The 72,089-nt window shown below is 33.7% G+C and overlaps 2 protein-coding genes, 1 long non-coding RNA gene and 1 pseudogene across 3 annotated transcripts; 3 read left to right on the plus strand and 1 right to left on the minus strand.

The window, feature by feature from the left end:
• Positions 1–811: 811 nt before the first annotated feature.
• On the plus strand, positions 812–20,961 carry LOC120215070. The gene is made up of 4 exons (XR_005524917.1): positions 812–822; positions 17,637–17,650; positions 19,709–19,711; positions 20,841–20,961. It is a non-coding gene; the product is annotated as an uncharacterized LOC120215070 (long non-coding RNA).
• A 3,640-nt stretch (positions 20,962–24,601) lies between these two features.
• On the plus strand, positions 24,602–26,283 carry LOC120215158. The gene is made up of 7 exons (XM_039212904.1): positions 24,602–24,640; positions 24,680–24,786; positions 24,887–24,972; positions 25,059–25,128; positions 25,219–25,256; positions 25,943–26,088; positions 26,230–26,283. The coding sequence occupies exons 2-7, from the start codon at positions 24,740–24,742 to the stop codon at positions 26,281–26,283; spliced, it is 441 nt and encodes a 146-aa protein (XP_039068835.1). The 5' UTR covers positions 24,602–24,640; positions 24,680–24,739.
• Positions 26,284–35,910: 9,627 nt separating this feature from the next.
• LOC120215081 (extensin-like) lies at positions 35,911–36,391 on the plus strand. The gene has a single exon (XM_039212860.1). The coding sequence runs from the start codon at positions 35,945–35,947 to the stop codon at positions 36,380–36,382; it is 438 nt and encodes a 145-aa protein (XP_039068791.1). The 5' UTR covers positions 35,911–35,944; the 3' UTR covers positions 36,383–36,391.
• An 854-nt stretch (positions 36,392–37,245) lies between these two features.
• LOC120215159 lies at positions 37,246–62,071 on the minus strand (annotated as a pseudogene).
• Positions 62,072–72,089: the final 10,018 nt, after the last annotated feature.

Consider the following 72,089-nt stretch of genomic DNA (forward strand, 5'->3'; position numbering starts at 1 on the left):
AAACAAATTGATAAATGAGTTTGACCGTGAACAAAAACGAATCGAACACATTTATTAATTGAACATAAAAAATTTGTTTAAATTTATTTATTTAACTTAATAAACAAACATAATTGAAAGTTATGTAAACAATTTATGAATAATTCATCGAACATCCTATTCATTTAAACCCCTAATCAATACGAACAAATTCCGATAAGCTAACTTCAAATATCAAAGAGAAAACTTCTTTTGGGTCCTAAGCTTTTTTTAATCCACCCATAGGCTACAATATTAAAGGCCCAGACCAAGCCCACTTCATGAACTTGGAAATGGTTAACATCAGCCATGCAAGGCGTAATTTCCTGGAACTGTATTCTAAATGCACGTTTTATAGCATTCCTAAAATTATAAGTCCATTTTTATCATAAAAAGAGACAAAATTCAGCAGACTTTGTTTGATCTTCAAAACAAAACTTAGATAGTACCAACAATTGATGCATCAAAATCATTTAGGAATACGATATTTTAACATACAAATAACACAAACAGGAACAAACTGTTTCCAAAACGGCTGCTATTGCGGTGTTCAACTATGACTTCCCCTTGAAAATTAACCTAAGAGTGAATGGAAATACTTATAGCATATTAATAATTCCATGTTTGAAAATCAACTCTATTTTATTCTTTTATAATTGTTCCTTAGTCTAAACCAACGGCATTTAAACCCGACAGCTGTTCTTTTAGTTTCGTTATATATAATCTTTGTTGCACTCGTTGTTTCAACAGCACAAGCAACTCGAAGGGGGAGTAAGATATGCGGTGTTCACAGGAATGTTTCGAGTACTGCTCGAGGCTCGTCGTCTTCGTCTTGCTTCTGTTAGCGTTGAGAGCTTCCGTCGGAGGATGCATCCGGCCGATAAATGAAGGAAGTACGAGTTTAGGACATTTGTACAGTGCTCAACTTCCTCGAGGACCTGTGCCTCCTTCAGGGCCTTCTCCGTGCCACGAAAAGCTTGGTCCTTATGATCAGAAACAGTTCTCTTATCCCCATGGTTTTATCTTGTGTCCTTGAATTGATCACACAATCTTTTATTTTTCCTTTCATTTTCCTCGAATTAATCACTTTTCAGAAGTGAGTTTTTTTGGAACAAGATCTTATTATTTATTTGGTTAAACTATGTATTTAGTTATTTAATTATTATTTTAATTTTATTTTGATCACCTAACTATTTTTTTAAATCATAAATAATATTATGTTTTATTTTCATTTTAGTCACCTATCGTTAAAGAGTAAACATAACTATTGACATGACATTTTTCACTACCCTAATGCCTAATGCTATTGCCTACTGACTATATTATTGATATAACAAATGTATCATTGAGTACTTCTCTTTTTTTCATCATTGGTGTATGGTGGAGTTCAAGAGCAAAGTTAGAAGTTGTTTTTAAAAATGTAATTTAAATTATAACTTTTTAATAAAAATTTTACATAATTTTATGATGTATTGTTATACAAAATTTGGATCAAATCCAGGATACTATCAACTGATATAAGAAGATACTCTGATTCTAGTTAAAATGTTATAGTAATCAATATTTGAGTAAACTTTGCATCCTATACAAGCTTCCATAAGATGCATCTAAAATATAAATAGAAGTCCCAAGCAGATAATTACAACATTTACTCATCCCTGGCAACAAATGAAAAGAGCTGGTTCTGTGATCAAGCTCATATCATATGCAAGCTCAATTCCAGCACGCATAAATCCGAAAGCACTCGAAAACTGATATGATCGCCAACTTCTAGTTCATCACCCTTAAAATTCCAGCTAATCACCCAGTATAAGCTGTTGGATTCTGGAATTCCCATGAAATGTTTAGAATATGTCCACTTTGTACCTTTGGTCTGGTTCACAACTTCAAGGCATGGTAAAAATTCAGATGTTTTGTCATTGTTGGCAGAAAGAACGATGATCGAATTCAGCAAGTAGCTAGTCTTTCGACTCGAGTTCGGGAATGGGGTCATGGATATTGAGACCTCAGCCTTGCCAGAATGATGGCCAAAGTAACGGCCGTAGTGGTCGAATGGCATAGGGGGAAATGCTGTAATTATGCCACAATCATACAGTACCTGCAGCATTGAATTATAGAATAAACTATCAAGAAATATAGTATATGACTCTTTTTTTAAAAGCTTAGCAATTGAAAAGGAAACCCGTGGGGAAGTGATCACAGTTGATTCTTCTAAATAATTGCAGACTTGCACTTTAACGTTTTCAATGTAGTCCAAACCGAGTAAATCCTTTGTTAAGTCCATCTTGCTGTTTCTTGTGGCGCACTCATCTCCTGAAAGATGTAATAATAGTGTGTTGTTTATGAAAGGAAAATCATCTGATATACAGATTATATAAACTTTAGTTTACACAAGTTCGTCTATTTTAATGTCATAGGTGTATACCTGGAATTACGTTTGTAAAGTCATGTTGATATGTAAGTTTTTCTCCTGATTCATAGGTAACACCGAGTTTTCTTATGCCGAGATGAATAGACGCCACCGTGCAACTCATAAGATCACCACCTTCTAACTGGAAATTCCTTGTTGGCCATGCATTAACCACAACATTGTGTTGCCATTACTCTTAGGAACTCCAATGAAACTTGAGCGGTAATTCCATGTGATCTTTTGGTCTCATTAGAAATGCACACACTCGGTAGAAGGTCCAATGGTTGACTGATGACGGAGAAGACGATGCATAAGCTGAACCACTGAATCTTTGTTTTGGATTAGATGGCGTTGGTAAAGAAAAGGGGATTTTCTGCTCATCAATGCTATGCTTAAATCCAACAGGAACTTCACTTCCTATAACAAATGTGCTAGTTATACCGCATTCCTGCAACACCTGGACAACAAAAATTGTTACATAATTATGAATGTATTGATTAAGTAATCGACTAATAGTAGAATATTATACCTGTGGGGTGACAAGCCTCATTCTATCGATCACAAAATTATAAAGTTGCACTCGGTTGTTGTTGATGGAATCCACGCTGAATAGCCTAGTGATCTCTTCTGCTTCAAAGTTTTCAATCGGTTCTATCTTGAACATCTCTTGAACCTCAGTCAATTTCTCACATCCAAAAATCCCACATTGTTTGGAAGGAAAAAAGAAGGATGGAATAATTGACAGATTAAAGGGAGATACTGTCATGAAAGCCTCTTTAGAATTCGAAAAGATTGGAAGCTTTGGAATCACTTGGAGATCAGTGCAACAGTTCAATATAAGTTCATCGAGTTTCGTAAGGTGTTTTATGCTCTCAGGCAGACAATGAAATGAGTTTCTACTTAGACTCAAATACTTCAAGGAAGCTAAGTTACAGAGATCATTAGGCATGGCGTCATCAGATAATCTGCAACTTTCCAGACTCAACTTTACCTAAGAGCACGGTAAAGATGCCCAAGAGAAACCCAGTTCTTTGCTTCTTTTCAACAAGAGATAAGGCAACCAAAATCTTGTTTGATATATATAAGTTTCATCTAAGCTAAGAACCTTCAATGATTTCATATCATGCAACTCAGTAGGAACATTATCAAGCGTTGAACCAGATAAAATGAGCTCTTCAAGTGATATTAATGAACCAATTGTCCTTGGAAGTTTCCTTAGACTTTTGCAATCTTTAAGGGTCAAGAAAGTAGGCATCTTTAGCTCACCAATGGATTGATCAACTTCCACCAATTTTATGCAATCTTTGAGCTTCAACTTCTCAAGACTAGGGAGTCCTGACAAGTTTGGGGTTCTGAGAAGACTGTGAATGACTGAGATTAAGGATCTTTAAATTTGGGACAAACTGCAGCAAAAAAGGGAAAAACACACACTTCTTTTAGAACTATATTATTGTTCCACACACCCAAAAAAGGGAAATTACCAAGTATCGTACCTCTTTATCCTTCCAAACTTGTTTAAGATTATTGTAGCGCATGTCGAGAACAACCAATCTTCTGATATCGAAATCTGCAGGAAAAAATTGCATAGGAAATCCATGCCAATGCAAGCATATTAATCTTTTGGGGAAGTCTTTGAAATCTCCTTTGAGTTTTACATTATCCAGTTGAAGTAGCTTCAGTCTTTGTATCTTCACAAAGGCTTGAGTTTTCATATCAACATCATTCGACAAGAGAATTTGATCTCCGGAACGCTTTGGGAAATGCAGAGTTGTAGTTTCAGTCTTTCTAGACTTATTTTCTAGCAATCCTTGTAGGTCCAGGGCAAGGCACTTGATTGTTTTTGAACCCTGCATCAAAAATATACTTAGTTCAATAAAATTCAGAAACAAAAACACCAGCAGAGTAAAATGAAGTTTCTTACAGTCTTTTCTCTTATTACATTGAACGCGTCCTTATGCCACAACCTGCTTCGTTCTCCGATATCAGTCGATTCTTGAAGAATAATTTCCGTCCCATGTCTCTGATCATTTGATGCATCATAAGCTGGTTTTTTTCATTAATTGTTAGCAGAGACCAGGCTATTATATTCTCGATCCAGATCATTGTATAGAAATTGTTAGGTATGGCTCATAAATATACCGGTAAAGAGAAAGTCTTATAGTGGAGGTTATGATTATGTGGGTTGGGGGTGCGGGATGCAGCCCGCTGTACGGTACAAGGTTATTTTTGTAAATACATACCAGGGTTTATTTATTATAAAAGAAGATGTAATATAAACCTATGAGACATTGAATTAAATAAAAATTCTAACACCGCCTAGGGCACCGAGGACGTAAGCACATTATTGAACCTCGTTAAAATTCTTGTGTTCTTTTTATTTTCTCTACCCGATTTTTTCAACAATTGGTATAAGATGTCAGTAGACAAATTCGAAGTTGCGAAATTCGATGGTGAGAGTAACTTCGGATTATAGCAAACAAGGGTGAGGATCTGTTGGCGCAGCAAGGGATCCTGAAGGCTTTGCGACCTACAAAGCCGATGTCAGCGAGCGGCAGGAACCATACGATTATGTTTGGCAGACGAGGTCATGTATCACGTCATTCATCTGTCATCTCCAGATGAAATTTGGAAGAAGTTGGAAAGTCAATTTATGTACAAATCCTTAACGACTAAACTGTATCTAAAGCAGCGGCTGTATGGGCTGAGGATGCAAGATGATCATGATTTGGCGTAACACGTGAATGTCTTCAATCAAATCGTTTATGATTTGGCTCAGCTTGATGTGAAAATTGAGGATGAAGACAAAAGCGATGATTCTGTTGTGTCGTTGCCTCCCTCTAACGAACACATGGTGACTACTCTTACATATGGGAAAGAGACTATCAAAGTTGAGGAGATTACTGCAGCCTTGTTGGCTCACAACCAGTGGAAGCAGAATGCAGTGGAAAGCTCTCAAGCTGATAGCTTATATGCAAGGGTAATCGAGACTGTGGACGGAAGCCAGAGAAGGCAGGGTATGGGAAACAAAATTTCATATCCAAATCTAAGGAGAAGAAGATAATTCACTGTTACAAGTGCAAGGAGGCGGGACATATGAAGCGAGACTTTCCAAAGTTGAAAAAGCAGACCGATGAGAAGTGTGATGACTCATCCAAGTCTGTGAATGTGGTCGAGGATGACAATTCTGATTGCAGTGAGGGTGATATGCTCTCTATTTCAACGACTCAATTGACAGATGCTTGGATTCTTGATTCTAGATGTTCTTAACACATCACGCCAAATAGGGAATGGTTTTCGACATACAGGTCCCTTAATTCTGGTTCTATTTATTTGGGCGATGATCAATGTTGTAATATTGTTGGTATTGGCGATGTCAGAATTCAGATTTATGATGGTTCTGTTCGAATGTTGTGTGATGTTCAACATATCCCAGATTTGAAGAAGAATTTGATTTCTTTGAGCACTTTGCACAAGAATGATTTTATCCCTAAGGCTGATGAGGATAGGGAAACCATTCGGATTGTTAAAGGAGCTTTGACTGTGATGAAAGGAAAGATGACTGCAGGGAATATTTATAGATTGTTAGGGAGTACCGTTGTAGGTAGAGTTCATTCTATTGAGTCATGTGATGATACTACCAAACTGTGGCATATGCGTCTTGCTCATCTTAGTGAACGTTGTAAGCTCAATTTTTGCAAGTATTGTGTTCTTGGTAAACAAACTAAAGTTCGTTTCAAGACTGGGAAGTACACAACTGAAGGGATTCTTGATTATGTGCATTCTAATGTATGGGGCCTTCCACGACATCGTCTTTGGGTGGATCTAGGTATTATGTTACTTTTATTGATGATTTTCAAGGAAAGTTTGGGTGTATTTTTTGAAACAGAAGTCTGACGTTTTTGAGAAGTTCAAGTTGTGAAAAACTGAGGTAGAAAACCAAACAGGATGAAAAATCAAGTGTTTGCGGTCTGACAATGGTACGGAGTACGCAGATTCACAGTTTCTAAACTTCTGTAAGGAGCATGGGATTAAGAGGCATTTTACAGTGTGCAAGACACCACAACAGAATGGTGTTGCAGAACGGATGAACATGTCGTTGAATGAAAGAGCATATGTTTATGGTTGAATGCGGGGCTTCCCAAACACTTCTGGGATGAGGCTGTTAACATGGCGTGTTATCTTATCAATAGATCGCCAAGGGAATCATTGCCTGGAAAGTTGCAGAAGAGGTATGGACTAGTCATGATGTTACTTTTGATCACTTACGGATTTTTGGTTGTCCTGCTTATGTGCATGTACCTGCTGATGAGAGATCCAAACTTGATACAAAATCGAAGGAGTGCATTTTTCTGGGTTAAGAGAAATGTGTCAAAGGATTCAAGTTCTGGGATCTATTTGAGAAGAAAATTGTTATCATTAGAGATGTTGTTTTTGATGAACAACTCGTGTTGCAGCAGAAGAAAGACACGACAATGGTGGATTTCGAGCAGTTTCCAGTTGAGAAAACAGAAACATTTCAACCGACTCCTGGTGGTTCCACTACGGTTGATTTGCAGGATTATTGTCTCACCAGAGACAGGGTGAGAGGGACGAATATAAAGCCTCCGAACATAATGGGTTTTGAAGACTTTGTCTCTTTTGCACTTACTGTTAGCAGTGATGATCCAGTTACTTTTCATGATGTTGTTACTAGTCAAGAAAACGACAAGTGGATGGCTGCCATAGTTGAGGAGATGAAGTTTTGAATCACAATCGCACATGGGAGTTAGTTCACCTTCCTGAGGGTAAGAAGCCTATTGGTTGCAAATGACTGTATAAGAAGAAACCAGTAGTAACATAAAAAGAGAGGGAGAAGTTCAAGGCTCATTTGGTAGTAAAGGGTTTTTTACAGAAGAAATGAGTTGATTATGATGAACATTTTTCTTCTCTAGTCAGTCACACTTCAATCTGAGCAGTACTTTCATTGGTGGCTAGTTGGGATTTGCATTTAGAGCATATGGATGTGAAAGCTGCTTTTTTGCATGGTGATTTAGAGGAGCAGATCTACATGAAGTAGCCTAAAGGTTTCACTCAACCTGAAAATGAGCATTTAGTTTGCAGATTGAAGAAATCTTTGTACGAGTTGAAACAGTCTCCGAGACAATGGTATAAACTGTTTTACTCCTATATGATCAAGATTGGCTACAAGCGAAGTGAGTATGATTGTTGTGTTATGTTAAGAGCCTTGATGATGGCTCTTTATTTTTCTGTTACTGTATGTTGATGATATGTTAATTGATGCGAAGAACATGGATGATGTTATCGGTTTGAAAACATTATTAACTCAAGAATTTGATATGAAATATTTAGGTGCTGCAAAGAAAATTCTTGGAATAGAAATTTGCAGGGACATAAACTCAAGGAAACTTTGGCTATCTCAACGGGGTTATGTTGAGAAAATACTAGAAAGGTTTGCGATGAGCAGCACAAAACCAGTGAGCACTCTATTGGAGAATCACTTTAAGCTTTCATCAGAACAGTACCCTAAGACAGATAAGGAAACTGAAGATATGACAAAGGTTCCATATTCTAATGTTGTTGGCTGCTTGATGTATGCAATGGTATGTACCCGTCCTGATTTAGCTCATGCTGTTAGTCAAGTTTGTAAGTACATGTCTAAACCTGGTAAGTAACATTGGGAAGCAGTCAAGTGGATCTTTAGGTACTTAAAGGGTACCGTGGGACATGGAATTATTTTTGGTAGTCAGCGGGATAATCCTTTGGTTGTAAGATATGTGGATTCAGACTATGCGGGTGACTTGGATAATAGAAGATCTACGATAGGGTATGTCTTTACTCTTGGTGGAGGGCCTATTTGTTGGAAGTATACTATTCAATATGTTGTGGCATTATCTACAACTGAAGCTGAATACATGGTAACGGCTGAATATGAAAAGAAGCTTTATGGCTTACTGGTTTAGTGAAGGAGTTGGGTGTTCAGCAAGGTGGAGTTCAATTGCTTTGTGATAATCAAAGTACTACTCACTTGGCTAAGAATAAGGTATATCGTGCTAGAACTAAGCATATTGATGTAAGGCTTCACAAGATCAGAGAGTTGGTTGCATCTGGAGAGATTTTATTTCAGAAGGTACATATTGATGATAATGTCGCTGATATGTTCACCAAGCCAGATACAACAGACAAGTTCATGCATTGTTTGAACTTGTTGAATGTTTCAAGTTGTTAAAGAAGTAAGATAACCCAACCCACATTGAATGTTTCCTAAGGGGTAGGATATTCGCCAAGGTGGAGATTTGTTAGGTATGGCTCATAAATATACCAGTAAAGAGAAAGTCTCGTAGTGGGGGTTATGATTATGTGGGTTGGGGGTACAGCCCCCGCGGTACAGTACAAGGTTATTTTTGTAAATATATACCAGGGTTTATTTATTATAAAAGGAGATGTAACTTAAACCTATGAGACATTGAATTGAATAAAAATTCTAGTAGTGCCTAAGGCACCGAGGACGTAAGCACATTGCTGAACCTCGTTAAAATTCTTGTGTTCTTTCTATTTTCTTTACCCGATTTTTTCAACAGAAATCACAACCATCAAGGATTATAGTTGTGTAATCTCTATCATTCCCAATGAATAAACAAACAATGTCAAGGAGTAAATTCTTATCATGTTCATCTTCCAAAGAATCATAGTTTATTCTCATAATCTTATGAACTTTTCTATTAGGAATTGTTTCTAGTTTCTCCAATGCACTTCTCCACACACTGGTACTTTTGCTGGAAAGAGAAGAACCCAAGACTTGAAGAACTAATGGAAGCCTCCTTGCATACTCCATGAAACGTTCAGGCATAGAGTTGCAACCAAAGGAACACCAATGGAAAAGTTGAAGTGATTCACTGAAATTTAGTTCTTTTACTTCAAACAGCCTGCTTGATGCTTCCAAACCAAACATTTCACTGATAAAATGTGCATTTAGTAAACACTGGTGCCTGCTGGTTACGATGATTTTACTTCCAGGATGAAAACGAATATGGGTTCCTAATAATTTTCTCATATTCTCCAAATCTTCGACATCATCAAGAACAAGAATAACTCTTCTGCAACATACAACTTCCTTGATCCTGTTAATCCCATTATCTGTGTATATTTGTGTGCTTTGCCTTTAAGGACATTTGAAATGAGTTGTCTTTGCAAACGAACTAAGCCATTGCGCTCTCGGCTTGTTTCTCTAACATTAGCAAGAAGAGTGTAACCTTCAAACATGTGGATGTTTTGATTGTAAACAACTTTGGCAATGGTTGTCTTCCCAATGCCTCCAATTCCACATATTGTTGCAATGCCAACTTTGTTTTGTCCATCTTCTTTCAACCACCAATTAATACATGTGAAAAGAGAATCTATCTCAATTAAATAAAGAGGGACATACAAAGCAGTGGGATGAAGTTTATTTTGAACTTGATTAACAATATCTTGGATGAATTGTGATTCATGCATGTCGGATGTAAAAGAAAGTTATATAATTCGGAGATCGAAAATGATTATGATGAAGATTATAAAACGAAAATGGAGAGAAAAATTAAAAAAAAAAACCGGCTTCACATGTGGATTCTTTCTAACCTTGCTTGGTATCAGGGATGAATCTAGAGAGGGGCGGGTAGAGACAAGTCCCTTAAGCATTTTAAATTTTTATATAAATTAGATATTTTTTTGTATTTTCGGTTGAAAATCTGTTTTCACCCCCTTAAAATTTTATAAGTTCATACCCCTTTAAAATTTTATAAATTCATTCCTCTAACATAAAATTATACGTTCGTCTCTGCTTGATATTATAACCATGTATGATTTTAAGGTTGAGCAATTAGATGTGGAAATAACAATGTCATTTTTGTTAAAGGATCAAATGTTTCATGAAAGGATGAAACTAGTTAATGCTTAGTATTATTTATGTGCTACATTATTTATTTTGATGACATTGTTGTAAGCAAAGTTAACACTCGTGACAATCCTCTAGATATGATGAACAAGTCACTTCCTATAACTAAATTTGAGTAATACTTAAACTTTATCGGTGTTCACTATTAAATAATTATCCGTTTAAGGGTTATCATTGAAAAGTAGAGAACTTATTCATTGAAGATTCATGTTAAGATAAATATTATCAGTTGTCTGATTTGAACTTTGATCCGAGTTGAAGAGTTCATGATGCAACTTATTTGATAAATAAATAAATAAATAAAGAAAAAATATTATGATTTATGGTGGTGAAAGACCGAGGGCTCAGGCCGTAGCCCACCACATATCCTCATTCATTAACACTAATATGCTCCACTCATTCATTAACAATTTGATTGAACGAATCAAGTAATTTTGGTGGTAAAGAATTGATGTTATGTTTGAGGTTTCGATTCGAATACTATGAATGTCAGAGGTATAAACATTCAATGTCAATGATTGAGAGTTATTTTGAATTTATATTACCTTGTACTTACCCTAGATTAATAAAAAATAGTTTGATTGGTTAAATAATATTTTTTATTTTAAAGAATTAAATTATAAAATAATTATATTAGTATTTACTAATAACCGTTTGCTCAAATTTATTAATAATAAATTATACTTGTTTTTCATTATTAATCAGGTATTCTCTTGTTAATAAATTTCGTTTCAATTGCATAAACCAATTGTTGAAACTATGATCTAAATTTAAATTTCATAAGTTGGATTACCCTTTCATTATAATTTAATTATAAGTTTAAAGGTTGATTTATTTTATAAAGTATACTTTTTATTGAGTTGTATTTAAATTATTTTTTGAAACGTTTTATTCCTAAACTTTCAAAGTTACTTTTATTGTCTCATATTTTAATACCGTTTAAAAAAATATTAATCAAAGTGCGTCATTTTAACTGTTAAACTTAATGTAATTTACCTATTTCATTAAAATAAGTTTATCAAAATTACTATGTAACATGTTTTGATTGGCCAAATTATTTTAATGATGTAAAAAGTTGAGACAATAAAAGTAATTTATAATAGTTTAAAAAGAAAACGTCCCAAAAAAGAATTTAAGAGACAAGTCAATGAATAAGTATATTTTGAAGGACAAATATGCCTTTAAACCTTAATAGTTATGGTGATTATAAGACATTATATGTTCAGAACTTTCTTAATCAATTGACAATGCACAGACACTCTGCGAAAGCAACTGCTCGAATCCAAATCTCTTGGGAGAATAATTTTTTTTATTACTGAGATCACTTAATGAGTTCTTTATACCTTAATTATATAATAACTAAACAATGACTTTAAGGCAGTAGATGTATAAACATCAAATAGTATTTAAAAGTTCTCTAATTTCAGTTTCTTATTGTTGCCTTAGAGGTTTTGGTAAAATCAGTGTAATGCAAGCAAATATAAATGTATAAATATTTTGGTTTTTTAAAAATGATAATATTTCTTTAAAAGAGATAAGAAGAAAAGAAACATTATCATTTTTTAAAAACTAAAATATTTATACATTTATATTTGCATGCATTACACTGATTTTACCAAAACCTCTAAGGCAACAATAAAGATGGGAGTGTAGATGATGACGTTACACACCGTATAAAGGCGAGATGGCTAAAGTGGAGGGCTGCTACTGGAGTTTTGTGTGACAAGAAGGTGCCTCTAAAACTTAAGGAAAAATTTTATATAATGGCAATAAGACCAGCGTTGATGTATGGATCAGAATGTTGGACAATCAAGAAGGATCACGTAAGGAGGATGGAGGCCGCAGAAATGAGAATGCTTCGTTGGATATGTGGTAAGACTCTATGGGACATGATACCAAACTTTGCAATTAGAATGTCCTTGGGGGTGGTGTCTGTATCTAAAATATTGAGAGAGGGAAGACTATGGTGGTTTGGGCATGTCCTTAGGCGACAACCGTCAGATGCGGTCAGGAGGGTAGAGTCGATTACAGTCGAAGGTTCCAGAAGGAGAGGACAACCAAGGAGGAAGTGGGTAGACTGCTTGAGATCCGATTTGAAGGATTTAGCACTTACCGAGGACATGACCTCTGACAGGAAAGTATGGAGACTTAAGACCAGGGTAGCCGAGCAGTGTGGGTCACAACCATGGGGTATAGCATCTCTGTCTTCTTTTTAATGCCTCTGTAGTAATTTCCATGACTTCTATTTCTATACGTTTCTGTCATTGGAATCTATGAAGGCTAAAAACTAGAGTAGCAGAGTAGTGTTGCCTTAGTTTAGGTGGTAACCCATTTGACTTTATTCCTTCTAGTAGCTTGCTATCGTTGACTACTGTGTATTCCTTCCCTTCATGTTTCCTCATTTTAAATTTAGCCGGGACTTACATTTCTGTTTATATGCAGAGATTATTACACAAAGATTACTTCTCATTACAGACGTGCATATGAAGACTGTTCAACTATGTATTTATTTATACATGCATTGTATTTTATCTTTATCTTATCTTATTATCTTTATCTTTATTTTTAATTTCCTTGATTGTCGGAGGTTTCCACGGAAACTGCTCTCAACCTGGCGTTAGGGGCAGCTAGTACACTACCTCCCCTTACCCCATTACATATGTGAATAGGGTTTTGTTGTTGTTGTTGTTGTTGATAATGTTTCTTTATTAAATTGGTTGAAACGTGTTTCTAATTACACTCGACCGTCGTTAACGCCAAAGACTTTAAATTGGACCTTAAGTTTGAATAAATAAGACTAAAATAACAAAAGGTGGTTGAAACACATTTTCTAATCGCACTAATAACAGAAGGATGCACAAACCAAGTGGCTTTTGTGGTAAAAGAATTGTTGTTATTCTTTGAGGATCCGGTTCGAGCACCATAGATAACTGGGGTGTGAGCGTTCAATGTCAAGAGGTTGACAAATACTATTTTGTATTTACCTCAGATTAATAGAAAAAAAGATAAATTCATTAAATGACCTTAGTTGATTTAAGAGAGAATTATTTGAACATTCTTCTCCTCCTTCCATTATTCAGATATGAACTCTGACTTGAACTCGAATATAATTTTTTTTAACAAAACCTTTTTCTTAAAAAATTATTCCAAATCAAATCAATTATGACATTTAATAAAAAATATTTACCTTTTTTTAAAATTACTACCCTTATGTAATAGCAAAATGAATAAAAATTTAAAGGGGTGATCTTTTTGAAGTGTAGATGAATTAATTTGCTCATTTTTTCAATAAAGAGTCAAAAATGAAACCTGAAATATAATACAAGGACTGCTATAATACTTTTGCAGAAAACTTATATTACAAAATTGAAGTGAAAATTATAGAATAACAACATATATTGAAAATAAATGCCACCAAGCTTGAAATTGAAGTTAGAGTGGATAGTATAATAGCTAGATTGGTTTAATTTTCAAAGTTTAACAATTTTGCTTTTAGCAAAATGAAAAATAGTTTAGTTAGCTTTTTCAAGTAAATTTGAATGCATACTGTCATGAACACTATTGAAAGTTAATTGCATCACATGCCTTCAAAGTATAATCTTTATTTTAAGGTGGTCTCTAAACTTTTAAATATTTTAATTTCATCCCTAAACTATGACTATTATTCTACATTAGTCCTCAAACTTTTGAACATTTCATTGCATCCCAAACCATGACCTTCATTCTATATTAGTCCCCAAACTTTTTGAACATTCCAATTTCATCCCAAACCATACGTATACACTAATTACATCCATTGTTAATAAAATCGTTAGGGCAAGTTATATTATTATATATTTGAGAAAAAAACAAAATTTAGGTTAGATTATGATTGAAACTAATTAAATATTTGGATGAATTTGGAGATGAAATTGGAATATTTAAAAGTTTGGGGACCAATTTAAAAAGAGACTCATAGTTTAGGGATGGAATTAGAATGATCAAAAGTTTAAGGACTAATTAACAGCAAATTATTAAAACTTTTAAAGAATATTTAAGATTTGAATCATGACGTTATAAATGAAATAAATTAAATTAAGAAGATAATCCTCGTGATGAGTCTCTAATGTTCCATCCAGATTAGTCGACTTGTAATGAATAATGAGGAGTGAAAAATAAGATTGTAAAAACTAAAAAGAAAATAACACACAAAACTTGCCTGAAATAAATTAATTTATTCTATTTATAAGTTTAATTATTTGATTAAAAATTCATTTTACAATAAATTTTATTCAATACAAATTCATACTTCCAATCACACACTTTCAATTATATCAAAAATCACAATCAAAATAATACATTATATTTGTAAAACAAGCTTAATAACTTAACTCAAACTAATAAATAAAAGTCTTAATGTACCATTTGCCCCCTAACATTTACCTGTTTTACCAACTTGGTATTTGATTTTTCCCCCAATAATGTCCCTAAAGTATACAAACGTTATCCATTTAAACCAACTACATAAATTTAAACTAAATAAAAATAAATACAAAAAATACAGTAGAATAAATTTAAACTATAACTTTAATTTAAAGCCTCAAAATTCCTTGTGATTAACCAAACAGCTTATCAACTAACTAGGAAGCTTTCAATCAAATGGAATAGTTATATATCCCGTTAAAAGCTAAAAAGAAATATATAGGATTAGGCAAGTACGAAATTAGGTTCCTAGAAAATAAGGATGTGACAAATGTACTCTATTTTTTTTTGAAAACAATTACTTTTTTGACGTAATATATAAATAAGTGTTCATACTATTCGTTAAAAAATAGATGTCTAACGTTTCTAACGTTACACTTTTAAGTGTATAGACCGTTAACACCGTTAAATTCGATCATTAAGTGATACGTGTCAAACATATAAAATTTCAAAAAAATTTAAATTTTTATAAGTCTAATATGTTTCACTTAACAATCGAATTTAACAGCAGACACTTAAAAATGTAACGTCAGAAATTTTAAGCATATATTTTTAACGAAAAATCTTTATCCATCTAAAATTAACTTTAGGTATAATTTGAATATCTACTTTTGTATTAAGCTTAGTTTTTTTTTAATCAAATGTACTATTTCTTCTGGAAAACTAGGGTTGGGCAAGTACGAATATAGGGTAAGCCGGTTTTCTTGTTGGGTTGCATTAATGGCATCACAAATTAGGTTATTATAATTATAAATTTTTAATATATGGATATATTTATATATTAAATTTTAAATTTATATATTTTTATATCATATTTAGAGATAAACTTAGGTATAATAGGATACATTATTATTTTTTAAAATTTTAAATTTTTATATAATTTAAATAATTTTTATATTTTTACTAATAATTTAATTTTACACCTTTTGAAATTCACGTAATTATAAAATTAATTAGAGTATGTTGAGTTAATCGATCGATGGAATCGGCAAGAGGGGGTGAATTGACAATTAAAATTTTGGTGGAAGCTTTTGCAGAAAATTGAAAGAAATTGCACAGCGATTTAAAATGGTTCAACTTTCTCAACTAAAGTCTACGTCCACTACCTTAGGTATCCACACTAAGGATTTTCCAACAAATTCACTAATTTGTTCTTTCTTTTGAGGCCAAAGAGATAACCTTACAACTCCCTCAAGAATATACCCCAATTCTTGAGAACACTCTTTCTCAAAGAGAAGATTACAAATTTGCAAACTTACAAGGAAATCCTCACAAGGTAGATTGTTTGCACAATTCTAAAACAAAGAAAAGAACACTAAAAAATGAATACAATTGAGTACAAGTAGTGTTCTTGAAAGCAAAATGAATATTGAATGAAAAATAGGCTTGAAATGCTCAAACTTGAGGTTTGATGCATTCTCTTTGATTATCTCTTGATTCTAGTTGCTTGTTGTTTCTTGTTTTTTTATCAATGGCTTCTAAGCTTGTTTAAATACACCATCAAATGATTCTGAACGTTGGGGATGATTAGTGGAGTCAATAGAGCCGTTTTAGTGTGAAATCAATTAATAAAACAGCTTGGAGCGTGGGGGGAATCGGTACCCCCTCAAGGGGAATCGGTTCCCTAAGTGTAAAATTCAAATATTTCGACCGTTAAACAGGGGGAATCGGTATCCCCTTGGGGGGAATCGGTTCCCTCTGAGCATTCTGTTTTTCTCAGAGCCAAACCATTTAGGGGGGAATCGGTACCCCCTTGTGGGGGGAATCTGAGCAGTCTGAAATTTTTGGCTTTGAAATGGTTTGAAATATTTTGTAAAATTGTTTTGAAATTATTTAAGATTAAAACTTAATTTTACATTTGAGTAAGGATTAAAATGACATTTGAAAGATTTGAAGTAATATTTTGATATTCAAATAATTATATCGAATATACTTAGAAAATCTTTTGGAAAATCTTAAAATTCATTTAACTTAATTTGTTATATCGAAATATCAAAATGTTTTCAACAATCCCCCCCTTTTTGATATAACAAAACATTTTAGTAATTTTAAGATTTTGAAATCAAGTTTTGAAATTACTTTAGGAGATGATATTTGAAGAGAATTCCGATTAAAACGTTGTTTTTGATGAAGTATGGAGATAGGGTGAGAGTAGAGAGGAAAAACGGCTAAGAGAGAAAAAGAGAGGGTTTGAGCAAATAGGGGTTCCGCCAGTGTTAAAAACAAAACCTCCAGGGGTATCGATTCCCCTACAGGGGGAATCGGTTCCCCTACAGGGAGGAATCGATTCCCCTTCAAAGGGGGAATCGATTCCCCTTCAAGGGGAATCGGTTCCCCTACAGGGAGGAATCGATTCCCCTACAGGGAGGAATCGATTCCCCTTCAAAGGGGGAATCGATTCCCCTTCAAGGTATTTTTCTAAAACTTCTATTTCATCAATTTTTGAATATAGAACTAGTTTTAATTAGTTCTAGGTTGGACTTTAGATCGGGCATTGATTGTTTAGTGATTAGAAACTAGATTCTACAACCAATTTTATCAAAAACAAAAGAATTTTTGAAAATTTTTGAAATTAAAAAAAAATTGTATTTTGATTTAATTATGTTGTTATTATGAAAATTGTGTATATTGATTTTCAATCCCTTATTTTCAATAGTTTTCAAAAACTTTGCTCATTATATTTGGTTTAGAGAACCTTGAAATATTGAGGACTTAATTGAGTTTTAGGATTGATTATATTGCATACACGTGTTCTTAAAATTGCATGTTATTTCTTCCATTCCGATTACCTTAAATCATGTCTCATAAACGTTATAGACCTTCCTCTAGTCGTTCTAGCCAACCTCCAAACTCACCTCCAAATCCTCCACCTATCCAACAAATTCCTAATCCTAATCTCGATGATCCAAACATGACCATTCGCAATTCTTGCTTCAATGAACCCGGTCGTAGACAAAATCTCTACTTTAGGTTTTGTCAATACTTTGAGTCCTACAAAATCCGGGAAGAACGAATCCCATCTCTTCAAGCCATGTTAGACATCAATTTTCGACATCTTCCTACTTTTCAAGAGTGGAAATTTGATAAACTCTTCGAGGTTGAACCAATAGTCTACCATCAACTCGTTCGTATCTTCTACTCTAATGTTGTTTGCATTCAAAACCGAGATAAAACCTTAACCATAGGAATCCGATCCTATCTTCTAGGACGATTCCTTCATCTTGACTCGGAATACATAGCCAAAGCATTAGGATTAGATAATAACGGGTTAGACAATGAAAAACTAACGGTAGGATCTCAGTATAAATGAAGGGATAGTGCAAGTGTTTTAGATCTTCACGACCGTTTTCTTCACCTTATGATCTCTTGGTGGTTTTGACCATCCGGAGGTCGTTACTCTACTCTTCGAGCCTTAGATTTATTTTGGCTACATTGTGTCCAAAATAATCTCAAAATCAACCTTCCACAGATTATCTTTTTTGAACTTGTCGAAACCGTAAATCTTGTTCCCAATAAAAAATTATGTTCTTCTTTAGTTTATGGTTGTATTCTTAGTAATCTGTTTAACTTTAGTACTTTGAAATAAAACATGGAGTTTATTGTTTCAACATTTTGAGTGACTTTGGATTGCTTTTAATTTTTGGATGTTTGAATTTGGTTGATGTTTTATGGATGTTTGAACTTATATTTCTATATATTTGGTTTGGTTAAATTTTATTCATTATTGCATCATTTACATCATATTAGATATATGACCAATTTTGCCATATCACATTGTTTATGAATATTGATTATGAAACTAATGGCTAAAGTTTCTCTTGATTGTGATCTTAACAACTTAAGCTATATTTAAAATCTTTTAAAAGTATTTTTGATTTAACAAAAAGAGGGAGAAATGTTAAAGTGTTTTAAAGGGGAGAAGTGTTAGAGTAAGGGGGAGTAATTTCAAAACTTGATTTCAAAATCTTAAAATTACTAAAATGTTTTGTTATATCAAAAAGGGGGAGATTGTTGAAAACATTTTGATATTTCGATATAACAAATTAAGTTAAATGTATTTTAAGATTTTCTAAGTATATTCGATATAATTGTTCGAATATCAAAATATTACTCCAAATCTTTCAAATGTCATTTTTAATCCTTACTCAAGTGTAAAATTAAGTTTTAATTTTAAAATAATTTCAAAACAATTTTACAAAATATTTGAACCATTTCAAAGCCAAAAATTCTAGATTGCTCAAAGGGAACTGATTCTCCCCTGAATGGTTTGACTTCGAGAAAAATAGAATGCTCGGAGGGAACCGATTACCCCATGTTTAACGGTTGAAATATTTGAATTTTACACTTAGGGAACCGATTCCCCATGAGGGGGTACCGATTCCCCCCACGCTCCAAGTTGTTTTATTAATTGATTTCACACTAAAACGGCTCTATTGACTCCACTAATCATCCCCAACGTTCAGAATCATTGAAGGTGTATTTAAACAAGCTTAGAAGCCATTGATCAAAACAAGAAACAACAAGCAACTAGATTCAAGAGAGAATCAAAGAGAATGCATCAAACCTCAAGTTTGAGCATTTCAAGCCTATTTTTCATTCAATATTCATTTTACTTTCAAGAACACTACTTGTACTCAATTGTATTCATTTTTTAGTGTTCTTTTCTTTGTTCTAGAATTGTGCAAACAATCTACCTTGTGAGGATTTCCTTTTAAGTTTGCAAATTTATAATATTCTCTTTGGGAAAGAGTGTTCTCAAGAATTGGGGTATATTCTTGAGGGAGTTGTAAGGTTATCTCTTTGGCCTCAAAAGAAAGAACAAATTAGTGAATTTATTGGAAAATCCTTAGTGTGGATAGCTAAAATAGTGGATGTAGACTTTGGTTGAGAAAGTCGAACCACTCTAAATCGTTGTGCAATTTCTTTTAATTTTCTGCAAAAGCTTCCACCAAAATTTTAATTGTCAATTCATCCCCTCTTAGCCGATTCCATCGATCGATTAACTCAACAGAGTAGAAGGTTTCAAGTCGCCACATGCAACCATAAACTTAAGTAAAGGTATTATTAGTTGCTTAAAATTATGAATCGACTCAATAATTTAGTTGGAATATTCTCTTAATAATTTCAATATCTGATCAATAAAATTTGCCTTAGTTAATAAAGAAAATGCTATTTTCTTTCGAGGTTCAGGGTTTAAGCAATTGTATTTATAGGATGTGCTTTATTAATGACTAAAAATTTATGAATATATACTACTTTTAATCATCTCGTGCTATTTAAAAAACACAAGGGGGGTTGAAATGTGTGATCAACGTTGGTCATCAAAAATCCAGGTGGCCTGGAAATGGATTTGTTGAATGGCTTTGACCGGAAATGAAGCTAAATTTGCAGATAGCTAGAAAATAGTTAAGGATAGATGAGAATGAGAGAATAATCACACAAGCTCAGCTAACCTCTTCACTTTGGTTCTTAGTCACCATTCTTTTCCATCTACCGAACCAGATTAAGGCAATCAACCCCTTTGCTGCTCTTTTCTTAAATTCATGGGGGCCGGGTGGTAGGTTTGTGAAATAGAAAAAATGCACATGCACCTGCGAGTCAAAGCCATAGCTCCTCACTTGCCAAACTTACTATATCAAGGACATGACTCACACACTTTTATAACGGTTCAATTCCACTTTCATTTTCTTTATCATCTATAAATTAGCTTCGCTCATACACATCTTTTGCATACCATAAGGGATTTCAAAGTGCTTGATCCCATCCCAGTTTCGATTATTTCCGTTTGTTCCAGCAGAACAACAGGTGAGTGGTTTTCCATGCTATGCTTGTCAAATGAGCAGCCCTTTTCCTGGTTTGCCTTTATCTCGTTGTCTGTTCGACCTTGAATCCTTAATTACATGATTCTAGTTCAAGTTCGAATCGGAGTCGATCAAACGGTTCACGTAATGATACATAGTATCTTTTCAGTTATCTCGCATCTCATGAGTAGCTATCAACTTGAGAGCTAGCAAAGCAAAGCAAACATTTATACAAGAAATTGTAGTAATATGTAAAGTTTAAGGTCGAACTGATAGCGAAACTGAGGTTTAGAGGAGAAAGGCTATTGATTTGATAAGGCTTTGCATGGAATCCATCACCTCAATATTGTTTAAAACGAAGAGAAAATGGCAGCAAAGAAGTTGGCATCAACTTTTTTTTTTTAATAATTCCTGAATATCTTCAATCAGACGCCATACAGCAACTTGCAGGTGCATACTCCATATCCCCAGCCTGGTTTGAAATCTCTCTCTTTCTACTAAAAGAAATATTTTCTAAGTATTTGTACTAATATTAATATAAACAACGTAGCAGCCAGCATTTCGGAACTCCCTCAGCTGAGAACTTTATCCCCATTTAGTATATTTAGGGCTTCAATAAGCCTCTAATTTTTATACTTTTATATTTACGAAGTCCTTGAAGAGAGAACAAGATCCAAATTATTACTAGGTTTAATTTAAAAATAAATATTTAAAGTATATCATATTTTTCTCTAAATATTTAAATACTTTTTACTAAATAAATATTTAAATTATATCACTTTTATCTAGGTAGTTAAAGTATATTTTGATTGAAATAAATACAGAAAATATGCTATTTTTTCTAAGTACCTGAAATATATTATACTTTTATTCTAAGTACCTTAAATATTTTTTTAATTAGTATCGTGTGTCAACTTTTAAGAATCGATATAAAAAAATAGTATATTTTAAATATTATTCTGACCAAAAAATATTTTAAGTACTTAAATAAAAAATAATATAATTTAAGTATATATTTTAACTAAAAATGTTTTAATATCTAAAAAAATAGATTATAAGTTTTTAAACAATTTCAATTTAGGGCGATGGAAAAAGAGAATATTTGCTCCTAATGAATATTGAAACTACAATTTAAAAAGGAAGATGTGGTGTCAACTAAAAACTTTTAATAATTTACTTTATAAATCGTTGACAAAATATGATAATTTTAAATATTTAATTTGAGCAACAACATATATTCTGAATGTGTAGATAAAAAAAGATATGAAGCTGTTTTTAGTTGGCACCTCAAAATGGTTTCTAGACAATGGGAGAATATTTGCTCCAGCTCAAACACGCCACCCCCATCAATTTCCTCCTTCCCAATATGCGTATCATTTAATGCTTTGTCCTCCGCGTGCCTCATTCTCGCCTCTGTTAATTCCAACTGCTGGTTCCGGTCAACTTCTGAGGCTGTTTCCGATAAGCTTTCACTTTGTGACCGCTCCTGCTCCCTCCTTTCTTCGTTGCGTATCGAGATTCGGCTTGAGTTTCCCAAAAAACCCACTTCCACCACTCTGGTATTATAGGATATGCTTCCAACTTCTAACTCCACCGTTTCATCTATTCTCCTTGCATTGTTTGAATAATATATTAGTCTTCCTATCTTCATTGTTGCTCAGGGTTTGATCTTTCAGTTATGATGTTCTGGCTGTTGTTGCCATTCTTGATGCAAGGGTTTTGACAGTTATTGTTGGTGAATGATTTGAATAAAAAAAATTGTGTTAATTATAATGTTGTAAGATTTGATCCTTTGCTTCTCTTTGGATATGAATTTGTTGTTTTCAGTATACTTTGGTAACATTTGTTGCTTCTCGTGTTACTGTTGGAAGCTGGTGATGATTTAGCTTTAAGTTGGTTGTTGAATGTTGGACACTATTGCTATCAAATTGATTTGCTCATGCTAGTTTTGGATTTCTTCTCATCGCTTGTTTCCTTCTTCCACAAGGTATACCAAAAGTCTAATGGTTAACAATTAAGTTACCATGGAAAAACAATCTTTGAGGAGCGTTTAAGAGTTTAATGTCATTGTTCTTCATTAAGAATGTATCTTCTTACTTAAAAATTACTTGAGATTACGTTGAAAATTTGTAGCTTAATTATAGTGGCAGAGTCACATGTTGTTGAGAGTGGGCATTTGTCTACTCTAATATCATAATTTTCTTCGATTAATTACTTATTTTACTGATATTGTTTACCTTGAAAATTTATTTGTGTTCATTCATTTAAAATTTTGTATTGTTAATATATATGTGCACACCTTGAAAACATATTTTTGAATATGTCACTACGTAATTATTTTATTTTTAAAAAAATAATAAAGAAATAAAGTGAAAATAAAAAAAGAAAATTATATGAATGACTGAAGAAGAAGAAGAAAAGAAAAAAATCTGAAGAAAACTTCTTTCGTGTACACTACTAAAGTAGCATATGTACATAGCAAAATTATTTTCATGTCGACAAATGTCCAAGGAAACAAAAATACAGAGATGAAAATTATTAGTTAATTAACAATCAATACATATTTCTAACATGATATTTTTTTTATATATGTTTAATTATTTACATATCACATGTCACATTATCAAAATAATTACGTCACATGTTTTATATCATCAAAACGATGATTTGATATGTATCACTAAAATTATCACGTTACTTACAAGAATTAATGATATGACATGTTTCATGTCATCAAAGTGATGGCGTGACATGTTTCATGTCACAGAAGTGATAGTGTGACATGTTTTATATCACCCAAAGTAATGACATAACATATGATATATCATGTGACATGTGTAAAATCATCAATTAAACATATGTTAAAATGTCATGTTAGTAATATGCATGGACAATTAGTCAACAAATGTTTCTATTCAATAAAGATTAATTTGATCAAAAATTAAAATTTCAAAAATTAAAATACCTTAAAAAGGAGAACATAGATTAAAGTGACTATTTATATATATCGAGATAATTTTATTATTATTATTAATTTTTTAGTATATTTAGTAATAAATTTACTTTATATTAAACTTTGATATATAATTCCTATAATTTAATTTGACATGATATATTTAGTAGTTTTAGTTTTATAATGACATTGGTCTAAACAGTTATTGCATTTTTTTTTGAAAAGGAACAGTTATTACAGTTAAAATAATGATGTAATTTTTATCACCATTATTTAATCATATAATTAACATCATATAACAATTTAATTAATTATTTTTTCTTAAATATTAATACTTAAATTTATAAAATTCATTATATGGTTTCTCTCTAACCTTGAAGGATCTACAAATCTTTTATTTTTATTGATATAGAATCTTTGGATAAATTTAAGTCATAAATTAATTTGATATCAATTTAATTAATTATAAAATATTATTATTTATTAATGATGATTAGTATTATTATAAATTTGTTTATGAATATTCCTTATATTTTATTAATTTTTAAATAAGATACTTAAAATTAATAGGTGAAAATTAAATTCAAGACTAATATGTTTATATATAAATTTCTCACTACTCAATCTATAAATTATTACAATTTATTAAAATACTCTTTTATAAATATTTATTTTGACACAATTTGTTTGAAAGATAAAAATGAGATATTTAAATAATAATAATTCAAATTTCAGACCCTACATTCAATTTAATCCAATTATCAGTTAAAAAATCCAGAATAGTAATAACTTCCCACTTGTCTTCATTACAAGTGTTGCTTAAAACTGTCACGTCACGAATGGAGAAAAGCAAGCTTTGGGATGTAGCTATTGAGAAATATCTGCAATCTTGAAAACAAAATATCTTCAAGACGCATGCATATCCACAGGATTCCCACATGAAACAACTCACTTATTCCCGATCTTTATATATTGCTCGCCTCTTCCTTCTCAATCGAACCATGCTCCGGCTTCGACACCATTAGTACAACAATCACAAGCTTCTGGGGTTTCCGGTTTTCAGCAGTCATTCTCAAATATTTGATCCTTGTTTTTATTTGGGTCGGCGATGAAGGAGGCTGAACGTGGTTTACCATCGTACTATAATATTATGGGAGTCAAGGTCGATGCTTCTATTCAAGATATCAAGCGTGCATATCGAAAGCTTGCAATGGTAAGCTCTCCATTCCTCTGCTTTGAACGGCTAAAGATGCGTTTTGTTTTTGGTTCTTTGGGGACTTGCGTTTTGTTTGATTTATGAATATGGGAATCAGGAATGGCATCCGGATAAGTGGACGAGAACACCTTCTATTGAGTGAAGCAAAGCATAAATTCCAGCAGATTCAAGAAGCTTATTCTGGTACGTATGTTGTCTTGTCCGAGTTTAATGAATATGTTTGCCTTGTCGGTTTGTTTTAATTCCTGTTGTTTGTTGTGTTTGTGTAGTTTATCAGACCAGAGGAAGAGAACTCTGTACGAAGCTGGATTATATGATCCCGATGATGAAGACGATGAGGTGGGTATTTATTCTTGTTTGAATCAAACCCGTTTACCCTTTCAATAATTTTTCCAACAAAATTGAATGAAACGTTTATATCGTGTGCAGGGCTTGTGATGCAGGGGATCTGAGACAGATGATGCTGAGCTGTCAGATTGCACGTTGATGGCGCTGAGATACCATGAGTTGGCAGATCAACGCAAAGGCGGGAATTGATTGTGACATGTTCCTCATTGGGGTCGTTTTGAGTATGTTTCAGTCTTTTGGTCATAATTTGGCTACAGGTATCAGAATCGCGCATAAGATTCCAATCCGGAAAGTTCTTTTCGACGCGTACGCTCTCCACATTGAGCTACGCTCCATGTGGCTTTTTTTTCAACCTCAAATTCTGTCGTTTTCCCCTCCGAATCATTAGATTTAGTTATTTTTTACTATTTATGGTAATATTTCGATTGTTAATTAGGAAGTCAATTTAAATCCGATTTAGGCCGGATTTTTGGGAGATTGCTTATTTTATTTCGAATTTTAATTTAGAGTGATTTTCAGGATTTTGTTATTTTTGGCAAAATTCGAATAAAGACGATTTTTTTGCTATAACAGTCCGGCTTGTGGACTGCTTTTGCACAGTTTTTGATTTTATAATATTTATTAAACCCTAGAGACTTTTTTCTCTGGTTTTTGGGTGAATTTTCTCTTGTGAATCGTCTGTCGGAGCTAGCCTACAGGATAATCTCTATTCTGTCTAGCGTCAGCTTGTCTGATTTCATGACTGAGTTGCTCTCTCTCATGGCCCAAACGAGGAAGTTTGTTTTGTATTGTTTGTGGTTTACAGGAGAAAGTTTGCAGCCTGGAAGAGTTGCAGAAGATGCTGTGGGAAATGCACAAGAATTTCAATCAGCACCATGGTTTGTGGATCGATTGAAGAACACGATAGCTCGAAGAGGACGAAATGGATCCGAGTGGGAGAGGGTTCAATATGTATGAGGCCCGAAGTTGTTGAACCCAATGGATGAAGCTGAATCCTTTGAGCTGCCAAAATCTCTGGGAAAACAAGCCTCCTATGGAATGAATGGGGATGATAAAATTCTGCATGTTTTGGTTTGGGGGTTGGGACATCAGTTTTGGCAACAGGCCGGTGCTTTTATGATCCGGCTAGATGAGAGTGCTTTGTGATTTTAAAATCACAACTCCTTTAGTAGCATGTAAATGAATCGAACGCATACGAAGGAAGAATGTTCATGTTCGTTCATTTAATAAATAAACAAATATAAACGAATAAAATTTTTTGTTCATGTTCGTTCATTAAGGAATATATGTTGTTCATGTTCGTTCATTAATAAATAAACGAACATAAACGAATACGAATAAACGAACACGAATATAAACGAACACGAACATAAATGAACACGAACATAAATGAATATAACGAACATGAACATAAATGAACACGAACATAAATGAATATAAATGTTGAAGACTCTATCTTTTATTTTTTTAATGAAAAATAGTCGCAATACAAATTAACCAAGTCTACAGTGATAAATAGTGTAGAGTTGATTAGCAGTGATGAAATATTGAAGATATTAAATATTTCGATTGATCTTTTAAAATTTAAATGACTCATCGATTTTAATTTAACACTATAACATTTATGTTAGTGGTCCATAATTACATATGAATAATTATTTTTCACTATGTTATTCTAATAAATTTGTCGGCTAAAAGTTTTATGATATCAATGTCAGATTTTAGTGAGATTTGTTAATAATGATCATTTCCATTGGCAGAGTAAAATTTAACAACATAAAGATTTCGAATGATACAAATTGGACTACAAGAAATAAAATAGATCTGAAATCCATTCGATGCTACTATCTAACTGATATTATTGTTAAATTATCATTCAAAATTTTAACGTACCTAAAGTCTACTCCATAACTAAAGGTCACACAAAAACTATGAAAACAAAAGTCATTATCAAAGTGTATTTTCTACTTATTAATGGGTTATTCCTGAAAAACCCATTACTTCTACTATTACACTATTTTTCAGAAATTGCATAGAAATCTTTGTTTTGTTTTCTGACAAATTCTATATAATTTTTCGTTACTGATGCTCATATACTCCCGATTGTTACCTTTATCTTCTCATTTATTTCTAGAAAGAAGTATGATGTTTTTTTTGAGTTTTAGATGTGAAGATACTCACAATAACTTTACATATCAACTATTAAGTCAATAAAACAAAGAAAGAGATGAAAAAAGACCTGTAAAACTTCATATTGTACTATAATACTTGTTTTGAAGTTTTCACCGATCGTCTCCACTCTCTAGTGAACACTAGGGTTTGAGAAAAAAGGGTAAAAATGAATATAGATGCGAGGTGTCTCAGGGGTTAACATATTAGATTTAATCTTCAAATAAGATTGGGTTAATTATGGAGTTGGTCATCAGAATATTAGATTAATTAATATTTTTAAGATACTTACAAATTGGTCATCAAAATTAATTTAAGAAGATTGAGTTAAACATAAATGAATGAACATAAACGAACATAAACGAATATAACCGACGTTCACGAACGTAAATAACAACGAGACCTATGTTCGTGTTCGTTCATTTAATTAAACGAACACAAAATCTTGTTCATGTTCGTTCATTTAATAAATAAACGCACATAAACAAACTTCCAGCCGCACGGTTCATAAACGATTCGCTGAACGTTCAGTTCATTTTCAGGACTATCCTTGAGCAAGCTGTAGTTATGTATCTAGATTTTACTAGTTTCAAATACGGGCCATGTTAATCTCGTTTTTGAATAAAACAGCCCTTAATTTACTTTTTGGGTCCATTCAGTTATGTATTTCTTCAATATTTGTACTTTTTTTGGGGTCTATAACAGTCCATTCAGTTATGTATTTCTTCAATATTTATACTTTTTTTTGGGTCTATAACAGTCCACTCATCTATGTATTTCTTCAATATTTTTTTGGGGTCTATAACAGTCCTCTCAATGTTGTTCTTTTTAAGAATCTGAATAGTTGTATTTATAATCTTATTATATTTTAAGAAAATTTGAAATTGATAATCAAATCATAGAAAAAGGGTGGAAACAAGAACATGAGACAGTGGCCTTTTCACTAACAACTAATAATCTCTACCCCATTAATCTTCAATTTCTATTTTACTAAATTATAGCATTAGGACGGACATTAATTTAAGTACATAAGAATGCAAAACTTTCAAATTCTGGAAAGTTGATAGAATATTTGAGAAATTTGGAAGGAATAGCTAGGTTGAGGTGTAAAGAATATTTGAGAAAATTGGAAGAAATAAGTGCTGATTGATGAGATTGATAGATAAATCACACATGACATAGTTAATGGTTGTCTGAGCTGTGACCACTCCTCCTCCTCCTCCTCCCTCTTTTCCAGTCTAATCTCCCGGGCACAGTAACAACCGTCTGTTGTTTTGTAATATTCTTAGGGCTTCCATGGAAATTTATTAGTATTTTTGCATATTGATTATGCACTCACTAGGTCATTTTTTTAGTGTAAATAGAAAGCGATTATTTTTATTGAAAAATATTTAAAGTTAAAACAAATATTTATAATCATAAATATAAATTAAATAGGAATGTAAATTAAATATAAAGATTTATAATTAGTAGTCCCCTACGTATATAAATTTTTAATGTATAGCGTATGCATTTATTCATCAAACTTAAATTATGATGGGACGTTTCTTTGCAACGCAGTAAGCATGTGCGGTCCAACATGGGGCCTTCCAATGTAGAATTGATTTTATGAAACAATAGTTATTTTATGAAATACATTGATTAGAAATTGAATAAAGGAGACCATATTTGTCTTACAATTAATGAATTATGGTGGAAAGCGTATATGATGGGGACTCCCTTTAATTTTGGTCCATCCCCATAATTCTCACATGCAATGGGATTCGCTTACTACTACAAAATTTAATTAATCAACTAATAAAATAGCCCTTAAGAGGGCGTTTCATTCACTTCTATGCTTTTCAAAGCCTTTCATGTGCCTATTAACATAACATCACCCGCTACTTCTTCATATTCCCTCGTCGGAGAGCAATCCGAATCGCCGCCATGTCAATCAAAACCAATCAGTTTGATCCTCCGATTGTGACTTTAACCATATTCTTTGTGATCGCCACTGTTGCATACCCAATCCACGGCTTGGAGTCAAGGAAGCTTGATGAGGGCACTGTACCAGGAGATCAAGGCATCAAATGTACCCCATCGTGTACTGTACGAAGTCCTCCTCCACCACCGCCACCATTACCGCCCGTGCTGCCGCCAACTACACCAAAAAATCCTCCGACCCAATACTGTCCGCCACCACCTAGTCCACCATCCTTTATTTACATGACTAGTCCACCAGGGAACCTTTACCCTATCGACCAAACGTATGGTGCTGCAAACCGGAAATTTGAAGTGGGGTTATTGGCTTTGGTCTCTGGATTCTTGGTCTTTCTTGCCTTTTGAATTGGGACCGGTCATCGGAGCGTCCTAATGATCATTGTGCATGAAACTGGATTAGCAAGTACAATTCTACTTTGCTCAAGGATAAAGCTTTAGGACCTACTAATTATTGTATTTGATGTATCCTAATATTGATGTAAACAATTAAGAATATTTGTACTCATTATTTTGGCCAGATTCTCACTTGGTTTATTATTTAGTTGTAGATTTGAAACTGGAAAATGAGTGTATAATAATCCAGGAAGACTTTCAAGGTTTATTCTTATTCATGTTAATCTTGATAGAATTTAAATTGTGATAAAGTTGTTAATAATGAGGGCATTTTGGAGCAGAGGCGGAGGCAGGACAAGAGGAGGCGTCTCCGCCTTGGACAGTCGCTTCCAAATCATATAATAAAGGTTGATGAGAGTTATCCATAAAGACGAGGGAGGGTTATAAAATTAATGATGTGAAAAGTGAAAAACAAAAGAGAAGATTTTAAAGTATACGATCTGATGTGTCAGAGATCAACTTCGACTTCATTACCAACTCATCTTATTCATCTTTTCTTCGGTTTCAATAACCATAATAATGGCCAAATTGCCAAAGTATTGTTGTAGGAAAAAAATTCCGATAAGGTATATTAGAGATTATTTTTTTTATCTAGAGTGAAATCTACCGTAACAATATAAAGATTCTATGATTGTATGACGTCTTTAGGTCAAACGTAAAGATTTCAGAAGTACACGGCGTCTTTAGGCCATGCAGAAACAAGTAGGTTGTCTCTTTCCAACCTGAAGACGTTATACACTCCTTGAGTCTTTAAGTTTAACCTAAAGACGTCAAGCAATCATGAAGTCTTTGTGTTGTTACTGTAGATTTTACCCTAGATGGAAAAATAATTTTAGATGTGGCCTATATTGAAGATTTTTTCCTACAATAATATCTCAGCCATTTTTCCCATAATGGCATTGGACAAAATCCCAATAACATGTTATAAAACTATATACTTAATAATAAGAATTTGAGAAAAATTAAAGAAGGATAAATAATGTTATAAGAGGAGATTCATTAATTGATCAAGTGATGAAATTTTTTATATATTATTTCATTTTTTTTGTAAATTCAAATCTTGACATTTATTTAGAAAATATAATATTTTTTAATAAAAATAATATTATGAAGAAGAATATTGTTTTTCGTCTAATAAATTTATATACAATCAAATTCATTAAATAACCTCAATGATTAAAGGGAGTTTGTTCTCCTTTGAGATACTAGATTTGAACAACTACGTATCTAAAGTATATACATTTCAATATTAAAAAAATTATGAATATATTTACCTTATAATTACTCTAAATAATTAAAAAATTATATATAATCATTATTTAGAATTTAATTATTAGTAATTACAAAAGATAAAAATGAAAGTATCCACGTTGTAATACTTAAAATAAGGATTGTATTTATTATCATGTTATGAAATGGTATTTTTATTAGAATGAGGTGAATAGTAGTATTTGTTCAAATAATTTTAATCATTTGAAATTGAACACTCATATTTCTATATATGTAATATTCGAATCCGAAATTTTAAGAGATAATAAAAATTCTTCAACCGTTAAGAACCGTTAAGATTACTTGGTTGGTACTATAAATTATTTAAAAAAAATCATGCTATGAAAAAGTAATAAATAGCAATGATATTTTTATTACTTTATTTTTTTAGTTGGAACCAATAATGTAGTCGGTTTCCGCACCACAGGTCAAAAAACAAGTGCTTGAAGTGCACCTAACAGCATTGTTTAATTGTCCCCAATTTAATGTCTCTTTGTCTTTAACAAGATTGAGGTTTTTCTTTTAAGTATAAACTATAATGTTTAATTGTTTATAATTTTAAGTTTTTTAAATTATTATTATTATTTTGGTATACAATAGAGTAACAGTAGTCTACAATCTTAGCACGTCATCTCATCTGGCGTTAACCCATATCGAGGGGATTAACGATCGAAAAAATGCATGGTTTTTAGAACGGGTCATGCTATCAGTTTATTGGTTCAATCGATCGAATTGATTCGATCGATCGGAAGAATCGGACAACGTCATAATTATTTAAAAAATTAAATAAAAATATCAAAAATATTTAATAAAAAATAATTTTTTATATCACAAGTCATAACATATATAAGTTAAAAATGATAAAATCAAGTGAAACAAAATGATTCAAATTAACTACAACATAATAATTAAGGTAAAACATATTAAATAATAAATATAATTATATAACTATAATTAAAAAAATAAATTTGAGGCTAAAAAAATCATAACAAAATGATATTGTTTGGTTTATTTTTTTTTTAAAACAATCATACATGACTAAGAAACATAGAAGAGCATCTCAAAAGTCTAAAGAGTAAAAATATGAGAACAAAACAATCCCACATGATTAAGAAACATAGAAGAGCATCTCAACTTACTTCTATAAATAATAGAAGTAATTTGACATTCAAAATCATGGAGTCTTTTGGTGAGCATTGAGTGAATTATTCTTTCACTTCAATCAAGCTCAAATTTTAGGCTTCAATCGAGCTTCTAAATTTGTTTTGAGTTCAAGCCTTTTTGAGTTTAAGTTTCAATATTATATTTTGAGTTCGAGTTGAACTTGATAATTATTAGCTCGTGAGTTTGAGTCGAGTTGAGTTTACTTTTAAAGTTTTCAAGTTCGAGTCGAGCTCAACAATACTCGAGTTCAACTTGACTCGTTTAATAAACGACGTCGTTTGGTTTAATTTAAAAAAAAAAAATTGGTGTACTTATTTCCTTCACGTTAAGTATGTTTAATGTCATAGGAATATCTCATGTAAAGTTATTTTAATGTACGGTTAAAGAAATATATTATTAGAAATATTATTATTTATTTAATAATTTTGATAAAATGTTATCTAAAATTTTATTTTTTTTATTAAAAATATTATTATTGGGTATTACTTAAAATGTTTAATATATCCGTTAAAGTGTTACTTAAAATATTATTTTTTTACCGAAAATATTAATATTAAATTCTACCAAAAATTAATTAGCAAAAATAACATTTTTGTTAAAAAGAAAATATTTTAGGTGACGTTTTTCTGAAAATATTAAAAAAAATAATATTTTTAATAATATCTTTCCTTAATTAATGTTACGTACAGCAGAAGTACCCCTAATCTCATACATCCATCCTTTTCTTAGAAGTTCCTTACAGTCACTCACTAACACGTTGCTTGTGTATTCCTTCGTTAGTTCACCGTTCAGAACAGCAACCACCTATTCTGCATCCATCTTTACAATAAGTTTTGTCGTGCTTAAAGATTACGCTAAAATTTTAATTCATAATTATATTTAAATATAATAAAATTAAAAAATTTCAAATATTATAGTAAAAATAATACGTGAAAATTAAATATTTAACTTTCTATCAAAAAGGCCGTTTATTAAATAAAATTGGATAGGTAAATTTGTCATTTCAAGGATAATTAATTAAAAAAAATTCTTGGGTTAATTTTTTTAATTAATCACTGATATTCAATCTATTGACCAGAACTAATCTAGATCGAGTATTGGAGAGACAAAAGCAACCATTCTAACTAAATTTGCTCCATTCTCAAATTTCATGATTCAAACCCCTAACCTTACTTAAAGAATCTAGTGTCTTATCCTACTAGACTAACTGACTTTAGGTTAATTAAATCATTGTATCATATATATGATATGTTAATATATTTATATCATATTGTATGTTTTAATTATGAATAAGCCATATCAATATCAAATTGTTCTTTTTCTTTATTTTAATCATCAAAATATTTTTTTTTATAAAAAATAATATAATTTTTACTTTAATAATACTTTTTACTAAATATAATTTATTGATTAAAATAAAAAAGTAATTTAGTAATTACAAATATATTTGCGCTTTAATTTATTTCTGATTATGTATATCTCAATTCATCACATTTTTAGTGTTGCTTTGGCGTGTTACCATTCATTTTATATGTCATGTATTCATATCATGTTTATTTTATTGTTTATATCTTACTTGTTATTACATGTAAATAATATGTTTCACATAAATTGTGACGTATTTATTTATGTGTTGTTATTTATAAATATGGATGTTTTATAAGTTGTATATATTTATTTAATAATTCAATTTTGCTATAAAATCTTTTTTTTAAGAAGACACTAACCATATATTAGTATAAATATTATACACAAATTTAATTTGATTTCACAGAGCGCAATGAACATATTATAGTATTCATATAAAACTATGACAAAATTAACTAAAATAAGGGGTTAGGAATATCTAGGTGAAATTTCTTTGATTGAAGGAATGCAGAGAGATGCATCCTACATATCAAATGAGTCGCGTTAAAATATTGTTGAGCTTGAATCGAATTTAAAAATTTAAATTTGAACTTAATTTGATTTGAAAGCTTGCGGGCTTAAAATTATTAACATAGACTCGAGGTTGAAATAAAAAATTAAAGCTCGATTTGAGCTCGAAAAAACTTGAACTCGGAACATTCTCAGGCTTAGCTCGACTGAAGCTTGAACTCGAACTTGAACCTTAAGTATATGAAAACCTTATATATTGTAATTTTTAGAAATTACATATAAATGTTAATATTATTAATAGTTTAATTTAAAAAATTTAATTTTTTTAAGTTACTCGCGAGCTTTTTCAAATTGATATTAATTAGCTTGCTTCGGTTAGTTAAGAAGTCGAATTAAGTTTGAGCTCAAATCGAATTCAGTTAATTCAAATATTAACCAAATTTTGATCGAATCAAGCTTGAATAATTCACGATCCTAGATGTAAGATGTTGATTAATGCACTTCCAGCATTGTTTTAGGGAAATTGACTCCTGAAAACAGAGCATAGTTTTCAAATATTATCCGCTGAACCTCTGCTCTATTAGTTTGATGATGCCATCAAAAGCAGAACTTTATTGAGCTCTTCAAAAAGAACAGTTTGGTTTTGAATATTCGGAATAGGATGACTTAAAATATGTTAATTTCACCGAATTCCAATACTCGAATGAATAAATACATTAGAATATTCAGAGGCACATTCTACTTTTATTTTTTTAGACGTGTTTAAAACAGAGACCCCTGTTTTAGATTTTTTTATGATGAATTATACTCTAGGACCAGAAAATTCCCTCTCTCCATATGCAGCCTTCAACAACCCTTTCTTGAAAACAACTCATTGATCATAATGAAGTCTTCGTTGCCAAGTTTCAAAGTGCCATGGGGTCCAAAAATGTGACCTTGTTTTCCATCCTAATTTAGCACAAAGGACTGCCCAAAATCGAAATCTATCCTATGCTTGTCGGGATTGCCTCAAGATATTGTTAATTGGGAAGGGACCTCCTGCCTCGAATGGATAAAATTTGTGCATCCCAAGTTAAACTGAGAAGGATTTGATTTGTTCCCCACGTTGTTGTGGAATGTTTGGAACCTTATGAATAAATGGATCCATGATGCTGAGCTGCAATCAGACAGAGATGTCATTTTAAAAGCTTGGAATCTCTTGGAGAGTTTAAACAGGTTTCCAAACCGTTCGGTTGCTCTAGCCGAGAGACTCCTCCCCGCAAACTTTGAAGGTGGTGTAAGCCGGTTCAGGGAACGATCAAGATCAATGTGGACGAAGCGTTTTGTAAAGAGTTTCAAAAGGCCCCTGTAGGAGTAGTGGCCCGTGATTCGAATGGTATGGTCCTTAGAGGAATGGCTATGTTGATTGACCCTCCAAATACGACTGAATCCACAGAAACAACTGCGTTCACTTAAGGAATTAGACTAGCCACTGAGAACGGATGGAGCAATGTGACTATTGAAGGTGATGCTATCTTGGTGGTGTACATGTTATCTAATCAATTCATGAACAAGACTCAAGACATTTCTACAACATGATTGTTGCTCAATGAGGCACGATCACTTCTTGTTGACTCTCCCTCCCTCAAAGTTCATAATGTATGTAGGGAAGCGAATAGAGTGGCTCACACGTTGGTTCAATGAGCCTTATCGAACTACAATCTGATCTGATTTTTCTTGGATGAACCTGATTGTATTAAACAATTTGTAATCGATGATACTAAAAAAAACAGTACGTAGGCTAGGCCTTACTTTCCATCCTTTATTTGCCTCTTTATATCCAACTTTGAGACTTGACCTAAATAGCTTGAAAATAAACCCTTCAACAAGGGGAGTTTAATTGCATTCATCCCACTTGTATCACTCCTCTCCCGCCTACTTCTCTTCCTATCCCTCTATTTTTCGTTTCTGTAACATGGCCAACACAGTGCTTAACAAAGCTTTCTTCTTCTTCCTCTTCTTCTTCTTTATTCAGACCAAGCAAGATAACCCATGTCCTTATCCAAGTTACCCACCACCAACAGGCACCAGAGGAGGCGGTGGCGCAGTCACTCAAACGCCTCCAGCTAGTTATTCACCACCTTCACAAACGGGAGTATACCCTCCACCTACAGGGAACCTACCATACTACACACAACCACCACCTGATGGTGGTAATTCTTTATACGGTCCGCCTCCTCCTGACCCTATCTGGCCGTATTTCCCGTACTACTATAGAAAACCTCCGCACCAGACGGATGATCAGTCATCGGGAACAACAGTTACGCATGGAAAATCAATCTTCAACATCACAGCTACCACAAGTCTTCTCGTATTTATTATTCTAGTTATTTCTAGTCTAGGGAATTACTAGCTAGTTAAAGAACAAGATTTTTTTCTTTTTGTGAAAGAATTTAAATGATTAAGCCATGTTTAATAAGATTAATTAAAAAAGAAAGGGGAGTGTGGTATGTGTTTTTTTACTTGCAGAAAGAAAAAGTACAGAAATGGTGAAGAAGTGAGAGACAGAGCCAAAGAGGAGGTGGCCCATGTACTTATCGTTCTTTACTCTTTTGTTTGGCAATGGATGAGATAAATTTAAGTATGGTTAATATTAATTCCTCTTTTAATTTCCATTTTTTTATTTTAATTGTTTCATTACAATTCTGCTTACCCGCTTGATTGCATCTCTATTTTGTCTAGATTTCACAATGGATGATGATGAAGTTTAAACGATATGGAAAATCTCCTCGTTCCAAGTATTCTTGAATTAAAATTGTTCATCTTGACCTGATTTTGCTCTTTTTTATCACTAAATTTCTCTTCATGTGGGCAATTTCGAGACAAAAAGGATGTTAATGAATCAATTATTTCAAACCTCTATGGTTAATTTTATAATTTTTTATATATAAATTCAAGTGATTATAAGATATAATGTGTTCATAATTTTTCTTAATTATTGATATCAGAGTCTATAAATGTAGTTACTTAACATGAAACTTTAGGAAAAACAACAGTTCTATCTGTTATTGAAGTCGCTCAATACAAAATGAACACTTCTGGGTTCTCTATTTATCTGCTTTCATCTTGCTTTTTTAACCAATGTTCTCATCTTCAAATGCTATTCGTTGCCATTTTAAGTAGTTTCTAACCTGATAAAAGAGGAAGCCACTTGCCTCAAATCTCGTCTTTCTCGCGAGAATATGTTGGCTGGGGTGGTAGTTAAGAGATACAAACAACGACAGAGCCACCATTATTAGCTGACTAGAATTCCCGCTAAAGGTTGCATAATAGGCCCCATAATTTAAGTTGTTTTAAGTAATCCTGAAACACGACTATCAACAATCTATTACCGGCCTTGCCATTTCGCTTTCTCCATCGCAAGGAATTTGGTTTTCAATGTAAACCTGGTACGGTATAAATTCGATGTGCATACTGCATTGAAGACTAACACATGATTAGATATTTTGAAGATACATGTGTCGGCTGCGCAGGCTAAATGGGAAAGAAAAATGGGCGAAGATGACACCATGGCTGATCATTTCAGGAAGCCACAACTGTAAAACGACCCATGCCAGAACCACTGGCATTGGCAGTTCCAGCATTTCTCATGTTATTTTTCCTCTTAACCTCTCGGCTATTTCTTTGGGCTCCAACTTTTGGCATGCCACCATTCTTATGATCTTTTACAACCCTACCATTCTTGGCATATGATGTTTTGGCAAATTACTTCCCGCTTTCCCTATCTTTTGTTTTGAAAAGGATAATGTTTTGTGTGACAGATTCTGGGAAGCCACGACCAGCAGTTGATGGAGTCGAGGATATGATGCCAGATTGAGATGATGACTCAACTGTATGAAAGTTTGATTCACCTTCAAACCCACGAGCAGAAAGGAGCTCTTTATTTGCTTCCCTGGAGAGTGATGGTTATATTCCGGTTGACCCCACTCCTGGATTTGTAGATTTCGGTCTTTCTTTAGCTGGTCTCTTGGTAGATGATGCAGCCTGAGAAAAAAAAAAGAATAAAGGCAGTGTTAAATCTATTGACAAATGGTACAAAAATATGAAATAAGCTATTTGGATGCTCATTGAACAATAAATCACTTGAAAAAGTAGGAAATAGAAACAGGTCCATAATAAGGTATTCAAGTTCAACTTCCTATTAGAGCTAAGGCAAATTATGCTTTTTCTATGCAGCTGACCTACAATTATGTACAACACATTTTCCGTCATCAACCACTATAAGAATTATACATAGTCCACAGTTACAAGCAAACACCGACATCAACCTTGTGCTTCTCAAGTCATTAACTATCTCGTGTTCCCTTCTTTGACTGCTTCATTTGGATAGTGTAACTCATTTCAATTTCTCTCGTATCTTATTTTCGTCAGAGTAAGGAATTCTACTAAAACTAACATGAAAATATCCAGTAGAAACATGAAGGAAAAAGTTTGACAAACCAACAAAGATCCAAGACCCTATATCAATTGTGCAAAGAACAAAATATAAATACTATCTTTTACTACTATTGCTTCACATGATTACATAAATTGTTCCACGTGCAATGGCAAAATATTTTATGCTTTTTGAAGGGGAAAAAAAAAGAAATGAAGAAGAGTTGGTGAGTCACTAAAGCTATTATGCTAGACTAAGATTACATACGGGCCAATGTAAGAACCTCCAAGTTAGATATACACTCATGAGGGCATGCTTCCTTGAACTAATCACACAGAAGACATGCATGAGCTACATCACAAAATCAAAGCAATAGCTTAGCTTCTAATCAATATACCTTGTTTACATTAGACCCTGGTGCTGTGGCAACATGATAGAAAGAGGGCATGGGTTTTGCTTTGAAATTAAGGCTTTTCCGCAACTGCTTAATTTCAGCCTCCGTCTTCTCCTGTAATGAGACCAAAGCATTCAATTTATTTATGAAGTTAGCAACCCAGAGTCAATAACCATAGATATAAACAATGGAAAAGCAAAGCATTCAAACCAGAAATGTTCACGGTCCTTCATTTCAAATAGTAAACGATCGATATTGCATGCTTCCCTTACCTGTGTTTTTGCTTGAATCTAATTCATCTCAGCCTCTTTGGCATGTATTTTCTCTTCCAATTTCATGAAAAAACTGAAACGTTTTATGGCAAAAAGAATAATGACATTAATGTTTTTCCATAAACTAAAGAATTAAAATAAAAAGTTTGAGAATGACAACATGCTTGCTAACCTCTTTTATGCTTTCAGCTCGTTCACCACTTTTGAAATGGAATGACCCAGCAGTCGACTTTACATCTGCCTTGGTTGAATTGACAGTCTGCTTAAGCCTATAAAAAGAATAGGCCATGTCAAGGTTGAAACTCAAATTTGTGATGACATAAAGCAGTGCCTACAATGTTGCTACAGACCTATTTGGTGTCTGGCAAGCAACAGGTTCAATCTTCTTCGATGAAGAAGGTCGAGCTTCAATTACTTTCTTAGTCACTCCTTTTATACTGTCAGAAGAATGAAATAATCATTTGAACTGTCCGTACAAAAGAAACATACATATTCTTCAATTGCAAGAAATAGGAATTACCTTTTATGCTCAGTGCTCAATTTTGCATTGTCTTTCTCAGAATTCTGGACAAGAAATACCAAGGAAAAGGGAAAATAGAATAAGAACTAGGTAATACAGATTGTCGTAACCGGTTTTTGCTCAGGCACGAATATTTCTTGACGGAAAAGAAATGTGAATAAATAAATGGTTTTAATGAAATGTGAATAAATAAATGGTTTTAATGAAATGTTTTGGAGTCGCCATCGAACCTTTTGAGTTAAGTAGGTCAAATACCTAAAAATCATATTTTAAAATAGTTTTTAAGAAAACACTATTTAAAAGATAAACCGGTATGTGTATAACAAAAAATTCATTCTTTTTAGTAATAAAAAGGGATTCATGGTAGGTTACGCTTGGGGAAGGATTAGCACCCCACAACGCCCAAAATTGGTACCCGTTGATTATAAATTGTCTTTGATAATATAAATTTAATTTATGATCCTTATTCTAGATTCAATCGCATAATTTTATTTTAAAGAAAATTCTAAGAAAAAATAAAAAATATTCCAATATTTCTAATCGAAGAGAAACTAATCCCTAAAATATTTTTAGAACGAATTTCTCTTTCCGACTTAAAAAATAAGAATATGATAATTCCTCCTCATAAACATAATATTAAAATAATTGATAATTAAAATAAATATAATTAAAGTAGACATATTCTATTTTTCAGTAGGAAAAATATATATTATTTTAAAATATTATAATAGGACATCTAGTTACTTTAAGACAATACTTTCTTAATATTTAAAATAAATAAATATATCCTTTAATTAAATTACAAAATCAATTGAGATAAATAGCAAAAGATATCTTAATCAAGTAGTAATTTTTGTCAAACTGTAAAAAAGGTATTAAGGACTAAAGTATGTATTTCAAGAGAAAACAATTTAAAGAGATCAACATAAGCATGTGCGTGGGACTAAGAATGGAAAAAGTCAAGTAGCAGTTGAATTGAATTGACATAGCTTTAATAACTTAAAGTTCCCACGTTCATTTTATTACCCAAATCACATATTTATATCATATAATTATCATCACCTAACATCCATAATCAATAAACAAATCATTAATTTTTACTTTCAATGATTAGTTCTTAACATTGAAGAAATCAATTATTTTAGCAAGATACATGTATTAACATTACTAAAATTTTAATAAAAAAATAAAGAGTAATAATTAAAGTACTAAATTAAAGATATTGAAATTTAAATGGTAATAAAATAAAACTATAATTAAACAGTGAACAAATTAAAAATATTAGATTAAATTGAAAATATATGAATTAATAATCCTAAGTATAAATATTATAAAATATAGGTATATTAATTTAATTTATCCATAAAGAATTATATGGGTTAAAATAAAAGTTATTAAAATATAAGAGACTAAATAAGCTATTTATCCTAAATATATGTAAATAATGATAATGACTAAAATATAAATAAAATAAAATTAGAAAACCAAATTAAAATGCATGAAAACATGCTTTAGTGACTAAAATAAAAGTTTACAAAACTTTAAGGATGACATACATAATTTAGCCATTAATAAAAGTACGCATATACCCCTTCCCAAAACGACGTCGTTTGGAAAGGGATATAAATACCCGAAATTTGGCCTTTAGAGGCCCTCTCTCTATAATCCTCCCATCGGAGGTGATTCGACCACCGCCGGACGTCGAGCTCCGACACCGATAACTACCGTCGGCCACCGTTCACGATGGCCAAAATTTTCAAATTACCCCTAAAATATAGATCTCTCCAACCTAAACCCAAATATGACCTATATTTATTCTAAAAACTCTTTAATCTTAGTATATCTAAGTTTTTACCTTCGAAATCCGACAGTTTCCGGCAACGATAGGCATTTTTGAGGGTAAGTTTCTTCTCGGTTTCTTCTCTTTCTTTTGGTTTGTTGCTGTGGTTTCCTTGTTGTTGCTTGCCTTCTGTTTCTTTCTTCGTCTGTATTCCTTGGTTGCTTCCTCCTCTCCCTCTTATCTTGCAAGATCGGTGGCCTTTTATAGGCTACCACAGTGTTCTCCTTGGACCAAGTGATAAGGCGTCCTTCAGCGAGTCACCGAATCTACGATGGTGACTCACCATAGGACTACAAAGTATACGACTTTCCTTGAGTCTTCTAGAGGCTTTGGTGGGGGCAGTGGCATCTTGGCAGCAGCTGGATGAGGAACATAATGGCGGAGTAGGTGAAGGTGGCGCTGAAATCGCCCTAGGGTTGGTGAACCCTAGGGTTTCTGCTGGGCTCATTCTGGACTGTTGGATCTCTCCAGATCCTACGGTGTTGAGAAGTTGGCAGCTGAAAGCTGAGATGTGGAAACCTTAGAAGCATCTGGATCGAGTCTTAGGTTGGGTCTTCATTGGGTTGTCTGGATCGGGTCTGGATCTGGGCTTCAGTAACTGGGCCTTTTGGGTTTTGTTATCAATTAGGCCTGCAATATTTGTAATTATTTATCATTTAATAATAATAATAATAATAAATGGGACAAAAACTTATTGTTTACAGCTGCCCCTCTTTGCTCATTCTTGTGTTAACAAGAATAGAGCAAAGACGAAAAATAATAAGTTTTTGTCCAATTGACTTTTCTTGATTAAGATGAAAATGTTGAACAAGTTTTTCTTATTATGAACTTCTTCTTCTTCTTCAGATGAGTTCTTCTTATTACGAACTCCTTATGGAAATGTTGATGCTGCTTTATCTCCTTCTGCGATAGAGTCAAGCAAAAGGTTGAATACGTTCTTCAGATTATGAACTTCTTCTTCCTCTTCAGACGAGTTCTTCTTATTACAAACTCTTTCTGGAAATATTGATGTTACTCTATCTCCTTCTGCGATAGAATCGAGCAAAAAGGTTGAATACATCCTTCAGATTATGAACTTCTTCTTCATATTCAGACGAGTTCTTCAGATTATGAAATTGTTTGGAAATGGCTCTGTTGCTCTATCTCCTTCTGCAATAGAGTCAAGCAAAAGGTTGAATAAGTTCTTCATACTATGAACTTCTTATTCCTCTTCAGACGAGTTCTTCAGATTATGAACTCCTGTCTGGAAATGGCTCTGTTACTCTATCTCCTTCTGCGATAGAGTCAAGAAAAAGGTTGAATAAGTTCTTCAGACTATGAACTTTTTCTTCCTCTTCAGATGAGTTCTTCTTATTACGAACTCTATAAATCAAGAAACCCCCGAAGGCTTAGTTTCTTAGTTGTCAAGGAACCCCTTTATTAGGCTTAACTTCCTTTAACATCTCTTTTGAGATAATTAGTAAACCCTTGCAGTCTTGGTTTCTAAAATCTTATTTGAAAACATCCTGCACTGAAGGTCTTATGGATAATCTGTAGGACTTACAAATCAAGAAACCCCCGAAGGCTTAGTTTCTTAGTTGTCAAGGAACCCCTTTATTAGGCTTAGCTTCCTTTAACAGATCTTTGAGATAATTAGTAAACCCCCGAAGGCTTGGTTTCTAAAATCTTATTTGAAAACATCCTGCACTGAAGGTCTTATGGATGACCCATAGGACTTATAAATCAAGAAACCCCTGAAGGATTAGTTTCTTAGTTGTCAATAAACCCCTTTGTTAGGCTTAACTTCCTTTAACAACTATTTGAGATTATTAGTAAACCCCCGAAGGCTTGGTTTCTAAAATCTCATTTGAAAACATCCTGCACTAAAGGTCTTATGGATGTCCCGTAGGACTTACAAATCTAGAAACCCCCGAAGGTTTGGTTTCTTAGTTGTTAAGGAACCCCTTTGTTAGGCTTAGCTTCCTTTAACAGCTCTTTTGAGATAATTAGTAAACCCCCGAAGGCTTGGTTTCTAAAATCTCATTTGAAAACATCCTGCACTGAAGGTCTTTTGGATGGCCCGTAGGACTTATAAATCAAGAATATAGATGTAGATATGCCCAACTCAGCAGGGATTAATTAGAAAAGCAGTATCTGTTCTGATTTGACTCTTGAAACACATCATAAGGATGATTTATCCTAATTCTTTTCATGTCTCCACATCTAATCGGATTTCAAACAAAGCCATTCAGACCATATCATATCGAGATGCTTAACAACAACATATTGTTAAACCTTAGTTGGCTCCACTAGTTTCTTATTGTTAAAATTTCAACTCCCTTTCTGTGGAAATAAATCTTCATCATATCTCACTTCTAACCTTGGGGTTGAAGAAGCCAAACTTCATCTCAGATGAAAACACCATATGATCGTAATATTGGTTCAACACCATAATCGTTGGTTCGTAAAACATTTAACAACACATTCATTCTTTCATGTGGCTTCTTCCCAGATTTTCGTAAAACATTTGACAACACATTCATCCTTTCCTGTGGCTTCTGCCTAGATTTCTTGTCAGTAAAGCTCTTTGCATAGTGTTTGGAGCTTTTGTAGGGCGTCACTTAAGAACAAAGCTCACAAGTGGGATGCTTTAACTGCCAGCATCAAATCACCAGAATAATGCAACTGCCTGATGAACAAAGCAATTATGTATAGTCAGCTCCACTATCACTGTTTCACCATTTTCATTCTTCATACCTTTTTGTCTCATTGGAAATATTTACTAAATTCAATGATCTTGACACATAATGATATGGGCCTTCAACATGCCCCAACATTTGCTGATATGAACATTCAAAATGGGCCAACATTCCTATTTCTGATTGAAATGGGCTTTCAGCATGTCCCAAAATTTGCTTCTTGTTGATATGAGATTTCAAAATGCCCCATATGGATCATTTCTGTCTAAAATGGGCCTTCAAAATATCCCAACATTCTATTTCTTGTTGAAATAGACTTTCAAAATATCCCAACCTTTTCATGCTGGTATGAGCCTTCAAGATGCCCCACATGGATTACTTCTGTCTTTTTCATGCTGATGTGAGCCTTCAAGATACCCCAGATGGATTACTTATGTCTTTTTTATGCTGATGCGAGCCTTCAATATGCCCCAGATGGATTACTTCTATCTTTCATACTGACATGATCCTTCAAGATTCCCCAAATAGATTACTTCTATGTTGATGTGAGCTTTCAAGATACCCACATGGATAATATGGACCTTCAAAAATACCTCCAACCTTCAAGTCAAAAGGTTCACTCTTAATGTCCATTGAATTTGAATCTCATGATTCCCACGAGGTACAACTTTGATAATGCCCCATTTATGGATCATTGTGGCTCTATTTGTGCTCAAATCTGTTTATCTTGAATGCTCTCATTCTGATGTTACTAAATGACAGTGTTGTCAAGTAACTTGAATTCTCTTCCTGTTGTCACAAACTTAAGAAGAGATCAATCATTCTGACAGAAATGTATGAGATATGTGCCTCTTCTGAATAAGGTGGTCATCTTCTGTTTGACAAGTTGCATTATCACCTTTTTGCTATGCACTAGGATATGTGACTTTTTTTTAACAAGACAATCATCTTTTTCTTATCAGGTTGCTGATAATGTCACAAGAGAGTGTTACAAGTTCTCTCCTCTAGCCCTCCTGATCTTCCGAACCACTTGCTTTCAAGAATGTGAAGTGCTTCATCATTTTGGCATTGCTTATTCTTTTTCTCAAATAGAGGCATAACAGACATCAACTTGCTTCAAGGACCTTCCTCATTTGAGATTGTCATGTTTGAAAATGTTTTTCCTCCTTTCTTTATCAAAGAATTTTATAAAATATTGTTTCTTAATTCAGGTTCACAATTGAATCAAATCATAAGCATGAGTTTAATGGATATCAAATAAATTAACTACTCTTTTAAATCATTCAAAAATCATAGTCCTATGACAAGTGTCAAAATTATTGACTGGTTTAAGGTTGATTTTGGTAAAGTAAGGTCTCTCAGGTTGGTACATCATATATGTCCCTTTGAGCATCCACTAATCTTGAAGAAATGGTTGTTATGCTCATCTCATAGAGATACTTCTTCGTTCCAGACTCTCAAGAACGTCTTTGGGATGTGCGGTGCTTCATCAAGAGCTTAAGATCGTCTCTTATGTCGTTGTTGCACCATTCAATCCTCATTTGGCTTCAAATGTTATTCAAAATTTACATCTTGAACCCCCTTTATTTATATCATGCAAACCAACTTTTGCAATTGAAAATCATCCTGAGAGGCGGAATGAAATATGAAGATAGTCTCTTTTACTTAGAAATCCATGCATGATTAGAATGGACTTTTCAGGTACGTAACATAGGTCAGAGCTCATGGTTTTGAAAGAAAGGGATAAAAAGGCCCAAACAAGTGTTTAAGGGTAATTAAACCAAGGATCAATTCATTTTGATGTCTTCAATCTTGCCTTGCTTGACTTAGATCTGCTTTGCTACTTGTCTTTCATCATTTCCTTTTCTGGATCCCTCTAGACTACCAATTTTTGGGTTCATTTCCATTTTCTTATATCTCCAGCATTTCTTGTGCTTCTTGTTGAATATGAATCTTTAAACTAATTGCACTTGGTCAACCTTGTAACTTGAAGCTCGATGAGTTACCCATCTTGATTCAATTTTTCTTTTTTCTTTCTTTTTTCCTTTTTTTTTCTCTTTTTCCTTTTTTTCTTCTTTTTTCTCTTTTTCCTTTTTTTCTTCTTTTTTCTCTAAGGGATGAGTATAAAACTTTAATTGCTTTTGAGTACCTCATTTTCCTCTTGCATTTGTTATTCTTGACTAGATTTGATCTTCAAGCACCTCATATTTGACCTACCTTGTGGTTTAAAACTCTCTTTATTTCATGGAGATTTGTCTTTGTAATAAAACTGGATTGATGATCTTTATTCCTATGAGAAAATATCCTTCATCTTGCCCCCAATGTGGAGGGTGATCCTTGGTTAGGGTTAAATCAAAAGAAAAATCATTCAGGCTTAAATGAGGACAACAAATGATATATTTTTCTTCTTTTGCAAATGGATAAATGAAAGAAAGTCGTTCATCATTTCATACACAGAAGCCTTTATAAAAAGAGGTATCCACAAGGATAAATGTCTGATTTAAGCACCTTCAACAAAGCATTTTGATGTACTTCTGAATTTATCAACAAATCCAGAATCGAAATTCGTGCTTGTTGCTTGTATAACTGCTCAAGTACACTATACTCATTATGTTTCAAGAATTTTAAAAACTCTTGTGCTTGTGTTTCAATTATTGGCTCATTGATTGTTAGTGAGGGCTCATCATTAAATAACTTTTGTGGTACCACTGCAGATTTTCCCTTTTCTTTCGATGTTTCGGGAGAGTAACACCTCCCACATCTTGTGAAAAATCTTACCTCACTTACTGTTTCGGTTATCAAATCAATTCCCTATGCTTCTTTTTTTTCTTCTACTTTCTCCAAAGAAACAAGTCCTCATACCATTGAAATATTGGCAGTATAATTCCAAGGTACCTTGCGGGTATCCTTAAATGCAAATGGTAAAGGGATTGAGATAACCACTTTTGGTTTTACTGGCACATGATTCATTGCAGATGGTTTTACAGTGATAATCATAGGCTCACTTGTTCTATGCATGGGCTTGGAGTATTTTGATATGCAGACATCCTATTCTCTTTTTCCTTCTTCTTTCTCGAAGAATTCTTTCTCTTTATTGTCCATCAACTTTTGTATCAATCCCCTAAATTCAAGACACAACTGAATTTCATATCTTTTTTCCTGGTGATATTCACAATAATCTCTACAATCATTAGGTTTTGGCTTAAACTCTTGATGAATCATACCAGCTTGGGAGAGTTGTTGGAATACCCAACTGATGAGAGATTTAATTTCAGAAACATTGACCGTTACTTTCCTCCTATCCTCCTCATCTTTTTTCTTGCTTCGAGCCTGCCCCAATTACTCAAAATTCTCTTCGACAAATTGATCTATGATGCCCCGTCTCGTCTCTTCATGCAGTAAGATTCACGAATAATTGAAAGTTTGATACTTTTGAGGTCTTTTGATTTCACTAGTATGATGGTTTTGTATCTAGAAGGATAAATGTTTGACTTTTGAAGTCGTGTATATGGTAGAAGGTAGTGTTATAAATAAATCATCTCTACCCAAAAAAGTAAACATAAAGATTTGGTGTCTCAAGAACAGGTAGAGGCATTACTTTAGAGTCTCAGATAGATGTAGTGTCAGGATTTGGTTTTGATAAGGATCAAGAATAGATCAGGTAATTGTATGGAATATGAGAGGTCTAATTTTACCACTTGCAAAGATCTATAATTCTTGAAAAATTAAAAGAATATTTAATTTACTTTATACTCAAAAATTTCAAGATTAAAATTTGATTCATTTCTCATAACCATAAAAGTAACACAAATTTATTTATTGCACAAAAGGCGAAGAAAGGAACAAAAACAAGTTCAAACAAGATGCTGAAAATAAAAAGTACTACAGCGATAGATGGCAACTTCCACTTGTTAATTTAGTATGCCCCATTAATCTTAGAATATGGGGTGTATAATTGGACCAGAGTCTTTGTCCTCATTTACCCCCTATTTCTTGATCATCTTTTGTGTCAACTTCTTTAGATAAACTTTCAAATGCACAAATATCTGCTTCCCCTGAGTAGTTTCTTGGTAAAATCTCATCATCATCTTTTCTTCCCCGACTGAAAATTGGGCTCAATTTTAGATCCAGAACAAATTTACATGGTGATGACAGTTTTATCTTGGTTCTAAATACAACAGTGATTGGTTTAGTATTCACCAGATTCTCTAAATTGCCCATTGCCTCACATGTCTCCAAAAAATTTGATATAAGTGTTTGAGGTTTCTTCAGGGTTACATCTGCCCCATTCATTCTTAAACCTATGGGCCAGTCTCGAATTACCTCTCCATTCACTTCTTTTTCATCATTTATAATCAAAGAGGTATTGAGAGTTGAATCTTTTATCTTTGGAACAAATACCTTATTTTCCTCATCCTCTGGTATATGTACTTCAATTTTTCTAATACTATCAACTCCATTTTGGGATTTAATTCCCAATTGTTTGACCAAAACGGACAAATTATTAGCATCCACTTCTATAATTCCACGAACCAACAGGTATTGAACTCGTCGTTTGAAATTACCACAATTCTCGATGGAGTGTCCTTAGATTCCAGTATGATATTCACAAAAGACTTTCTCATTATACCAACTTGGGTAAGGAGGAAATAAAGGCTTAGCCAGATATGGGGTAATAAGTTGGGCTTTGAGTAACCCAGGATATAACTTGTTGCATGAAATTGAAGGAAACTTGGGTAGAATTTCCCTTGACATCACTATCTCCTTACAATTGTTTACTTTGCTTTCTTCAAGACCTTGTTAATGATGACCTAAATGTTTTATTTGAATGTTTGATTTTTGACCAACATCATGAGAAAGATAGTGATTCGAAAATTTCTCTTTCTCGACCAGTTTTGAGATTTTGAGGAGCTTAGGTTTCCCATCTTCAAAACATAGCAATCCCTCTGTGATGAGGTTTTTGACCTTTAATTTCATAGCCATACAATTCTCCGTAGAGTGACTGAAATCTCCAGAATGATAATTGCATGAATTTTTGACACCTTTCCAATCTGGACGCAAATAAGTATTATGCCTTGGAGGAATTGGTGTTATGAGGTCATTTTCAAAGAGAAAATGTAACAAGTCTGAATATGAGATTGGAATTGGAATGATATGTATCTTATTCTTCTTCCTGCTCTTTTTATCCTTCTTCAATGGAATTTGATCCTCTTTCATGCTTCTTTTCTTTGAATCTGTTTCAATTTTCATGTTAAAGGTTTCACCCTTAATTTCCCCTTACTCCAACTCGATTTCTGTCACATTTTTTGATTTTTTGAGTTGAATTGGATTTCTACATTTCCTGACAATTTCCTGGTCATTTGTTTTCATCGCATTAGCTACATATCTAACATTCATAATCCCATCCAAATCTTTTACAACAGAATCCTCTAAGGGTTTTTCTCCTTGGATCACAACATTCACCATGTCCATTAATTTGGTCATTTGTTCTTTTGAATCATCTTGGAACTTTTTTGCTTGATTAACCATCTCTTGTTGGATCTTGATAATTTGCTTTTGGAGTTTCTCGATTCTATCAACCCTTGATAAAATCTCATTCATGACTCTTATCATTCTTTAGGAAGACCAAGTTAGCTCCAATTTGATTTCAAAAATTCTGTCATGAAATCCTCCACGAATTATTCCCATATTTTCATGATTTAATGCATGTAAAATAGTTTGAAACAAAATAAAATGAAAATGCATGATGTAAGTTTGAAACTATAAATGTAATTATGCGAAGATGCAAATGCAAATGCAAAGATGTGAATGTAAAATGAAAATGCAAAAAAAAAAAAATGCAAAAATAAAAATGTAAATTGTGAAATGCAAATGCATGTATGAAAAAAGGTATTAATCAAGAGTGACCATCTTAAAATAGATTTCATTGAACACAAAAGTTTCGGTACATCAAACATAACTTTACATTTAGGGGTAGCTTTCACTCCTAACTTCTTAACATTCAAATTAACTTCCACTCATGCTTAGGTGTGGAGTTGTCAATATGATTTTATTCTCTTGTGAAGCCATCTAAATCAACCTGTTTTATTAGCCACATTGCTTGAGCAGTAACTTCCTTCATGACATTGTCTTTCTCTTTCATCTTCTGTGTCAATTCTCGAAGTTATAAGCAATGTTGTGCATTTTTCCTTGTGAAGGAATCTTTATGGTTACAGAGTTCTTGTACAAGATCTCCATAATCCTCTACCATCTTCAACAATGTATTGTTCTTGGCTTCAGTGGCTTTTAATTCAATATCAATCTCATGCTGATGGATCTGATATGAGGCTTTCATGTTGGCTATAACCCTACTTAGCATTTGATTTTCAACTTGATATTTTTCCAAATTGATGATGGATGTATTACACACTACTTCTGTAACCCTTAAACCATGAGAAAACTTCTTGGTTTGATCCTCATATATCTTTTCATTCTTTCTCCATTGCTCATCATCATTTTTCAGTTTACTGTTCCCTGTTGTCCATTCTTTTGGGGTGTTTCCTATACTAGTATTTTGGAAAGCTTGATTGATCTTTTGGAATTCCTCACGTATGGTTTTTATCTTTGTACTCAATTTCTTATTTTCATCCTTTAAATAACATGTTTGAGCTTCATAAAAATCTCCTTCATTCTGAATGCCCCTATTGATACTCTTACCGTTGAATATTTTTTGTATCAATCTAACAGGATCTTTGTGTGCATAACTCTCCTCTATCCTTGGAGTTACCTCAAGATGCCATTCCTTTACTGCGTCATAGTTTATTTGGTCATAAAACACCTTGTCCATATATGAAAACTTTTCAATTTGATGACCACTCTCGAATTAATACCTTCTAATCATGTCATGATTATGCAATGCAAACAAAAAAAATCAATATAAACATGTTAGAACAAAATACAATGCATATAAAAAATAGAAAAAATAAGAAAAAAATAAAATGGTTAGTACCAATTTACGGGAATAAAAGATCCTATCTATCATGGTATATAAATCCTAATCTCATGATTTATAGTTCCATGCTTTGTTTGGAAAAATTAGCCTAACCGTATGATTACTAGTTCAAACGCATTTATTCAAAAAAATCAAATAATTTAAAAGACGAAAGTTAGAGTTCATTTCTCCTTTGTGTACACCTATGGACAGAATTTCAGCATGGTTTCAGATCGGGAGGAATTTCTACGATTTATTATATGCAGGGTTTTGGTTCTAGGAGTAAAAAAGGTCATCGAATTGTCCTTTGTTGGTACCCCTTAGGCTACCAAACCGTCAATCCTGGTCTATTACAGACTTTCAGATCGAGTTCAAATCGAAGGAACACACTTCCTTATGTCCATACGGAGGTGAAAACCACACGAGGGAGTATTTTCTCATTCAAACTAAATAGGATAGAGCGGGGTTTTAGCTCATATCATGATAATGCAGCGTACAATGTGTGTGAGGAGAAATTCTCGAACCCTTGACAAACAACCACTTAAAAATGATTCTTAATATCTGAAAATCAATAAAAAATATTAGTATATAAGGATATAAAATAATAAAGATTAAAGATTAAAAAGAATTATAAATTAAATAAGTATGAATTCTCAATTTCTAACTATAAAGACAATATATAATCGATTTAGGTTTAACCAGGTCCCCACAGGAGTCGCCAGCTGTTTTAACCGGTTTTCGCCCGGGCACGAATGTTTCTTGGCGGAAAAGAAATGTGAATAAATAAATGGTTTTAATGAAATATTTTGGAGTCGCCATCGAACCTTTTGGGTTAGGTAGGTCGAATACCTAAAAATCATTTTTTAAAAGAGTTTTTAAGAAAATACTATTTAAAAGATAAACCGGTCTGCGTATAACCAAAAATTCATTCTTTTTAGTAATAAAAAGGGATTCGTGGTCGGTTACGTTTGGGGAATGATTAGCACCCCCACAACGCCCAAAATTGGTACCCGTTGATTATAAATTGTCTCTGATAATATAAATTTAAGAATTTGAATATAAATTTAATTTATGATCCTATTATTCTAGATTCAATCGCATAATTTTATTTTAAAGAAAATTCCTAGGAAAAATAGAAAATATTCCAATATTTCCAATCGAAGAGAAACTAATCCCTAAAATGCTTTTAGGACGAATATTTCTCTTTCCGACTTAAATAATAATAATATGATAATTCCTCCCCATAAACTTAATATTAAAATAATTTGATATAATTAAAATAAATATAATTAAAGTAGACATATTCTATTTTTCAGTGAGAAAATTATAATATTTATTTTAAAATATTAGAATAGAACATCTAGTTACTTTAAGATAATCCTTTCTTAATATTTAAAAATAAATAAATATTATCCTTTAATTAAATTACAAAATCAATTAAGATAAATAGCAAAAGGTATTGATCCTCAATCAAGTAGTCATTTTTTCCAACTGTAAAAAAGGTATTAAGGACTAAAGTATGTATTTCAAGAGAAAAAAAATTAAAGAGATCAACATAAGCATGTGCGTGGGACTAAGAATGAAAAAAAGTCAAGGAGCAGTTGAATTGAATTGACATAGCTTTAATAACTTAAAGTTCCCACGTTCATTTTATTACCCAAATCACATATTTATATCATATAATTATCATCACCTAACATCCATAATCAATAAACAAATCATTTAATTTTTACTTTCAAGGACTAGTTCTTAACATTGAAGAAAATCAATTATTTTAACAAGATACATGTATTAACATTACTAAAATTTTAATAAAAAAGAGAGTAATAATTAAAGTACTAAATTAAAGATATTGAAATTTAAATGGTAATAAAAAAATAAAACTATAATTAAACGATGAACAAATTAAAAATATAAGATTAAATTGAAAAATATATGAATTAATAATCCTAAGTATAAATATTATAAAATATAGGTATATTAATGTAATTTATCCATAAAGAATTATATGGGTTAAAATAAAAGTTATTAAAATATAAGGGACTAAATAAGCTATTTATCCTAAATATATGTAAATAATGATAAGGACTAAAATATAAATAAAATAAAATTAGAAAACCAAATTAAAATACACAGAAACATGCTTCGGTGACTAAAATAAAAGTTTACAAAACTTTAAGGATGACATACATAATTTAGCCAGTAATAAAATTACGCATATACCCCTCCCCAAAACGACATCGTTTGGGAAGGGGTATAAATACCCGAAATTTGGCCTTTAGAGGCCATCTTCTCTCATTTTCCCATTTCGCTTCTCTCTCCCCTCTCTCTAAAATCCTCCCATCGGAGGTGATCCGGCCACCGCCGGACGTCGAGCTCCGACACTGATAACTACTGTCGGCCACCGTTCACGATGACCGAAATTTTCAAATTATCCCAAAATGTAGATCTCTCCAACCTAAACCCAAATAGCCTTTATTTATTCTAAAAACTCTTTAATCTTAGTAGATCTAAGTTTTTACCTTCGAAATCCGACGGTTTTCGGCAACGATAGGCTTTTTCGAGGGTAAATTTCTTCTCGGTTTCTTCTCTTTCTTTTGGTTTGTTGCTGTGGTTTCCTTGTTGTTGCTTGCCTTCTGTTTCTTTCTTCGTCTGTATTCCTTGGTTGCTTCCTCCTCTCCCTCTTCTCTTGCAGGATCAATGGCCTTTTATAGGCCACCACAGTGCTCTCATTGGACCAAGTGATAAGGCGTCCTTCGGTGAGTCACTGAATCTACGATGGTGACTCACCGTAAGACTGCAAAGTATGCGACTTTCCTTGAGTCTTCTAGAGGCTTTAGTGGGGCAATGGTAGCAGCTGGATGAGGAACATAACGACGGAGTAGGTGAAGGCAGCGCCGAAATCGCCCTAGGATTAGTGAACCCTAGGGTTTCTGCTGGGCTCATTCTAGATCCAACGGTGTTGAGAAGTTGGCGGCTGAAAGCTGAGATGTCTGCGCTTCAGTAACTGGGCCTTCGGGTTTTGTATCAATTGGGCCTGTAATATTTGTAATTATTTATCATTTAATAATAATAAAATAATAATAATAATAATAATAAATGGGACAAAAACTTAGTGTTTACACATATGTCGTCTTTTTCATTTAGCTTTCAGGTCAAAGTCTAAACTTTCACCTTTTTTTTTTTTGAGATTTGAGCATTGGACTTCTAGTTGAAGTGGCAGTTTGTGATGGTAATTTTTCTGCTTTTGTTCTCCTTGTGATCTCTTTTTCCTTTCTTTTTAGAACCCTTGGAGTTACTTTAGTAGGATCAGAAGAAATGTTTTTCCTGTAATGATCAGGACTCATTTGAGACTTCAACCTCGGTTTAGTAGCTTTTACAATAGTAGGCTTCAACTAGAATTAAAAAATTCAAAAAGTATAAGTTACAAGTAGGTAAACACAAGACAAAAAGAAATCCAGGTTCCACCTCAGAAGAAATGTGAAATCAAGTTTTTGGCTACTGCAATGAATGCCACTTTGCAGAAGCCAACAAGAAGTAATATAAAATATTAACTCATACCTTTGGAGAATGACTTTGCTGAATTTCTAACTTAGAAGTATCAACTTCTCCCGTGGTTCCAGCAATGGGAGATGGATCCCTGGACTAAGTGATTCATCAATGCTAACTGCTTCGTCATCATGGTTTTCCTCTGGTTAATCATTGCTACTAAGTGGCTTATCATGTACAATTTCACTTTGAGGATTCTCCTCATGTTTAACATCTCCAGGAATCAAAACATGAGTTTCATGAGTGGATAAATCTTCAGAATATTCTCTTCCACATTAAACAATGCACTCTCCCCAAGATATTCAGAATTTTCAGGACTGTTGTCAAAGTGAGCACAATGGCTACCTTCATTTGCATAATCAGCCTGGTTCCCTTCATTTGCATGATCAAATAGGTTTCCTTGATTTCCACAACAAAAATCTTCTCCGTAATTATCATAATCCAAACCATTCTGTTGACGAAAACGGGTAAAGAAAACAAAAGAACACGAGAATTTTACGAGGTTCGGCAATGTGCTTACGTCCTCGGTGCCTAGGCGGCGCTAGAAGTTTTTATTCAATGATTTTTTTTAGGTCTAGGTTACATCTCTATTTATAATAGAAAACCCTGGTACATAATTACAAAATCAACCCTGTACCGTACTGCGGGGGCTGCGCCCCCGCACCCCCAACCCACATAATTTGTAACCTCACAACGAGACTTTCTTTGTAAGGACAGTTGATGTTCGCTTCGCTCCATCTCCTGTCCTCTTTACTGGTATATTTATGAGCCATACCTAACAAATCTCCACCTTGGAGAATATCCTGCCCCTTGGAAACTTCAATGTGGGTTGGATTACCTTGCTTCTTTAACAACTCGAAACATTCAACAAGTCCAAGCAATGCTTGAACTTGTCTGTCGTAACTGGCTTGGTGAACATATCAGCGACATTCTCATCAGTATATACCTTTTGAAACAAAACCTCTCCAGATGCAACCAACTCTCTGATCTTGTGGAACCTTACATCAATATGTTTAGTTCTAGCACGATACACCTGATTCTTAGCCAAGTGAATAGCACTTTGATTTATCACAAAGCAACTGAACTCCACCTTGTTGAACACCCAACTCCTTCACTAAACCAGTAAGCCATAAAGCTTCTTTTGCAGCTTCAGCCACTGCCATGTATTCAGCTTCAGTTGTAGATAGTGCCACAACAGATTGAACAGTAGACTTCCAGCAAATAGGCCCTCCACCAGAGTAAACTACCCTATCGTAGATCTTCTATTATCCAAGTCACCTGCATAATCTGAATCCATATCCTACAACCAAAGGATTATCCCGCTGACTCCCAAAAACAATTCCATGTCCCACAGTACCCTTTAAGTACCGAAAGATCCACTTGACTGCATCCCAATGTTGCTTACCAGGTTTAGACATGTACTTACAAACTTGACTACAGCATGAGCTAAATCAGGACGAGTACATACCATCGCATACATCAAGCAGCCAACAACATTAGAATACGGAACCTTTGCCATATTTTCAGCTTCCTTATGTCTTAGGGCACTGTTCTGATGAGAGCTTAAAGTGATTCGCCAATGGAGTGCTAACTGGTTTCGCGCTGCTCATCGCAAACCTTTCTAGCATTTTCTCAACATAACCCCGTTGAGATAGCCGCAGTTTCCTTGAGTCTCTGTCCCTGCAAATTTCCATTCCAAGATTTTCTTTGCAGCACCTAAATCTTTCATATCAAATTCTTGACTCAATAAAGTTTTCAAACCGATAACATCATCCATGTTCTTCGCAGCAATCAACATATCATCAACATACAGTAATAGAAAATAAAAGAACCATCATCAAGGCTCTTAACATAGACACAACAATCATACTCACATCGGTTGTAGCCAATCTTGATCATATAGGAGTCAAACCGTTTATACCACTGTCTCGGAGACTGTTTCAAACCCGTACAAAGATTTCTTCAATCTGCAAACTAATGCTCGTTTCCAGGTTGAGTGAAACCTTCAGGTTGCCGTATGTAGATCTGCTCCTCTAAATCACCATGCAAAAAAGCAGTTTTAACATCCATCTGCTCTAAATGCAAATCCCAACTAGCCACCATGCAAGTACTGCTCGGATTGAAGTGTGCCTGACCACAGGAGAAAAGATTTCATCATAATCAACTCCTTTCTGCTGTGAAAAACCCTTCGCTACCAAACGAGCCTTGAACTTCTCCCCCTCTTTTTCTGTTACTACTGGTTTCTTCTTATACACCCATTTGCAACCATCGCTTCTTACCCTCAGGAAGAGGAACTAACTCCCATGTGCGATTGTGATTCAAGACTCCATCTCCTCAACCATGGCTGCCATCCACTTGTCGTTTTCTTGACTAGTAACGGCATCATGAAAAGTAACCGGATCATCACTGCTAACAATAAGTGCAAAAGATACCAAGTCTTCAAAACCCAATCTGTTCGGAAGGCTTTATATTCGTCCGTCTCACCCTGTCTCTGGCGAGGCTATAATCCTGTAAATCATCCGTAGTGGAACCACCAGAAGTCAGTTGAGAAGTTTCTGGTTTCTCAAGGAAACTGCTCGAAATCTACCACTGTCGTGTCTTGCTTCTGCTGCAACATAGACTGTTCATAAAAAACGACATCCTACTAATCACAACTTTCTTCGCAACTGGATCCCAGAACTTGAATCCTTTGACACCTTTCTTGTAACCCAGAAAATGCACTCCTTCGATTTTGCATCAAGTTTGGATCTCTCATCAGCAGGTACATGCACATAAGCAGGACAACCAAAATCCGTAAGTTATCAAAACTAACATCATGACCAGTCCATACCTCTTCTGCAACTTTCCCAGCCAGCGATGCCCTTGGCGATCTGTTGATAAGGTAACACGCCATGTTAACAGCCTCAGCCCAGAAGTGTTTGGGAAGCCCCGCATCGCAAACATCTGGCTCTTTCATTCAACGACCTGTTCATTCGTTCCGCACACCATTCTGTTGTGGTGTCTTGCGCACTGTAAAATGCCTCTGAATCCCATGCTTCTTACAGAATTGTAGGAACTGTGAATCTGTGTACTCCGTACCATTGTCAGACCGCAAACACTTGATTTTTCGTCCTGTTTGGTTTTCTACCTCAGCTTTCCACAGCTTGAACTTCTCAAAACTTCAGATTTCTGTTTCAAAAATACACCCAACTTTCCGTGAAAATCATCAATAAAAGTAACATAGTACCTAGATCCACCCAAGACGATGTCGTGGAAGGCCCCCATACATCAGAATGCACATAATCAAGAATCCCTTGAGTTGTGTGCTTCGTAGTCTTGAAACGAACTTTAGTCTGTTTACCAAGAACACAATACTTGCAAAATCGAGCTTACACTTTTGACACCATGCAACAAGTTTCTCTTGTGTAATTCTGCCATCCCACGTTCACTAAGATGAGCAAGGCGCATATGCCACAAGTTTATCGTATCATCACAGGACTCAACAGAGTGAACTCCACCTGCAACGGTACTCCCTAACAATCTGTAGATATTCCCTGCAGTCATCTTGCCTTTCATCACAGTCAATGCTCCTTTAACAATCCGAATGGTTTCTATCCTCGTCAGCCTTAGGGATAAAACCATTCTTGTGCAAAGTGCCCAAGGAAATCAAATTCTTCTTCAAGTCTGGGATATGTCGAACACCACTCAACGGTCCGAACGAGCCATCGTGCATCTTAATTCTGACATCACCAATACCAACAATATTGCAACATCGATCATCACCCAAATAAACCGAACCAGAATTAACCGGCCTGTATGTCGAAAACCATTCCCTATTTGGCGTGATGTGATAAGAACATCCAGAATCAAGAATCCAAGCATCCGTCAATTGTGTCGTTGAAATAAGAAAGCATATCACCCTCACTGCAATCAGAATTATCATCCCGACCACGTTCACAGACTTGGATGAGCCATCACGCTTCTCATCAGTCTGCTTTTTCAACTTCGGACAGTCTCGCTTCATATGTCCCGCCTCCTTGCACTTGTAAAGTGAATCGTCTTCTTATCCCTGGATTTGGATCTGGAATTCCGCTTCCCGGACCCTGCCTTCTCTGGCTTCCGTCACGATCTCGATTACCCTTGACATATAAGCTATCGGCTTGAGAGCTTTCCCCTGCATTCTGCTTCCGCTGGTTGTGAGCAACAAGGCTGCAGTAATCTCCTCAACGTTGATAGTCTCTTTCCCATATGTAAGAGTAGTCACCATGTGTTCGTAAGAGGAAGGCAACGAACACACAGAATCATCGCTCTGTCTTCATCCTCAATTTTCACATCAAGCCGAGCCAGATCAGAAACGATTTGATTGAAGACATTCACGTGTTGCGCCAAATCGTGATCGTCCTGCATCTTCAGCCCATACAGCCTGCTTTCAGATACAGTTTTGTCGTTAAGGATTTGGACATAAACTGACTTTCCAACTTCCTCCAAATTTCGTCTGGAGACGATAGATGCATGACGTGATACGACCTCGTCCGCCAAGCATAATCGTATGGTTCCTGCCGCGCTGCTGCAATTCTTCCCAATCTTCCTCATCCATCGACGCCGGCTTTGTAGGTCGCAAAGCCTTCAAGATCCCTTGCTGCGCCAATAGATCCTTCACCCTCGTTTGCCATAATCCGAAGTTACCCTGCCACGAATTTCGCGACTTCGAATTTTGCTCCTGACATCTGATACCAATTGTTGACGAAAACGGGTAAAGAAAACAAAAGAACACGAGAATTTTACGAGGTTCGGCAATGTGCTTACGTCCTCGGTGCCTAGGCGGCGCTAGAAGTTTTTATTCAATGATTTTTTTTAGGTCTAGGTTACATCTCTATTTATAATAGAAAACCCTGGTACATAATTACAAAATCAACCCTATACTGGTATATTTATGAGCCATACCTAACACATTCTCATCAGAATGGTTGTAATAGCTATCTCTACTTAAATTATCAGATTCTTCTCCGTAAGTCTTGTTCTCTGCAGCATGATTCTCAACTGTTTGATATTCTCCGTAATCCTTGTTATACACAGCATCATTCTCACCGGTTTGAGCTTCACCTCTATTTTGTCCCTCAGGTGAACCTTGGAGAAGACGTGCCTTCCTCCTAAAGTGAGCTTCAAAATAAGCTTTCTTCTCAATGACTGAACCCGGTTTAGAGAATTTCTCAACTTCTTCGAGATATATATTGTGTGAGAAAGAAGATCTCCTTTCCCAAGCTAAGGGTTCTTTTTCAAATCTGCCAAATGATATGGAACCAGAATGCAGAGATTCTGTCTGCCGAGTTCGAAAAATGAGTGCAGTTAGAATAAAACAAATAGGTGGACTACTTATCTGCTATACTATAACGAAAATTGAATTTTATGAGTCATTTCGTAGACCAGAAATTCATAAAATAGGTTAGCAAGACAAAATTCACCAGCACTTAAATGCTGTTGGGAGAGACAGACTATATATATATAGAGAGAGAGACAGACTTAGTTGCTCTTATTTTTAAAATTTATGGTATTTGTAACTATTGTATATAACAATAGTGTGTCATGTGCTACCCAATTAGTTGATGGCAGTGGTAGGTCCTCTTTAGGTTACAAAGTTGTTTTCCGGCCCACACTCAGTTAATTTCATTTTTCTTTGAATTGGCAACATTTTTTAATTTTCAATTTCAAAATTACCTATAATGGCTAATTAGTTTCAGTGGAAAAAAGTATTACTATATAAGCAGTATTCAGACGATATCAAATATATAATTTTTAAAAAATTTAAACATATTTTTAAATACATTTGATATCATTTAAATATTATTTATGAAATTATTTTAATTTCTAATAATAATGTATCAAATAATAATTCGTATATATAATTAAATTTAGTTTCTCAACCTTTAGCAGAAGTTTGTTAATAAAAAATCGAAGTGAGTGGTGGACTCGTTGGCTGCCCCACCAGCACACACCCCTCGTGCTAATCGTCCCCACACCATATGCCTATCCGAGCATGCGTGCTACGTTCCCAAGTTTTATGAGTTTATCAGCTCTAACCTTCGAGTTTAGTTAATGCAGTTATCCGAATTTATTGAGTGGACTCAATGATAAACGGGAGTTTTATTCTCTTTAGATGATCTGGATTCAATCAACTGTGTTTGCAGGATGTGTCGTTAATAACTAATAAAAATTCTTAACAATTATTATCTTGTAATCATCCCCGGACTATTAAAAAGAGTAATGTAGTTACCCTTTAAGGACTCAAATCTAAAATTTATAATCCACACTTATTTTTCAAACTCCCGAGGTTAGAGAAATTAGACAGATGCATTCTTCATTAGTTTATTGTAACGTGGGGGCTAAAATGCTAAAACCTCAACAAGCCAATGCCAAATTCCAAGACTAAAGCACATGGCATAAATTGGTCAAATGTAGTTTCACCTGTTTTTGAGATAAATTTGGTCCAAAGAAAGGGGAGTGCCATCCTAGTGTAAACAGTGCCAATCTTTAGATCCCAATAGTCATCTTATGCACACTGTCCTTTGATCCAAGGTTTCACAGTTTGGAGGTGCTCGATACATCGACTTCAACCTCGGGCCACAATAATGCTTGAGATGAGGCTTAATCATGAGAAGAGAACAATATAATAATTCAAGATGAAAGAACTTTCAGTTGCACCAATGAGAGTCTTGTATGAGAAACGGTGCTATTGTGGGGCATTGGCTTATCAAAGAGTCCAAAGCCTTCCATGTGAAAAGAACATTCTGTTAAGATGGTGTCACTCGACCACAACAAAAACCCTTGCCCTAGTGGCTATATGCTAGCTATTTGTGTGGGAGATGGGGACCTGTTGAGTTTAGTTTTTTTTTTTTTGACACAGTATAGGTTACAAATTTTATAAACAATGCAGCCAATTGCAGTGGAAAACCAAATCATTGAAAACCAACGAGTTTTAAGTTTTAGGGTGTGTCCTACAAAAGTAAAAGATTTGAGATGTAGGGAAAGGTGTCTCAAACAAGATCATAGGGTGTCTCTTTGGGTTTATGTGATAAAGGGGAGGAAGCCCTCCTGTTTTGCTTGCTGTTGTGCCTCAATTATCAAAGATTTGTCAAAATCCCAAAACAATGGAACATACTCAATCTACCTTGATATCTATTTGAAGCGAAAAAGACTCAATCCGATGAAATGATATGGAATCTTAAGGAATATCTTGAATCCAACTGTTAATGGGAACTGGCTAGATGCTGACTGTAATCAAATATAATAGACAACATCCAGAACTGAGCTTTTTAACTAGTTGACTGGATTTACAGCACATTAAATTATAATGCAGCAAAAGAGGAAGCTTTGTAACACCAATCTCAATTACTAGTGTGGAAAGCAAAATATCTGTTTCTCCAGACCTAAACTTTTTCAATGCTTCTTCCTTTTCATCACCCTTCATTCTTCCATGTAACAACCCACATTTATAATCCTGAAACTGAGGAAACTGCTCAGATTGTTCAATCACTGGATATACAAGATACAGCCTTCCGCCTGCTTCTAACTCCTTTAGCATCATCTGTAGCAAAAGAAAATGTTCAAATCGGTTTATGGATTCTGCACCTGCACAGATAAAGAGGTGAACTTCATGTACAAGTTAACAGTCTTTGTTTTGTTTAAAAAACGTTAAATATGTAACATTGTTTAGCCGTACACCTTTCATTGCTCTGAGAACTATAGTAAGTGATTTCATAATCAGACATAATCAAAGAAACAAATGGTCATAAGGATTTCCTATAAAATTATAATAAAATACCAGATGAATAAGCAAAATTTGAATTCCACTTTTCTAGTTTTTCTGTCTTCAATTGACTTCACTTATATGAAATGGGATGGTTATTGATCCCTAGCAGGAACTACAACACCAATATTTTTTTTATTCCAAAAGTAAAAGAAAAATGCAAATGGCACAGATAAAGAGGTGAACTTCATGTACAAGTTAACAGTCTTTGTTTTGTTTAAAAAACGTTAAATATGTAACATTGTTTAGCCGTACACCTTTCATTGCTCTGAGAACTATAGTTAAGTGATTTCATAATCAGACATAATCAAAGAAACAAATGGTCATAAGGATTTCCTATAAAATTATAATAAAATACCAGATGAATAAGCAAAATTTGAATTCCACTTTTCTAGTTTTTCTGTCTTCAATTGACTTCACTTATATGAAATGGGATGGTTTATTGATCCCTAGCAGGAACTACAACACCAATATTTTTTTTATTCCAAAAGTAAAAGAAAACATGCAAATGAATGCAAAGAAAATGGCAGCAAACACATTACAAAACTAACACTACTGTATCACATTTTCAGTTATCCAGCAATTATCAATCTTTTTCCTTTTAAGGAGGAAAGAAACAAGACACATGCAATATTTCAATGGAGTAGGACATGTATATCAGTATATGCTTTACTGCATAAATATTCTTAAAGCCCGTGTCAGTTCCTTCAATGATGTATGTTTCAACAGGCATTCTTCCAGGAGGAAAGTCGGTAATCTGAAATTACAGGAACCTAGGAAAAATCATTAGCAGACAATATGCAATATAACTGTAAATATATCCTTTAATGCACCATTAGAGTGTCCAAATTATCCTTTAATTGTTGGGGATGTTTCTTACACTCATCTCAATCTATCATTTCAAAATTTCTTCTAATTTAGTTATTGTAAATCAAGTTTGACACTCCTTTCTGTCCTAGCTATCTAGTATACAGAAATGTATCATGCTTCTATTTCCTTTTGTTAAATAATATTTGGCTCACTAAAAGATATATTCTAGAAAAAAACTTGAGCAGAATCAAGATAGTACCTTAAATAAAGAAATGAAACCAACAACATTTTGCTCAATACAAAGATTTATTATATTTAAACATGGAATGCATATAGAGAACTCAAGCAGCTAGAAGTATAGCAACTGGAACTTACATTTGTCAAAGACATATCCCCATAGAAAGCAAGAGCAAGGGTCCTTGGGATAGGAGTAGCTAACAAAGCAAGAATGCGAGGAGCCATATAGGTGTCATGCTCAGAGGAAACAGCTATGTTACTCTATTGCAGTCTTGAGCTTATTGAAGTACAGTGTAGCTGTACGGTTGAGTTTCTCTGGTAATTTGCACATAATAGAATGAATAACTCCTTCTAAGAACTTAAAGATGGAACAATCACTTGTTGCAAAATCGAATGAGACAACTGATATGTGAAACATTATGGAGCAACATATTTCTTTAATCAAACTCTGAAAACTTTCTCTTTTCTTCTGTTTGGGGCAGGAAGTGTAGGGTTTTCCTACGTTCTCTTTTTCAAGCAAATGGTGATGACCAGTGTCGTAACCGGTTTTCGCCCGGGCACGAAATATTTATTTGGCGGAAAAATTGATGTGAATAAATGTTTTTGAAAATAATTTGGGAGTCGCCATCGGCCTTTTGGGTCAGTTAGGTCGAATACCTAAAAATTATTTTTTTTTAAAAGAGTTTTAAGAAAACATCAATTAAAAAAATGAACTGATCTGCGTTTATAACAAAAAATTCGTTCTTTTTAATAATAAAAAGGGATTCGTGGTCGGTTACGTTTAGGGAAGGATTAGCACCCCTACAACGCCCAAAATTGATACTTTTTAACTATAAATTGTCTCTATTATTAAAAATTCAAAATATATTTAATTTATAATCCTATTATTTCAAAATTATAAAAAAAATATTTAAAAATATCGGAAAAGGACTTCTAGGTGCCTTAAGACAGCTTTTTTCTTTGATATTAATAAATATTAATTTGAATAAAATTAAATAATAATTTTTTATAATATTTAATTTTAAAATATCAGAATAGGACATCCAGTTGTATTAAGACTGCCCTTTTCTTCGATATTGAAAAATAAATGTTAAAAATAATTTATTTAAAAAAAAATATTTATTTATTATATATATATATATATTAATGACTACATAATAATACAAAATATTTAAATATATAAACAAGTAAAATTAAAATAATAAAAATACAATTAGAACTATATATTTAAAAGCAATAAAATAAATAAAAATACTTAAAATTATTGACTAAATTATATTAAATTAAAATTAAAAACCTAATTCAATATTAATCAAAATTATAGGGATTAAACATGCTATTTTCTTATATATTAATTTAGTGACTAAAATAAAACTATATAAAATTCGGATATTAGAATAAAATAAATTAAAACATACTATTCAGATTAAAATATTAATTATTAAAATTATAGGACTAAATCTGTTATTTACCCTATATATATTATTTTAATATAAAGGACTAAAATAAATAAAATTGAAATTAAAGAACCGAATTAAAAGGATTATAAACTCGATTTAGTGACTAAAATGGAAAGTTTATAAACTAGGATGACTGCGGAAAAGATTTAACTATTAATAATTACACAAATAGCCCTCCCCGAAACGACGTCGTCGGAAGGGCTATTTAAAGCCAGAAACGGCTGGCCCTTCGGGCCAGCTCTCTCATTCTCCATTTTTCATTCTCTCTCTAACTGAGAGAGAATGAAAACGCTCTCCCTTCTCTCTAGCTTCCCTCACCGAAGGGAAGCCGGTCACCGGACGGCAACCGTCTGCCGCCGTGACCCTTTATTTTTACACCATTAGATAGATCGGACCGTCCTAAGGACGGTTCCGGTGCTCTTTTCTCCTAAATAGCTCATGATCGGAGCAAATCTAAAGAAGTACCTTCGGTTTCCGAAGGTTTTGGTGATGTTTGAAGGGGTCCGGTGGCTTCCTCGGTAAGCTTCTTTCTTTTCTTTTCCTTTCTGTTTTGGTTTTTGCTGGTTGTGGGATGTTGCTCTCTGTTTTCTGTCTCTCTCTGTCTCTGTTGTGGTCCTTCTTTTTTTTTCCTTCTTTGCAGGTTGGGTTATGGCTTTATAGCCATCACCGGCGCTCGTCTCGGACCGGTCCGAAGGATAGAGTTCGGTGAGTCACCGGACTTCCAGTGGTGACTCACCATTTGGGAAAGACGTGTGCGGCTACGGCCGATCTTCTGGAGCCTTCGGTGAGACGTGGCAGCGGTGGAGATGGCGGGAGCAGCTGCGGCGGCCGCGTGGCCCTAGGGTTAGGAAACCCTAAGGCTTCCTTTGCTGGAACCATCTGAGCCATTGGATCAAAGACAGATCCAACGGCTGTGAGTTGAGGCGGCTGTTGGGATGATATAAACTCTAAATTAGGTTTAGGGTTTACTGTGGGCTTTTGGATCCGGGCCACTGTATGGGGCCTTCAATTTGGGCTTGTAATTATAATATATATATTTAATAATAATAATAATAATAGTAATATTTATGATAATAATATAATAAATAATAATAATAATAATAAATAAATCAAAATGGGTAAAAAAAAATTAGTATCTTCAGCTGCCCCTCTTTGATCATTTTTGTGTTAACAAGAATAGGGCAAAGATGAAAAGATAATAATTTTTTTTTATCCATTTGGCTTCACTTGATTATGATGGAGATGTTGAATAAATTCTTCTCTTTCTTCAGATGAATTCTTCTCATTATAAACTTTATGCTGGGGATGATGTTGACTTATTTTCTTCTGTGATAGAGTCATTCAAAAGATTAAATAAGCTCTTCTCATTATGAGCTTTTTCTTTCTTTTTAGATGAGTTTTTCTCATTATGAACTTTTTCTGGAAAGGTTGATGCTAATCTATCTACTTCTGTGATAGAATTATGCAAAAGGTTGAACAAGCTCTTCTCATTGTGAACTTCTTCTTCTTCAGATGAGTTCTTCTCATTATGAACTTTCTCTTTCTTCAGATGAGTTTTTCTCATTATGAACTCTACCTGGCAATGTTAATCCATCAAATGATGAATTTAAACAAAAGGTTGAACAAATTCTTCTCATTATGAACTTATTCTTCATTCTTCAGATGACTAATTCTTCTAATTATGAACTCTTCTTCTTCAGATGACGAGTTCTTCTGATTATGAACTCTATCTGGCAATGTTAATCCATCAAATGATGAATTTAAACAAAAGGTTGAACAAATTCTTCTCATTATGAACTTATTCTTCCTTCTTCAGATGACGAATTCTTCTAATTATGAACTCTTCTTCTTCAGATGACGAGTTCTTCTGATTATGAACTCTATCTGGCAATGTTAATCCATCAATTGATGAATTTAAACAAAAGGTTGAACAAATTCTTCTCATTATGAACTTCTTCTTCCTTCTTCAGATGAGTTCTTCTCATTATGAACTTTTTCTGGAAAGGCTGATCCATCAATTGATGAATTCAGGCAAAAGGTTGAACAAGTTCTTCTCATTATGAACTTCTTCTTCCTTCTTCAGATGAGTTCTTCTCATTATGAACTTTCTCTGGAAAAGCTGATCCATCAAGTGATGAATTCAGGCAAAAGGTTGAACAAATTCTTCTCATTATGAACTTCTTCTTCCTTCTTCAGATGAGTTCTTCTCATTATGAACTTTCTCTGGAAATGTTGATCCATTGTTATGGATTTAAAATCTTTGCTAAAATCTTTGAAATTCCTGTTAAAAATTCAACATGGATAAAAATGAATGAAAATGCACCTATTTTTGCAAATACCTAAATATGATGCATGAATGTTAAGTTATTTGATTTCAGATTGGTGAACTGAGTGTTTCTTCAGTTGTAGAAACCTAATAGATCTTTCTTCTACAAATCAGATAATCTATCATTTTTGACAAATGTAGATATAATGTCACAAAACCTCTTGAGAATAAAACTCACTAGTATAGGCTCTTGAAAAGCTTGCATTCATGCAACATGTTGATTCTGATAACAACTCATCTGATTATGAAGTGACCTTTTCAGATGATTTCACAGATATCGATAGTTCTTTTAATATCGAGAAATCTTGAATTCTGATTCTGATGAGGAGAATAAACTGTTATACTTGACAAAAATGGAATTCTCAGAGGTTGAAGCTTCAATAGCCCTGGAGAAATGTGGTCAGATTCATCAATTGCAGAATTGACAAATTTTGTATGTACTGCTCAAATGGCTAGGGTTACTGACACATTTCTTCCGGTAAAAGATGGGAAGCCATTATGCGATGATCCTCATTACAAGAAAAGGCAAAATTCGGGCTATGATTTTTGGGAAAAGAATAAACAGAAGAAGCTTGAAAAGAAGCTTCTTAATGAAGACGATCATGCAATTCATCTTTTAATTCCAATGATTGTTTCTGGGTTTTATATCAAACCAAATCAGAGAATTCAAAGAACACTTCCAGAAGATGCTATTGGGTCTCCTTATTTCTACTATGAGCAAATTCATCTTTCAAATTTAATGATTGGTTCTGTGGTTTCATATCAAACCAGATCAGATAACTCAAAGAACACTTCCAGAAGATGCTACTAGCACATTCCTCTTCCAAATTCAATAACTGGTTTTACCAAACCAGATCAATAACTCAAAGAACACTTCCAGAAGATGCTATGAGCACATTTATCTTTCAAATTCAATGATTGGTTTTACCAAACCAGATCAGATAACTCAAAGAACACTTCCAGAAGATGCTACTAGCACATTCTTCTTCCAAATTCAATAACTGGTTTTACCAAACCAGATCAGATAACTCAAAGAACACTTCCAGAAGATGCTATGAGCACATTTATCTTTCAAATTCAATAACTGGTTCTGTGGTTCATACCAAAACAGATCAGATAACTCAAAGAACACTTCCAGAAGATGCTATGAGCACATTCCTCTTCCAAATTCAATGATTGATTTTACCAAATTAGATCAGATAACTCAAAGAACACTTCTAGAAGATGCTATGAGCACATGGCATTTGTTCCAGTTAATGTTTGGACTGGGATATCAGTACTTATTCGATGTAAAGCCAGAATTTGTAGATTCGAAGCATTTTCATGCTACTACACTGAAAAGGGCTATATTCATAATTCTGCCAATTAAGAACAGATTTTCTCTTATTCTGCTTCCTCCATGTGCTGATGCTTTTCCATTGACAAAGAAATGATGGCCTTCTTGGAATCCAAGAACAAAGTTGAACTGTTTATAAACATGTACAAGAAGTGCCAAATTGACAAAAAGGATCTGTAAGGCTCTTGAAGCTTATGACAAAGAGCCACATTCGAGTGTCCAGAAGTATGTTCTTGATGAGTGCTGAAAATGGAATCTAGTATGGGTTGGAAGGAATAAAGTTGCTCCACTTGGATCTGATGAGGTGGAAATGCTTCTAGGTTTCTCTAAAAACCATACACAATAATCTGTATAGAGACATGTTCCATGGTGGTATCAATGTTCTGTCTCTTTTCTCTGGGATCAATTGATGCAGAAGTTGCCTTTTACTGTCTTGGCATACTTTTGAAAGCAGATGTGCAAGAACTGAATGATGATCGATTGGAGCAATTGATGAGTAGATTTGTCGAATTCGACCTTGTTGTCGGTTGTATCTAGCATAACAACCTTATTGTTCATGGCTTTAAGATGGTGATGATTTGCTTACTTTGTATTCCATGTATTTAAAAGTATTAACATAAAGTGATATTCAGAAATCTTTAACTTATTTCAAAATTATGTTAATTCATAGAAGAATAAATTGAATTTTCGAAAATAAATTGAATCTCAAATAAATTGAACTTGAAATAGATAGAATTGTATTCAAAGTTATGGCAAGCATAAGAATGATAAAAATTCAAATGTCTCAACAAATTATTAGCATAAGTATTTCTAAATTAATCAAGTTGACACAATTTAGAGAAATGATGTAAGCTTTTGTCTGGAAGATCTCAAACGTTGTCAAAATGCTTGTAGATGTGAAGTTTCTCCCAAATGTCAAAATCTTAAGAGGGTTCAATTGCCAGATGCCTAATATCAACCTGCATTTGAGCCGTCTTTCAGGTTTTCAACTCAAATCCTTCTTGGTTACAAGATGCCCTTTGCGGGTTTTCACCTTGACCCCCTTTTTCTTCTTTTTCTTTTTCTTTTTTCTTTTTCTCTTTTTTTTTCTTCAAGCATAATATTTCTTGATAGAATCTGAGTTTATTGGATTTCTCAAAATTTTTCCATCCATTTCTGTCAAGATCAACGCTCCTCCGGAAAAGACCTTTTTCACAACGTATGGTCCTTCCCAATTAGGCATCCATTTCCCACGGAAATCTTTATGTATAGGCAAAATCTTTTTTAGTACTAGATCACCCTCTTGGAATTCTCTTGGATGTACTTTTTTGTCATGAGACTTCATCATCCGTCTCTGATACATCTGTCCATGGCAAATAGCTTTCAATCTTTTCTCCTCAATAAGGTTCAATTGATCAAATCTAGCTTGGATCCATTCAGATTCATCCAATTTTATTTCTCTCAATATTCGAAGCGATGGAATCTCAACTTCAATTGGTAAGACTGCTTCCATCCCGTAGACTAAAGAAAACGGTGTTGCCCCAGTAGATGTTCGAACAGTAGTTCGGTATGCATATAAAGCAAAAGGTAACTTCTCGTGCCAATCTTTGTAAGTTTCAGTGGTCTTTGTAATGATTCTCTTGATGTTCTTATTTGCTGCTTCAACTGCCCCATTCATCTTTGGACGATATGCCACTGAGTTTGCATGTTTGATCTTAAACTGTGCACAAAGTTCGGTCATCATTTTATTGTTCAGGTTCAGAGCATTATCTGTAATGATCCTTTCTGGTAGGCCATACCGGCAAACTATCTCTTTCTTTATGAATTTGCAGACTGTGGATCTCTTAATATTGGTATATGAAGCAGCTTCAACCCATTTGGTAAAATAATCAATTGCCACAAGGATGAAGCAATGTCCATTCGATGCTTTTGGTGTGATTGCTCCAATGACATCTATTCCCCACATAGAAAATGGCCAGGGTGCTGTCATTACATGTAAAGGAGATGGGGGTACATGAATCTTGTCTGCATATATATGCCATTTATGACATTTCCTTGCATAATCAATGCAATCTGTGTACATGGTAGCCCAATAGTATCCATATCTCATTATTTTTCTGGCCATGGAAAGACCATTTGCATGTGTTCCACATATTCCACTGTGTACTTCTTCAATGATGCTTCGAGCTTCGTTGGTATTTAAACATCTCAATAGCATTTGATCATTGCTTCTTCTATACATAATCTCTCCATCAAGAAAATATCCAGCAGCCATTCTTCTCAAGGTTCTTTTATCAATTTCTGATGCATTTGGTGGATAACTTTGATTTTTGATATATTGCAGGATATCATGATACCATGGTTTACCATCTACCTCTTCTTCCACACTATAACAATGTGCAGGAATTTCATATACTTGCATTTTGATTGGCATCATATCAACTTTCTTAGTTGCTTGAAACATAGCAGCTAATGTAGCCAAAGCATCTGCCATTTGATTTTCTTCTCGAGGGAGATAATTGAAGGTGACTTTCTCAAATTCTTTCACTAATTCGAGGGTAAAATTTTGGTATTCCAACAATTTGGGATCTTTTGTTTCCCATTCTCCTCGTAATTGATACACCACTGAAGATGAATCTCCATATATTTTGAGACATTTGATTTTTCTTTCTATAGCTGCTTTCAATCCCATGGCACAAGCTTCGTATTCCGCCATGTTATTGGTGCAAAAGAACTCCAGTCTACTTGTAAAGGGATAATAAACATTTTCTGGAGAAATTAACACTGCCCCGATTCCTCGTCCCAAAGCATTAGATGCTCCGTCAAAGTAAAGCTTCCAAAATGCAGATGCATCATTTGTTCTGACTTCTTCATTCATGGATATGCACAACAAATCTTCATCGGGAAAATTGAAGTTCAAAGGCTGATAATCATTTGATACACGACTGGCCAGAAAATCAGCTATTACACTTCCTTTTATTGCTTTTTGGTTGACATATACAATATCAAACTCAGATAATAACATCTGCCATCTAGCCATTCTGCCTGTCAAAGCTGGTGATTCCATTAAGAATTTCAAAGGATCAAGTTTTGATATCAACCAAGTAGTATGGTATAACATATATTGTCTAAGTCTTCGAGTAGTCCACACCAAGGCACAACATAATTTTTGTATTGGTGGATATCGAATTTCACAATCAGTAAATTTTTTACTCAGATAATAAATAGCTTTTTCTTTCTTTCCAGATTCATCATGCTGTCCTAGTACACATCCCATCGAATTTTCGAAGACCGTCAAGTAGAGAATTAACGGTCTATCAGGCATTGGTGATACTAAAATGGGGGCATTGGATAAATATTTCTTAATAATATCCAAAGTTTCTTGACATTCTTCATTCCAGACTTCAGGATTATTCTTTCGAAGTAATTTAAACACTGGATCACATTTTTCAGTTAATTGAGAAATGAACTGAGATATATAATTTAATCTTCACAAAAAGCCTCGAACTTCTTTTTTTGTATTGGGTGGTG

The sequence above is a fragment of the Hibiscus syriacus genome, unplaced genomic scaffold, assembly GCF_006381635.1.
Source record: "Hibiscus syriacus cultivar Baekdansim isolate YM2019G1 unplaced genomic scaffold, ASM638163v2 tig00110114_pilon, whole genome shotgun sequence".
NCBI classification, from domain to species: domain Eukaryota; kingdom Viridiplantae; phylum Streptophyta; class Magnoliopsida; order Malvales; family Malvaceae; genus Hibiscus; species Hibiscus syriacus.

Excerpts from the sequence above, each read along its gene's own strand:
- LOC120215081 (XM_039212860.1), top strand. The coding sequence starts at position 35,945 with ATGGCCAACACAGTGCTTAACAAAGCTTTCTTCTTCTTCCTCTTCTTC.
- LOC120215158 (XM_039212904.1), top strand. The coding sequence starts at position 24,740 with ATGCTTCTATTCAAGATATCAAGCGTGCATATCGAAAGCTTGCAATG. Across the intron at positions 25,129-25,218 it reads CCGATGATGAAGACGATGAG|GGCTTGTGATGCAGGGGATC; the intron begins GTGGGTATTTAT and ends TATCGTGTGCAG. Across the intron at positions 26,089-26,229 it reads AGTGGGAGAGGGTTCAATAT|TTTTGGCAACAGGCCGGTGC; the intron begins GTATGAGGCCCG and ends TTGGGACATCAG.